This window comes from Vicugna pacos, chromosome 1 (genome assembly GCF_048564905.1).
Source record: "Vicugna pacos chromosome 1, VicPac4, whole genome shotgun sequence".
Taxonomy (NCBI): domain Eukaryota; kingdom Metazoa; phylum Chordata; class Mammalia; order Artiodactyla; family Camelidae; genus Vicugna; species Vicugna pacos.
Window position 1 is genome coordinate 47,129,875 of NC_132987.1, and position 72,089 is coordinate 47,201,963.

At 39.3% G+C, this 72,089-nt stretch overlaps 1 long non-coding RNA gene across 1 annotated transcript; it reads left to right on the forward strand.

Moving 5' to 3' along the window:
* The first annotated feature begins 20,126 nt into the window (after positions 1-20,126).
* LOC140696410 (uncharacterized) lies at positions 20,127-26,658 on the forward strand. Its single transcript, XR_012072699.1, has 3 exons — positions 20,127-20,332; positions 24,364-24,401; positions 26,390-26,658. It is a non-coding gene; the product is annotated as an uncharacterized lncRNA (long non-coding RNA).
* The last annotated feature ends 45,431 nt before the right edge of the window (positions 26,659-72,089 follow it).

The window sequence follows — 72,089 nt, forward strand, 5'->3', positions numbered from 1 at the left end:
ACTACATTCCTATCTGTCTCCAACTCTATCTACATAAAACATGAAATCAAACAATGGAAATTCAGAAAAGGACGTTTTTCACAGTAGAATGCACATGTCTCTGAGCCTAGTTATCTCACCCACATATGTGCAATGGTGGAGGAAGAATTTCTGGGGATAGGGTAGCATGCATTATCTCCATTACTTCATTTATCCATTTCTGCCTTTAAACCTGTTCAATAAACCTGTTTTGAGAGCCAGATATCAGCACATCATCAGGTGCTTGGGGATGAACTCCCTGCCAAGGGAGAGAGAGAGAACTCATAAGAGGACAGTTAGAAAGGGATGCGGACAATTAACCAACAGGGAAAAGCCAGCCAGACTACTGTTCCAGCGGCAACTGAAGCAGGCAGAGATTTAATAGAGCTGATCTGTGATGCCTTGAAAAGACCCCTCCTCCTCTTCCCTGTGTGCTCACTCGCAGCTGGCCCAGGCTGACCCAGGCGAAAGTGTAAACCTGGTAGAAAGTTCTCTTCAAGGTATCATTATCCTTCCTTCACACCAGCTCCAAAAGTTGTTTCAGACCCATTAATCAAGGCACTGAGGACTCCCAATCTGAGGCATGTGCTCAGGGCACTGGCAAAGTGGAGAACCAAAAGAGGGAAACGTTAAGATTTGGATTTTTAATATATTTTTGGAAGCATCAACGTAGTCGACACAGGGAGAAAGGCAAACATTTTTTAGAGATATTTACCTACTTACCTATATATAGAGAGAGGCATTTAGACATAGATACGTATCTGTACATATATACACACATACATATGTTTGGAGAGAGAGAGATTTAAAGAAGGTGGGAGGAGGTACCATCCTGTTTTCAGTGTCTGAGGATGTTGCAGATTTAACTGGCCCTACACAGAATGCCACTTAGCAACGCACTGCCCTGTGGTCCACCATTTCTTTCCCTCCCTTACTCTTCTCCTCCATCAAGATAAAATTTTCTCAATTCTTATATTAAGTTCTGCAACTATTCATTTCTACAGCCCTTCTAGAGGAAGGAATTCAGGAAATTATGACGACCTGTATGGAGTATGGATATAAGGAATACAGATATGCCTGTGTGTCTGTGGGTGTGCCTTATGTTTCTGGAAAAATTATATACAATGTATCTTAAGGTCAAGTATAATATTTCTATTATAAATTGAAATATTTAACAATAAGAATGAGATCCTCACAGCATAGTTCATACACGAATAAACTCAAAGCGTATAAACCTTATAACCAACTTGCATGTTCAGTGGAGAACTGCTTCAGTAAACTGTGCAATACAGAAAGCTAAACATTATCAAGTGGTATCATTTAAGGTTCAGTTTAAGAAACCAAAAATCCTTTAGGTATCTCATTTAGAAAGGATGTAACATAGAAATTCAGTGCCTACAAATTGTTGGAAGGAGCAGAGAAGGCAAGGGGTCACCAGTGGACCACTAGCCCCAAGGTGACACCATCCTGGCTAGAAACCGGGGATGAGGAAACTGTTGCTGCTCCCACTGCTTCTACATCCATGAAGATGGTAACTACCCACTGGCACAGGAGTTGGGCTACAGTAAACGTACCCATCTGACTTGCTGCAGGCCACCACAGCAGCTAGGAGACGGCCTCTGCCTCCCCTCTGTCTCCTACATTTCGTGCTAGTACATTTTATTGGCAGAAGCGAAATCGTACCCAGAACTCTAATAGGAAGGGAGCTTGGGATATGCAGTGTTTAGCTCACCAGCCCTGCAACACAGAGAAGAACACAGAAGATAGCAGGAACAGATGCAGAGAACTGAAAGACAACCTGAAAGCTGAAGTCCTTCAAAGTTCTTTGATAGAAGTCCCACTGCTGACAAGTAAATAAAAAAACACTCAGAAGGCACAACAATGGAAACAGTAAAAGATCAGTGGTGGTGGCGGGGTGGGGGGGGGATGACTAGGCAAAGCAGGAGAGGATCTTTAGAGCAGTGAAATACTCTCGTGGTGTAACAGCAATGGCTATATGTACTTGTGCTTTTGTCCAAACTCACAGAACTCACTCTTGGAGATTTGCCAACACCAAGAGTGAACCCTAAGGTAAACTATGGACTTTGAACGATTATAATGTGTCAGTGTACACTCATCCTTGGTTCAAAAAAAAAGTACCATTCTGGGGAGCACTACTGATAATGGGGGAGACTATGCATGTGTCGGGGTGGGGTTTGTGGGAAATCTCTGTACCTCTCTCAATTTTGTTGTAAACCTACAACTGCTCTAAGAAGAAATTGTCTTTTTAAAAAGACAGAGAAGGAACTGAAAACTACAAAAAACAAAACAAAACAAAACAAAACAAAACCCACAGGTTCTACTGACCTACCAAAATCACATTTGAAAACAGAATGTGATAGTGTGATCCATTTTTAATCCTACTTTGGGGAGAAACCCAAAATTCCACTGCTTTTGGAACTCTTAGTACGTACTTACCATATACTTATTTTGATTTAAATTAAAAGAGTAATGGTAGAAAGGATGAAGGAAAGAATTAATCTCCTTTGTGTTCAACTTTGCTTCTTGATACTTTTCTTATAAGAAAACCAAGGAGTTTAGCCTAATTTCTACCAATTTAAGAAAACTAAAACTTTAATTTGGGTCATTTTATTTGTTCACTCAACAAGTAGTTATTGGTAGCTTACCACGTACAAAGCTTTTCCAAATACATTTGGCAACTGTGCTTCCATTAAATTGATTTCCTTTTTTACTAAAAGAATATAATCCATCAATTATGTGAAATAGGGTAACAGATATTTAAGGTGTATTTCAACTTGTATATTTTTTAGGCAAGGACTTAGTAGAGACTCTTGCAGATTAAAGTAATTACAAAGAGATTCTAGAAATGATATACTAAATAAAAATTTGTAAGGAAGGAAAACCTGGGAAATCAGAAATATTAGAAAAAGTAAGATACAGCCAGAAACCACTTAAAAGTGCTTAAAATCTTGAAAGGTTGTGGTTATGCGCATTTTAGTTTGTGATTTCTTGAAAGATATATGGAGAGGTTGATTTTTCATAGGGGTATCTTGGGGTCTTTCATTCTTGATATTTTAAGAGACCTCAGTCATAAAGGACAGAGTGAGAGAGGGAGGAAAAAGAAAGGGAGAAGGCAATTTATCCACACACGGGGCAACCCTACAAACTAGTTCACGTGAAACTGTCTACTTTATACCTCTAATTCTGTGTAACTATTCACGGTACCCCCTTTTACTTTAAAAAATGTTCTAGTTTGAGAGATAAATGACATGGTGATTCTAATTGGTGAGAGGAGTAAAGAAGTGGGATTGTAAATAACATTAAATTAATGACATATTTAATAGGACATGCAGGGAGTAAAAAATTTAAAGAGGAGAGGAATCACTGAAATTGGGTCAGGTGCCGGCAGAAAAGCGTTCTAAAACTGCCAAACTGAAAGATAAAGTCCAAGTCAGCAGGCAGGGGTCAACCTACAGCTCTTCATTAAATAACATTGGACTTTATCTCCTCTCATCTTTAATTCTTCACCGAGTCAACTGGGATATGAATACTCATAATTCATCGTAAATCTTTAGTCTGGAAGGATATCAGTAAGTCACACTGTGACTCTCTTTCAAGTAGCCTTAGACCCATCTTTTCCAGGACAAGGAGCTACCTGCTGAAAGCCACTGTATTTACAGACCTAGCATCCTTGAAATCACTTCTCTTCTGGCCTCTCTGAGACCAGGCTTCCCTGCCTTATTTTCTAGTGAGAACTTTACTTCTCTATCCCCTCTCATAGCTTCTGCTTGTCTACCTGGTCTTTAAATGTTGTCAATCTTAAATGCAGAAAAAGCATTTGGGGAAACTTGAGTCAATCTGAATACGAATTAGGTGTTATGTTGGTAAATTACTGCCGATTTTGTAATATATGATAATGGTATTATGGTTACTCAGAACAATATCTTTAGTTTTAGGAGATGCCTACTGAAATATTAACTGGTAAAGTGTCATAAGATCTACAACCTATTTTGAAATAATTCAGAAAGATATATCTGAACAGACACAGATGTAAATATAACTGTAGATATAGCTACAGAGATAGGATGATAGATGAACAAAATATGGCAAAATGTTGACAATTACTGAATCCAGGTAATAGGAATGTGGCTGATCACTGTACCATGTGGCCTTGGTCAAACTTCTGTATATTTGAAGATTTTTATAATAATAGAAAAAAGTTTAAAAAATTATTTAAGTTGGCCATCTTTTGGCATCATGACCCCCACAATCCCCTCCGACCCCTGTAAATATGTTTTCTCATCCTTGTCCTAAATAACATCCATTTGTTAACTTTAAACACCATCTACATATAGTTCACTCCTGCAAATAATGCCTGGCGCACACCTCACCACCAAACTCCTGTATAGATAATAAAGCCAATTAAGTATTCCACCCAGACAGCTCACGTGCATCTCAGTCTTGACAGATCTAAAACTGAAGTCTTGATTCCACTTCCCAATAAATCTATTCATCTCCCAGTATTCTGTAACACTTTTTTACAGCCAAAAACTTAAATCAGAAAACTGAGTGTCATCCTTGATTCTCTTATCTCCCTTTTCTTTCATCCAATCAATTAATAAATTCTATTCATTTGATCTCCCAAATACAACTCAAGATTCTGGATTTTTCCTCAGACTGTCACCACTACTCTGCTCCAGCCTACATAAGTGTCCTTGACTGGATGAGAACAGTAGCCTCTTGGTGGTAATCTGCACCTCCTTTCTTTCACCTTTACAATCCACTCTCCACAGATCATCCAAGCTAATTTTTTAAATAAATAAATAAATAAACCTAATCTTTAAATTTGTTGATTAAAATAAAATGGCTTCCTATCGCATTTACAACAAAACACACATTCCAGGACCTTGATGTCTGAGGGGGTCTCACCCTGGCCCCCTCTTCCACCTCATCTCAAGCTTCCCTCAAACCTTACCCGTTGTTCTGCTCATAGACCGGCTTCCTTTCTGTGCTCGGAAGTTGTTGAGCCACTGTCTCCTCAGAAGTTGCGTCCATGCTCTCTCTCTGTTTGGCATGCACTTTATTTTTATTTATTTAACAAATCCTCAAAAAGCACTTACTATGTGCCTTAAAAGAGCTTTAAGAATGTTGACTCACTGAATGTAACGATTCTATGGGTAAGTTCTAATATCTTCCTTCTACAGGTGAGAAAAATGAAGCATAACAAAGTAGAATGATTGAACAATTTTATGTATTCATATACATTATATAGATTCAATTGTGCCCCTCGCCCAAATTTGTACATTGAAGCCCTAACCCCCAGTGCGATGGCATTTGGAAATGGGGTCTTTGGAAGGTAATTAAAGATGCAGTCATGAGGGTGGGTTCTCATGGTGGTATTACTGGCTTTACTGGGCAGGGGGGAGGTCACTCCACGTGAGGACACAGTGAGAAGGCAGTAACTGCAAGCCAGGATTGGGGCCCTCGACAGGAGCCAAATCACCCTGGATCCCAGTCTCGCACTTCCCAGCCTCCAGAACTATGAGAAATCAATGTCCATTGTTTAAGCCACCCAGTCTATAGTATTTTGTTACAGCGGACTGAGCAGACTAATACATATCATCATTGATAGAACCAGGTTTTGAACCCAAGCTGCACTTGAAGTAACTGTCCTCTATCACCTTAGATTCTTTTCTTCTGCAGGCCCCTTGTATCTTAACTTAAAGACTAGTCTTTTAGACAAGGTCTTCTCTGAGTACCCTTGCTACTTCATCATAGCATCTTAGTGTTTCCTTCCTTGTCTTTTTCTCAAAGTAGAATGCGTATCTTTTCATTGCTGTTGTTCATTTACCTTTTGGCCTCTCTGCTCTTTGATAGGCACTGCTAGGTAATGGGCACATCATAACGTGCAAGACAGAGCTCATCCCCACTAACGTAGAGTTTAGAGTCTAGATTAATCTCCTTTTTATCATTTTATGTCAATACCAGAATCATAAACACCAGTGGAGAATAAACACAAGATGAAGAGTTAAGACCAGATGAAATTGGGACAAACCAGGAGACAAGATGTGGTTAAGTAAAAGGCATGAAACTAGGAGTGCTGACCTTGGTGGGGCCATGGAAGGGCTGAAGGGACAGGAGTAGGGAAAGCAAGGGGAGATGCTACAAAGGATCTGATAAGAACTTTCCCCGTTCCCTCAAAAAAGGGTTCTCATTCATTTAGGATCTGTGTATTTCGGGCAGGCCCTGAGGTGGACCTCGAACAGAAACAGCATGACATGATTGCTAAAAAGGTGGTAGCCCTAGCAAGCAGAATGAACCATGGTGTAAATTAAGATCTTGCCCCCATCTTTCAAAAACATAACATCAGTATTCTGCAATACACTGGGCCACCAGTTACTCCCCTGATTTAAGTATCTCAGATGAATGGAATTAATCCAACTACCTAGATGTTCACCATGGGAGTCAGTGATCAAACATTTCCTGTTCCATATGGGGTCTGTCATTTCTAAAACAGAAAGAACTCAGTTAAATGCAGCTCCAACATACCATCTCAGCTTTGGTCCCCTGACTGCCCCAATGTGTGAGCTACTCAGCTGATGTGAAAAAGGAGGCACCACTTATGAAAAATCTTGTAGCTTTCAGCTTTAGCAAATGGTTCTCCCAGTCTCAGAGACCTCAAAACCCTTGAAAACACCTTCTATGTGCCAAACATTATTCTCTGCACCAAAGATGCAGAGGTAACACAAAAATAACACATAGTTTTGCCGTTACAGATCTTAAATTCTAGTTAGAGAGTAAACAAGAAAAATAAATTAACTCATTAATTTAAAATTATTCCTGATAATAATAGTGGTATGAGGACTGCCAGTTCTCCAAAAGAATCTACCTTTCTATAAAAGTAGAGTTGTAAAATGATTATAAATCAATTAAAAATGTTAAGAAAAAAAAAAGTACAGTTGTACTGAGCTGCCCAGCTAACTACATTCCCCAGCCTCCCTTGCAGCAAGCGTGGCCACGTGAGTCTGTCCTCAGCAATGAAACAGGGAAGGGAATGATGTGTGCCACTTTTGGTTCTGGACCTCCTCCGTGCTCTTTCCCTTTCCCATTGGCTAGAAATGGAATACAGCAACAACTCAGCTTTAATTATTCAGATGATGACAATGCTTTGGGCATAACAGACAGAACCGTATGAGAGGATCCTAGATACATACATGACCTCACGGAGTAGAGTTTTTCCCATAACCTGGGCCAATTACATCAATAGCATTATATGGAAAATAAACATACACCACCATGGGTCCTTTTTTAAGGAGCAGCTTAGTGTCCCCAAACTAGGCAATGAGGGCTTGGGATAGAAATATTAACTGGGATGATCACAGGAGATGGCATTTAGGAGATGGGGCCTGCAGGACAGGAAGGAGTCAGCCGTGTGAACATTTGGGAGTGAAGAAGAGCAAGCACTAACAGCATGTCGGAAGGACCTAGCAAACTCCTAGTCAGAGTCTTGGTAAGACTCAGCTCTTGCATTAACACCAGAACCACAGGTACTAGTCCACCTCTGCCAGAGGGCTAGGAGCTGGACCACGGAGAGCTTGAAAGGTTGAAGGTAAAGAACGTAAAGTGAGCCAAGCACAGACCAGACTAAGACAAGAACCACAATCTGACAACCTGGGGGGTCTTCTGGGAGAAGCATCTAGTTTCTGTAAGTTAAAGGTCAAAAGCCAGTGGACAGCTGATGGTAGGACAAATAAAAGTAGCAAGAGACATGGCAAGCAGCTGGCTAGACATGACTATTAAGATAAACCAGAAATTTTTAATAATTTACTTATTCACTGTAAGATTTTTTCCTTAATTAAGATACTGTATTTGTGTGTATGAGATGGTTTCTGCAAGAATGATGGACCCGGACCTTTTCTTATCCCCTAGAGTGATAATGCATCACTGTATTTTTGCCTTTACATGTGTTAAGAACTGTTTCTTCATTTTGCCATCCAAGTAACATCCACTGACCTGCACATAGTGGTCTGTATGTGCCTGAGATTTCAAGCAGATTCACCAGAACAAGTGCAGACAGACAGGAAAAGGAAAAGAGTATTTTACTACTCGGAGAGAATGTTGGCTTCTGATGATTTTTACATGCCCTTAAGATACACATGAAAATCATTTCCTGAAAAGTTCCAAGAACTTTAAAGAATGATGGATGAAGGCAGAAATGCAAAGGCCTGTGAGAATAATTAAGAACCAAGTGATCCAGAGGAGCAACGAGGCAGAATAGAGCAAACAGAAAGCTCCTTCTGGGAGGCTAGAAGTTGAAAAAGTTTGTACTTGAGCCTAATTTTCTGTTTCTCCTTGGGGTGTAATTCTAGGCTGACTAATACAAAACCTACAGGCAGAAATCAGTAGAAACACTAGGCAGGTTTGTATAACAAAGACAGAGCTTGCCACATAAACTCATTTCTTTTTTTGCTGCCTTCAATGAGAAAGCATTTGTTAATTATAGCACCATTTTTAAAGTAAAGGCCAATGGGTGTTACCGCTCCCCACTTGTCATGTAGGACTGTGAATATTCTTGCTCAGTTATCATTTTTTCTCTTCTACTGGAGTGAAAAATTTTTTTCTCTAGGTAGTCAGAGAGTTTTACAAACTGCTAGGAGGTCTAATTTGCGGTGCTGTTGTGAGTGGTGGTGTTCTGCCTATAGCCACAGAGGCTCCAGGTCTAGCAGACATGACGTCTGATCCCTCCCTTGGAATCGTCAGGAAAATGCAGCTGAAGGAGGAGGTGGAGGGACACACACTACAGCTCCGTTCCCTCCCACAGAGGAAAAGAGGAAAGGCAGTTCCAGAATTGCTGCGAAGCATCATTACCTTCTACAGGGTGAACTGTCATCTCACTTCTCTACTGAAAACCCTTCAAAGCTTCCCCATATCCCTCGGGATTTAGTAAAAATTCCAGAGCATGGTTTAGAAAACTCTTTATCCCCACCCTTCCCTCTCAGCCTCATCTGTCTGTTAGAGCAGGCAGACAGCTAGATACGGCCAGAGAAGAGGGGCACGGGCCAAGTGGCAGGAAACCATATATCCTGTGAACAGCTGGGGTCTTGGGCAGACAGAGAAAAGCAGGAGCATCGGGACTGATAAGAAATCACACATTTTGGGGTGACTAGTGTCCTGGAGGGAAACAAAGACAGGTGGAAAAGGTAGGAATCGCCAGTGTCCAAATGTAACCATTGCTCATTACGCCCTCATTACAAAACAATTAGCCTCAGAGAAAAGAAGTACCCATCATGTACTGATGCCATGACACTTCTGATCCAGACTAAATAAGGACAAAAATCCCTCCTCACCTTGGGAAGATGGATCTGGGATGAAAATCAGGGAATATGACCCCCAACCCCTCCCTCCACAATGAATACTCTGTCCATTTATTTTTACACCCCATGTAACCAGCCTGCCAAAGAAACTCAGCACACACAGCTGCTCACCTGAGTCTGCGCACTGTCCCCTTGAAAGTGTACTATCACTTACTAAGTCCTCACTTTTTTTACCTCCATGTCTCATTTCTGAATTCTTTCTGCAATGAGACAAGAACCTATTCTCCAGGAACATTTCCACATCCTCACCTCCCATTCCTGAGTTCTGGTCATACAGAACCACTCAGAAATCCTCAGAAAGCAGCATATACAAGTTACTCTTTTTCCCCTCCTCCCCTCCCTTGCACCTTGGGTTGCCCTTCTGTTGCCCCATTGAACTCTCCTACTCTTTCTTCAGTTCTCAACCTAAGTCCCACATCCTCTGAGAGGCAGCCTCCCACACGGTCTAATTTGAGAGAGTGTGTGATGATGCTCTGTGTCATCCCTGCTGTGACATGCACACACCTATACCAGAATCACCTTGTACGTGTCTGCTTCCTCTCCAGCACTGTGAGGGCAGGCTTGCCTCTCAGGTTCCACCGACCCATCAGCATCCTATCCAATTTTTGGTGTATATCAGGCAACCAATTTGTTCTGAGAACATGTTTAATTTGAAAAAAATAAAGCCAATAAAGATTAGTTTTAGGTAGCAAGAAATAAACTGAAGAATCTCAAATAAAACGTCTAAGCACTATTTCTCAGTATGCCCAAATTTTATGGCTCTTGAGTCATACCTCACTACTTCTTCTTGCTTATTTTTACACTAGTTTTTAAAAAGCAACCCTTTGGCCCCTGAAAAACTAAAATTTAATTCCTTTGTTTATGCAACTTTGGTTAAATCATTCACTTGACACAAATTTAAATAGCAAATACTGCATAAGATAATTTCTGAGAAGATTGTGAGAACATTACAAAAACACCTTTATGTAACTCTGCTAAAGAGGCAATAGATATTTTTTCCAAAAAGTCTTTTGACTCATAAAGTGTTAGCTCTGCTTTTAAGTTAATTCCGGTGATTGGCACAAAGCTGTAAGGTTAAGTAGCTGAGATACCAAAGGACATGTGTTCAGCATATTTTCTTTTAGGTAAATTTGGCCCAATTCACTTAAAAATACCCTTTCCCTCACGTCCTTGCAGAAATGGATGGAAGAGGCCACCAGCTGAATCAAGATAGGGAGGAGCCACCATGACAATTCCCATCCTATTCAGCCTCCGGAAATTTCTGTGACTTATTCAGGTCCTTTCACATATCATAGAAAGTGATTCATTTTCAAAAGGAAGAAACAAGCATAAAATGAGAAAGCTGGTTAGAGGTTTCTCCAAACTCAGGATGTGCTACTGTAAAATAATGACCTTTACAGAGGGGGCTACCGTCCTCATTCCTCCTTCCATCCATGCCATAAGCACCTTCCCTGCTCAGGACACTGAGGATTCTAAACAACAAGGCATGTCTTTGTCCCTGAGATGTTCAAAGAGCATCATATATATTCTTAAAAATAATCATCAGTAGATGTGAGTACCGGGAGAGGATTACATCTTTAATGTTATCTACAGATGCATACTTTGGCTTTGAATAATCTACTGCTGTGAATTTTTGCCAACGTAAATTTAAATATGCATATATTCCCTTCCCACTGAGAGCTAAGTATCTTGATGGCAAGGAACTTATACTGCTCTTATACCATGCACTGCCTTGTGTCTCTAAATTTACCCTGACTCACAGTAATAAATACATTTTGCATTGACTCAATGACACATATACACCTATATACCTACATAGTCCTCACTTTTTTGACCTCCATAGGTGTACACCCCTATGGTAGATGTTTCACAGAAATATATGTACCATTAGTATATCGATATATTCTAGTGTTTCCTATTTTGTAATATTCTATTCTAGTCCAATTCACTTAAATAAACACACATGCTCGTGAGCCCATGGTTTAAAAAAACTATTTTAAAAAAATTTTAAAGATCTGCAGAATGTTAGCAAACTATGGGTAATGATACTTGGTGAAATATTACATTACATGGCTGGAGGTAATAATAGAGCATAAAGATTAGAATTCAGGGTCGGTAATAAGACACATCTGCACCAATTATTGGCTATGTTGTCCTGAACAAGTTATTCAACCTCTTTAAGCCTCAATATCCTCCTACTGACACTGGTGAAATAAGAGTTTCTACCCATTGAAAAAGTAGAAGAGATCATGCATGTCAAATTATTTAATACAGGGTAAAGCATATAGTAACTACTTAGTAAATACTAAATCCTAAAAATTCTATCCAAAGAAATGAAAACAAGACTTGAGAGGAAAAGTAAAAGTAACGTGGCTGTGGCCAACTTCAACAAGATACTGGGGAGTTGAGGGGGGTCAGCTACAAACAGAGATTCACAAGCTGAGTAAACATATTTCACAAACTATCTAAGCAAACATTTCATGAGCCAGAGAGATGTTAGTATAAGGTACCAAGGCAGACCATTTTCTGTTGAGTTGCAGAAGAGAATAGCATCCCATTAATGTGGCTTAAACATGGTATAAAAAAAGAGGAAGATGGGGAGAAAGTGGAACAATAGTGCTTTTGAAGTTTCTCCACGTCTTACGATCCTACAGACCAAGTCTGACAAGTGAATCCAGAAGGGAGACACTAGACAACATGCCTCCCGACACCGCGCCCAGACAGCTGAGCCAAGTCCTGAGCCTGAAGGCTGAGCGGGGGGCCGCTCTGAACCGCACGGGCATCACAGCGGCATTCCGACCTGGATGGTGCGCGCTGTCTACTCTGCCGCCTGTGAGACCTCGGCTGCACAGACTCAAGGCATAATGCAGAGCAGACTCTCTCATGACCCCTGGTGGGCATCGGCCACACAAAGTGCTCCAGGGCTCTCAGTCAAAGCAAGTTTACAAGGTTCACTCTTTAATTTCCCCATGGAAGCCAGACCATTAATCTCATTTCATCACTTCCCTCGCCCAGAAGAGCTCCACTAACGCCAGAAGCAGCTGACGGAGACTTGACTTCTGCGGGACACTTTTTATGCCATCTCCAAGAAGCTATGGCAAATCAACTTAATAATCTTGTGTCCTCAGAGCAGAGGGGCTGCAGATGGGGCACAGTTGTAGCTTGCACCCCCCAAGTCCCAAGACAGTTAAATGATGAGGGATACAGCTCACTGTCTGAATACGCATGGCAGTTGGTACTGAATCTGATTACAAAGAAGCCCTGACGAGGCCAACTTCAGTGAAGTGCGGCCCACTTACCCACAAGACTTTGATGTGCACGCACTGGCCTTTTGGACCTGCCACCAATGTTGGAGAATAAATAAATGAACAGATAGAATATAGGTCCACTAGCATTCACTGAATTAAACGGGCAAATGGCAAGGATTCAGCATAGAGCCACATGATGCATAAATAATCGGAGACAGAGCCTACACGTCCATTCAGCTGAAAACAGATTCCGGTTGCTACTTAAAATATCAGCAGGGTGTCTACCATGTCACCAACGTTCTTTTTTTTCCTTCCAAAATGCTCAGGCAGCCAGATAAATCACTCTGTGGCTTCCCCCAGTTACTTGTGGATTGACAGTGTTTATAAACAGCTGTGTTAACACCCCAGAATCCAAGGAAATGTTCGTATTGCACTGAAGAGCTTTTATAGTTCATACATCTAGCAATGGACAGGCAGGTTTTTTTGTTCAGATGGCTGTCTTTCTAGCATCTGGATTATGGCAAAAGCCAATAATTCTTTTTGTGTAGCCAGTGGTAGCAAGTGGCAGTAAGTCTAACCTGGCCATAATACAAAGGATGTCCAGACAGATTTTAGCTTCACCCAGATGGGTATTTGCTATGGTAGAACAAAAAACACATATCTTATGTCCCTTTCCTGCAGGAGCCCTGACTGCCCTTCTACCCACCCACCTGCTCTCCCCACACTTGACTCTGAGCACACACTGAACCAGTCATCGTGTCCTGAATGGACTGTATTCTGCAGTGTCTTTGAACCTGAGCATGAGCCAGTGAGTGCTTTGCTACAATGCCATTCTTTTTATCCACCTAAAAGACACCCACTTATTTCATCCCCAAAGTATAAGATTACCCAGAAGCCTTACCCTTCTCCCCTAGGCAGAATTTAGACTTTTTTTTTTTAACTGAAGTATAGCTAATCTACAATATTGCACTAGCTTCTGGTGTACAGTATAATGATTCAGTTATGTGTGTGTGTGTACATATATATATATATATGAATATATATACATACATACACATACACATATTCTTTTTCACTATAGGTTATTAAGAGATACTGAATATAGTTCCCTGTGCTATACCATAGGGCCTTGTTGCTTGTCTATTTTATATATAGTAGTGTGTATCTGCTAATCTCAAATTCCTAATTTATCCCTCCACCCTCCTTCCCTTGTGGTAACCGTAAGTTGTTTTCTGTGTCTGAGTCTGTTTCTGTTTTATAAATAAGTTCATCTGTCTCATTTTTTAGATTCCACACATTAGTGATGTCATATGATATTTGTCTTTCTCTGTCTGACTTACTTTACTTAGTATGATAATCTCTAGGTCCATCCATGTTGCTGTAAATGGCATTATTTCATTATTTTATGACTGAGTAGTATTCCATTGTGTGTGTGTGTGTATGTATGTATATACACACACACACCACGTTTTCTTTATCCAATCATCTGTTAATGAACATTTACATTGCTTCCATGTCTTGGCTATTATAAATAGTGCTGCTATGAACACAGGGGTGCATGCGTCAAATTAGAGTCTTCTCCAGATATAAGCCCAAAAATGGCATTGCTGGATCATAGGGTGATTTTTAGTTTTTTGAAAAATCTCCATACTGTTCTCCACACTGGCTGCAACAAACTACATTCCCACCAGGAGTGTAGGAGGACTCCCTTTTCTCTACACCCTCTCCAGCATTTATTTTTTGTGGACTTTTTAATGATGGCCATTCTGACTGGTATGAGGTGATAGCTCACTGTAGTTTTGATTTGCATTTCTCTGATAATTAGCAGTTTGAGCATTTTTTCATGCACCTATCAGCCATCTAATTTACAGACTTTTTAAAACACATTCTAGACTGCAAGCCTCTTGAGGACAGGAAACCCATCTCGAGAGGTTGGCATCTCCATTGCAGCCAGCGCAGTGTCTGGCATGAGGTAGGTACATGTACAACAAAGGACTGTCAGACAGAATTTTTAAAGGAGTACTATCCTCTTGTTTTACTAAAAACACAGTAGGAGAAATTGCAGAGTTTACAAGAAAGAAAAGGAAGGTAGAGGAATATCTATCTGACTGAACACCATGGGAATCTCAGGAAAGCTGAAGTTTCTCCTTTCTTCTGCTCTAGTTACGTGATGCTTACAAGTGGCCTCTATCAGGCAACATAACAACATTACTCTTTCTTACATAGGAGTCCCTACTTATGGCCCAAAAAGGACTCCCATGGATCGCTTTCTGTCCCCATTTTGGATTTGCATACAAACACATGATTTGCAACATATTCTCAGAGATGTACTAAAAAAGCCTAAAAAAATTACAGACCACTATCCAAATTTTATTATTTTTTACATTTGGATTTGCCAGGAAATGTATTCCATCATGTTGATGATATTTAAGAGAATCAAAGTGATGGGTAAAAAGTATAAAAATCACTTTAATACATCCTTTCACCCAATGTAGAGTAACATTCCTTATGTGATTTATATACAGTATTCATTGTAGTAACAAAAATATTTAGGAAGTCGGTGTCTGTTAAATGCTTGCTATGTGTCCAACAAAGTCACATCTGCTCTTGGGAAGCTTGCATTCTGTAATTCAACACAAAAAGAACGATTTTAAAAATAGGAAACAAAGGGGGAAGTGTATAGCTCAGTGGGAGAGTGCGTGCTTAGCACACATGAGGTCCTGGGTTCAATCCCCAGTACTTCTATTAAAACAAATAAATAAAAACTTAATAAGCCCCCCTCAAAAAAATAAGAAACTAGAGAATCCACAATATTTGTCAAATTTGGTGGTTCACATAATGAATGCCAGAGCCAAGCATATAGCTTGCTGTGGTCAGAGCAGTTTTCTCAGAGGAACCTGGGAAGGGTGCCTTCTCCCTAGAGGGTCCTAGTGGGAGAGAAAGTGTTTCAACTAGGAAGCAATGTGATAAACAGACACTGGGCTTAAACCAGAAGGTCTGAGTTTTAAGCATAGTGTTGCCTCTTACGTGACTTTGGACCATTCAATTATTTCTATGCCTGTTTCCCCATCAGTCCCACGGAAATAATATCTCTGCCTGGCCTCTCTCCCTGACATGTTTGCAAGACTCAGTCAAAATAAAGTGGGTGAAAGCATTTTCTAAATTATAAATCACCGTACTGTCGGATACGAAAACAACATGGGAAGTGGTCAAGTCAGTTACACGTAATAGTTGGTGGCATAATACATGATTTTGCTCCACCTGTTTTGTTTTCTTGGCTCTGAGCACTCCAATCCAAGGTCCTTTATGTTAATTTAATAACATTTCTTGTCAAATTTCTCATACATAAAGTTGTATATGTAACCAACACAAGAACAGCAGGCTGGCTGCTAGGCTTGTTTTCAGAAAGAACAAGCAAAACAATGGTAACTTCATTCCCGCCCAGAGCAGGCAGGTTTTCCTGTTAAGGACTCTCTTGGAGGTGGAGGAGTTCAGCAATCACATCATTTTCCCTTTCAAAGTCTCTCCCCTGAGCCCTCTGTGGCTTGTCCATGGTACACAATTCAGACTCACCCGACCACTTAGGACATCGGGATCTGGAGGCATTAGCAAGTGTATTTCACATTCAAGAGAAGAAACATTAGCAAGCGCAACATTTGCTATGCTCTGTGCCTCCAGGATCCGGGGCTTAGACTTTCCATTTCGGCTTCACTGGTTAGACTGCAATCTGAACGAGAGTGCGCAGTGATGCAGTGTGCTGTGCCCTCGTCCATGCCAAGCAGCAGTTTTATCATCAGTAAGGAAGCATTAAGTGAACCCCGGGATAGCATATGTATTGTACTTAGAAGAAGGGGTGAAAATCCACCAACGCTGTGTAACTAAAAGGTTCTCATGCTGTTCGCAGGAAGCTCTAAGCTTAGATTCCTTTGTTCCAGTTAAAGAGAAAATGGTTTGAGTAAAGAAAGATGGATTTAAAATAGTGGTTACCTATGGAGTGAACTTAAGTGATAAAGGAAGACAGATAGGATAATGGACATTGCCCAGCACGTTAGAGGAGCCACATGTTATTTTGTATTTGCAGAAGAGCATGCTTTGGGAATGTGAGCTAGACACCCATTCAAGCGAATCTTTTTATTGCCTTTGATTACACAATCTTTTCGTCCCTCCTTGTCAGTTTCCAGTTGTCTTCTATTAGAGGAGAATTACAATCGGTCTTTATACCAGGAAAGCAGAAGCTTGAGGGGAGAGAAAGGACAAACAGAATGGGGAGGATAATAAGAAGGAGAAGATCTGAGTCAAGATTTCATTATGCAAGAAAGATTTGCATTCCCGTGCCAGGAATAAATAAATGTAAACAAACATCCCGGACTCTCTTCATGTGCAAACAATTCTAACTTCATTCAGCCCTGCAGTCCTGTTACCTGATTTACCCTGTGTTCCCTGAATCTGTTCAATTCCCTGCCACCAGGGTTTTATCTCATCTGCCCCTTCTATCTGTCATATTCTCCTGTCATGACAGCACCTACTAAAATCTCTCCCTCCATCATCCAAGTGAGGGTGAGCCCAAGCGCTAAGGGCTCAAAGGGCTTTCTCATATCCTGCCACTGGAATTCCTCTCTCTAGCAAATTGCTTTTCAACCATAGTTAGCACAGCATATGTATGTGGTTTAGAATTATTGTTTGTGGAACCATTAAGGTGCCCCCCATAAAATTATGGGCTGTGAGGGCAGATGCCGTGCCGTACTCATCTTAAGGGTCCAGCAGTTGGCACACAGCTGAAACACACTGTGCACCCTCTGCTGGGATCTCAGTGCAGGCCGTGCTCAACTTGGAGCCTGTGATTTTGATGGATTATGCATAAAGCTAGCTCAGGACTCTCCTCGCTTCTTCTGCCTTTTCCAAGAAGGGTTGCTATTCTCTCTGCTCCTATCCAGTCTCCACCCCAACAGCTAGCTCTTCTAACCTGGTGCATTTAAATTCAGTCTTGTGAGCTGGTCAATAACTTTTAGAGGATTCCCTAATCTAAAATCCGTTCAAATGTCACACATGTAACTGACACTCACTCTAGCCTTTAATTTGTGATTGTGGGAATGGCCATGACCTTTAAAACTGGACAAAAGCTTTTGTTTACTTAAATATTTGTAAGTAAAGTTTCTTTGGTGCATTGTTTGTTGTAAAAATTTCACATGTATTAACTTAGCCTCGTAACAACCCTATATGGTAATACTATTGTTCCCACTTTAAAGATACTGCAAACTGAGGTACAGGGAGTTTAAGTAATTTGCCTAAGTCCTTGCCATTCATAAGCAGTGGACTCGGGCTTTAAACCTTGGCTATCTGGCTTCAGAGTCTATGCTTTCAATCACAGCACAGATGGAAGAGTCAAGTTCTCTGAAACTCAGATACCAATACAGGAAAAACTAGTTTATATGAAATTGTATATGATGTCAAAGCTGAGGTCAGGACCTGCAAGTTAAAGACTCGAGAGGGTAAATGCTGCTTTTTGCAGTATTCACAGACCAAGGTTAATGGATAGACATTGATTCAGTTTCCAGTTACTTCTAATTGTTTATAAGATTGGGGGAGGCAGTTAATCATGAGAATGACGTTTGTTTACTTGAATATCAACATCTATTTCTGAATAAAAATGAAACTTTAATTATACCAAAGAAATACATCAAGACCCTTTCCTAACCTTCAGAAATCAGCCAAATTAAAGTTCAAAGTCTTCCCAGAATTTCTGCTCCTTGACAAGCATGAGTTTTCCTGGAAAGATAGTGAATTCTCAGGAATGATGTAACAGATCAATATGGGATGGGCACAGCATTCTGTTGAGAAAAGCAGCCCTGTGCCTGCAGTTTTTCGACTCTACTGGGCCGGTAAGTATGGGCGTCAGGCCTAGACGCTTCCTCATCAAGGGATGACAGGTCCCACAGCCTTGCTGGGTTTGTCGCCTCGCGTGGGAGGACCTCTCCCTGCTGCACACTCGGGGTGCTCCTTTCTTCCGCTTCAGCGCCTCCAGCACACAGCACACAGCACACAGCCAGCCTCACTGCTATACCTGTCCCCTTCAGGAGGGACAAGTCCTTCCACAGCAGCCCAAGAGGGTTCCACACAGGCCAATGACCCTGGCTTGCTGCCCGGAGGGACCTGCTGGCCAGGGGAAACCAAAGCACTGAAGCTGCCTTTGCTGTCTCTTCTCAACATGAGTAAAACAGGATCTACCCCGGGCTCGACTGCAGTGTGTTTTCTTCGGAGACTCTAATACCAAGATGCAGTGGGCAGAAGTGTACTGACTTCTACTTCTGATAATAGGCACCGATGCCGCTGACCCTACACACCCCTCCCTGTGCCCTGATCTGTAGAGTTTCCTGTGTGGCTCCTTCTCAGGGGCCTGCCCCTCATCCACCCTCACTTCCCTTCCCAGGCCATTTCCTCATTAGATTTCTCCTTGTTCTTCAAAACTCATCTGAACCAACTCCTCCTTAACCATCATTGCACCAGAGACGCACCTCTTCAGAGCTCTTACAGAACCAGGTTTGTGCCTCAGTCACAGCCACCAGCATGTTCAAGCAGAATGACCCGATGACTTAGAGACTGTCTCTAGACTGTGAACTCATGGGTGAAGGTACCGTGTCTCATTCAGGTTTCATTACCAGGATAGGACACTGTGCCTGGCACATAGTAGGCATGTGTTCCTTCCTCCAACACATGTGTATTGAGTGTCTACTGTGTTGTGGGCAGTAGGTTAGACCGGGCGGACCACGGTGAACGAAAACATGCAAAATCCGTGCCTTCATGACGCTTATCAATTCGCAGGAAAAACAAACATCAAATAATCACAGCAAAATGAGCCAACATCAAAACACAACCAGGATGACTGTTAAAATGAGTATAGGCTATATACAATTCTCAGGATATATATAATAGAGAAAAATGAAATTAAATATAGAGAAAATTTTTAGAGAAAAAGATGAAGGGGTTTCCCTGAAGAAGTACACCACTGAGCTAAGTTCTCATGGAAGAATGAGGAAGTATGTTCCAGGCAGAACATCTCAGGCATACGGGGTGGGAGAGAGGATGATGGCTGGGCAGACACAGCCAGGGGGAGCACACTGTGAGCAGAGGACAGAGAGGCAGCAGAGAGCAGATCCTACAAGAGGCCCTGTAGCACCAAGAGTTTTACCCTTTACCCTTACATCGCTGGGAAACATATCAACAAAAATTCAATCAAATGTGTTGCAAGATGATTTCTCTGCTGCAGTACAGACAGAAGGAATGTATGGGCGGGGAGGTGGTACATGAAATGCGCGGAGATCGATGAGAAGATGCGGCCGGACCCAGGAGAAGGTGACGCGGCCTGGAATGGCAACTGTGCAATGGTGAGTAACGGACGGATCCGAGAGACACTTAAAAGGTCAATGTCTGGGTATTGGTGACAGATTTGAATTCATTTAATAAATACTTGTTGAGTGAGTAAAGGATTGGAAGAAGAAGAATCTGGAGTGACTACTAAAATCCCTGCATGTCTGAGAACCGTGCAGCGCTACCCGGAAGTTAAGCTTTAACAGAAGCCGACTCGCCTCCAGAGAGAGAGCATGCGCACCTGAGAGCAGTGAATTCAGCAAGGCGGCGTCCTTAATCTAACACAATTTTCTCTCTTCCAGCGGTGATTTCCATTCATGGTGTCCAGTGAGTACCCTGAAGCTGCTGGTCTTGTCAGCCATGGTAATGGACTAGGCAGCTCAGGCTGGGGGTGGGGGTGGGGTTGGGGGTTCAGTTCACAGGGGACGCTTCAAGTGCAGCTCCAGTGAAATGATGGTATCTTGCACCCCCCACCCCCTGATAGCTGGTTCATTGCCACCCTCCTGGGCCCTCTATGGCACAGCTGTGGTGCTCAGAGTTATCTTTCTTTAAGAAATAAAAACGACTTATTAGAAACCATCACCACCACTGCCTGTCTCCCATTATAAACACAATGTATGTTAACTGACTTGAGAAATACAGAATAACATAAAGAAGAAAATTAAAACCATCTGTAAATTCCCCAATAGGGGGAAAAAAAGAAAACAACACTATTCTCTGGAGAAAAGTTAACAGCTGTAGTTAAGAGCTTAGGCTGCACAGTTAGACAAGAACATTGGTCTTTACCCCAAGAGCACTGAGAAATCAAATTATCAGATTTGTTCTCCAAAGTGATTTGTCTGCTGGTGTATGGACAGAGAATGAAAGGATAGGTGAGGAGGTAGTACGCTTGGATATAGAAAAGATAAACGAGGAGTCCAAATCACAGCTCCAATTCTAGTAATTAAGAATCTATGGGAAAATCGCTAATGAGGCTAACCCCTAAGTTCCTCACATGTACAGGTGAATGATAATAGTACCTGTTTGGGGGCTGGTGTGTATAAATCCCTTAGCACGATACACAGCGTATACTGTCTCTGATAAATGCCTAGACATTCTCAGTATTTAGTATGCTACCTTGCATTTTTGTACTAGCACTGAGATTATCATATATAAAATTTTATAATCCACTCTTTTTAGCTTTATTATTTTCTCATGTTATTAACAGTTCCTCGAAAGCATTATTTGTAATGGTTGTATACTATTCCACCCTGTAGATATACCACACATAAAATCATTTCCATATTGTCAGGCATTGAAATTGTTTCCAAATTATAACTGTAATAATGTGGAAATGAACACCTCCAAGTACAAAATTTTTTCTGCATTTTAAATTAAAATTAAGATGGGTCCTCAAAGGAATAACCACAGGGACCAGTGGTATGAAAATTGTGAGCTTCTTAGTATATGTTACCAAATTGCTACCCACAAAGGTGATGGGTGTGACATTTCTACCAGCAAAGTTTACATTTATACCGACATGGAAGTATTTTACTTTCTTACTCTTTCAAGAAACAGGTCTTTGAAGGAATCTGCCAGGTCAACCATCTGAAGGAAATTAGGATTTGGTTGAGCATTTATTAAGTGCCGTACTTAAAACATCTTATCCAATCCCTTGTTAGCTTTGTGAGATGGTTAGCCCCGGCTTTCTTTTGCACCCAGCAGGCTGAGTTGAATTAGGAAAGCAGGTTAAGATAGCACCGGGCACCACACTCCTGTCAACCCACTGCCCTCCTTCCACTGTGTCCCAAGTGTCTTGAGACGTGTTCCCTTGCTTCCTGAGAGTCACCTCCCAGTGTCCAAACTCTCCAAGGACATACGACCACATGCACAAATTATTCTTGGTAACTCATCCTGAAATAAGAACAAGTATACAAATATGTATGTTTTGATAAGTGCTGTATGGAAAATTATGATGCTTGAGACAGTGCAAAAGGGAGACTAATTCTGACGGGCAGACCAGTGAATACTTTCTGAAAAAGGACACTTGTCCCGAATGTACCTTTGTCCAGCAGCTCAGTGGCTCTGAGACCACTCAATGAGTAGAAAAAAGGCCAACACAGAAAGGATCAAGTGAGCAGGTGGAAATATTTACATGAGTAGGTTACAAAGTAAGAAAACCCCAGATCATATTGGGTTTTGTAGGCCATACTGCAGAATTTGGATTTTATCTTAATTGCAAAAGAATGATTACACCAGCTCCAGTATATATACAGTCTCTTCGTTTACATCTAAAGACCAGCAGAAGGAAAAAAAAAAAGAGAAATTCTACAAGAAAACAATGTTTCCTCTCATCCTCATTCAATATACCAGTTCTTGACCTTGGGAAAAGATAAGGAGAACTCACTGGTTTATTGGTTCGTCCTATGCCCTATATCAACATCCTGTCAGCACCTATTTAAAATGAGTTCATCTATGGACTTTCTAAACGAAAGCATTTCTCCACCCACTATTTCACAGGATGTCCTAAAGTGGCTTAGCTTCCTGGAATTTTTAGTAATATCTGCAATAATTTTTAGATTGCATATGCCTCTTAACAAAACTCCTTTCCAGACTTGGCCCCAAAAACAAACTAAATCATTAGCCAACCAACATTTCCAGAATGCCCACTGCGTACAGAGCACTGAATTTATCTCTTCAAGCAGATAAATAAGCTATCCTGCTCACAGATTGCTAAAACTCTAGGCCATACATGCGGTAACAGTAATAGTAGAATTTTCCTGCCTTTACCGACACCTGTCTTGAGAAAAATAAGACTGAATTGCCATTGAGGACCTACTGTTCATTCAGAGAAGCATCCTCAGGATCACAGAAAATATCTCACTGCAGAATCAAGTCCCCAGGATCATTCAGTGGTCCTGATGGCAACAGTCCTCCCTGGCACGTGGCAGGAGTTCCATGAGCTTTCCCTTGGGAAGCCCCTTTGCAGCCACTGGCTCTCACACAGACTCGAAGGAAATCTTACTGTTGTTTTTAAGAGCCGCGATAACTTGATGTAAACTTCCACTTCAACTCTGCTCCAACACATTGACAGATTCATTAGCTGGACACACCAAATTATCAGAATTTAGGAAGCATGAAATGTATGCCTACATGACGGTAAAGCAGACCCAAAATAATTTTCTCATCAGCTTTTTAGAGGGGTGTGGGTGAGAAGAGCAGCACACCTGCTCATGACTCACATTTCCACATTTTGCCAACAAGGTACTTTACTTGACCAATTTCCAGCTGCTCTGCCCAGCGGACACCACAGAAACTAAAGAACAGAGCTGAATCTCAGCCACAGCCCTGTGTACACAGGACTAGGAGACAGCTCTGTATGCTCCCATACTTGGCGCACGTGCACACACACACACACACACACGCACAAAGTAGACACTCCCCCCCACCCCGAATCCTCTGGGGAAGGAAGAATTGGAAATAAAAATGTATTCACAGCCTGACAAGTGGGTAGCAAAATATTGATTCGAGCTTCTTAAAAGAAGTAAAATATGTGGACTTGGGGAAGAACCATGTGTGGGAGGGAATCATATCTCACAAGATGAAAGAAGATAAAAGAAAGCAAGTTGAGAGGGAAAAAGCCAGCAGCTTTCTCACCACCAGCTCTGAGGCTGGCGGGTGTAGCCGGGCCGGGTGGGGAGCCCCTGGGAGCATCCTCTATGAATCCCACTGCAGGGGGCAGTCCCGCTCCCCAGATGCATATTGGATAGACACAGAGAGGTCACGTGGCCCAGCAGAGCTACCCAGGCCCACGGGATTTCCGGAGCCTGTGTCCTAATGTTGGTCTTCACATTCTCTGTGTCTCAGGTCTTGTGAAATAGGCACAAAACCTGCTTAGCTCACAAGAAAATGGGTTTTATAAGCCTCTGAGAGGAGAACCCATCTCTAAGTGTTGTCTGCGCTGTCTGTAAAAGACGTGGCAGCCTAGAGGAGGGAGGAGGCCGGAACTTGGAGGCACAGAGCTTAGGGCTTCCAGTCAGTTATTCTGCTGCTGCGACCTTCAGAGACCTCATTCTTAGCACCCAGCACGGGGCAACAGTGCCTACCCTGCCTGGCGCTCTGGGCAACTGTGAAAAACACAAGGTATAAAGGCGTGTCATTCACGTGACGCACCATAAGGGGTGATGATGAACGTGGGCCTGGCACTGGGTACTTGGTGCCCCTTGGAGGAAGACAAAGAACCAAGTCACCGGAAGCTAGTCACTGAGGTGGCAGATGGATATTAAACCTCAAAGCCTTCCCATAGAGCATCTAGCAGCTCAGAGGACAAACTACTGGGACATACTGACATTGATGGGCATTCAATATTTTTCCCACAGCCCAGAGATCCTATAATCCAGAAGACACCTCGGGATAGGTAAGTCTCTAAGGTCTTTTGTTTGACTCATTGATCAGCTGGTTTTGTTTCACTGCTAAAACAAGGCAGTGGCAGACTTCCCATAGAGTAGCTTCTGAAACTGAAACTGCAGTGGACAGATGCATCGATCAGCCTGCAGACTTGGTAAAACGTGGATTCGGATTCTGTACATCTGGGGCGGGGCCTGACAGTTGACCTTTCTGACAAGCTCCAGGGTGATGCCCACTCTGTGGTTCTACATACCACCTCTGAGGGAGCTAGGCTGTCCATAGCATGTGAGAGAGGCCTGGGAAAGATATAGATGTCTACTTTCATAGGAGAAAGGACCCAATGTAAACCCCTAAATCTGCATTTGAGGACAGTGAGGTCAAGGGTTAGCAGACCTGTCCAGCATCAACAGAAGACAGAGGTCCCAGCCCCACCTGCCCACCCCAAGTTCTACCCTCCACCAGTCAGTCTGGCTCTAACACTCTTGCCCCTTTTGCCCTTGGCTTCCTTTTCCTGTCTCTCTTTCTGCTCCTTCTGGGAGGGAGCGGGGGAGGGGAGAAAATAACTGTGGTGCATGAAGTATATCCTAGCTCTGAATCATAGAATCTCTTACCTAAAGGAGATAAGGCAAGCAATGAGGATGAGTTTCCAGAGAGAAAAAAAGCTAATCACATCCCAGTTCTTAATATCCCACATTGGCTTCAACTTCAAGGGCTCAGTTCTTTGTTTCCAAGGCTGGTCCCTGGTGCCTGGGCCTTCCACATTTCTGTGAACATTGCATCTAGGGGGGCCATATCTTCTGAAGAATTAGATTCCTAACTCACCCATCTTATTAGGACCTCGAAAGAAAAATCTCTTGATCTAAGGAGGGGAAAAGATTTTTAAGTAAAAATTTTGAAACTGAAGGTAGCTCCCAACACACCTTCCACTCATGGGCTATGTTCCGAAAATAAAAAGGGGGAGAAACACAATTTGCATTGAATGAACTTCAGCTCTGCTCCCAATCACACAAATTTATGAAAATCATGCTTTAAAAGCCTCCTTGAAGTTTTCAGTTCTTTTTGATGCCAATTATCCAACCAAAAGCATAAAATTGGAAAGCATTTCTTTGATCCATCATCTTTTCTGTCCACCTAAGGATATGAACTAAACAAGGGGGAAAGTGGCTAAAGAAGTGAAAAGAATTGTTCTTGGGGGAAAAAAAATGGAAACTCAGCAAATACTTTAAAATACACATAGAATTTGCCTTTTAGAGAAGTGCTGCATTTTCACCTACCATTTGATCACGAATGGAGTATTTGAAGAAAGATTTGGCTCTAAATGAGGCTTTACACATACAAAGGAATATTTGTTCCCAAGCGTTTCTATTATGCTAGTAAATACTGAACAGCAAAGGGTACACTTCACACAGTGAGAACTGTCCACTTCAGTCAGCACTGTACTAAGTGCCTTTCCCAGTATAAGCATTAAAGTTTCACAAGAAAATTTGCCCACAATGACTATGCTGCTAGAACTCTGTAGGACTCTCCCTAGGTTATTTAGATTTCATTATTAACATGTATTTTTAAATGCCCTTGTTAAGACTGGAGTCCTTGCAAAATTAAGATTAAAATACCCCCTCCCTGTGTGTATAAAGACCCCTGGCATTGGGGACAAAAATATATTATAATGAGACAGATTTAAGGGTTCAGAAAGTTTCTTCTGAGTTCTAAACAGCTTCTTTCAATTCAATGAGATGCCATTAACTAAAAAAATCCCTATAGGAACCTACAGGACACCTAAGAGCTTATAGCTTTAATGTCACCTTAAGGATTTAGCCCTTTTCCTCCAAAGCTGGGTTCTTATTTATTAAATCTTAGAATAAATAAGAAATTGCACTGATCATATTTAGTCAGTGAATTAAGGAACCATCTTAGGTCATTGATGTAAAGTGAAGCCAAAATAAATGTGCTTTCATTTTGCAGAACAGGCACGTGTTCACTAAGTCTGTTTCTCCATAGGTCACCAGGCATTCAAGGACATCAAAGAGGTCTGAGATGAGGAGTGGGAAGAATGAGAAGTATGAGCTCCAGGGAGAAAAGACACTCAGGCTCTGCACCCAGATGAAAATTCCTGGAAGCAGTCACTGGCTTAGAGCTCATCAACCAAATAGCTTTTGTTACCTCTTCACCCATGTGTCCAACCCTTCTCAACATACCTCTCCCCTCCCCTGACCTCTACCCAACTCTTCCTCTAGACCGATCTGATAAAAACATATTTAAAACTCCCAGTGATATGGAGAGGTGAGAAGGGGACTTGGGGTTGATAGACACAATAAGCAAAAAGTTGAAGTGATCTCAGGTTATTTTCACAATGTAAAGAGGTGTGAAAATAAAAAAGTACAAATGATAGGAATTTTCCAAGAACGTCAGGTTACCACAAGACAAAATATAAATGGGGATGACACTTCTTTCTAAATTGGGAGACTAGGACAAACAAAAGACCAAAGTTGCAAACAATTTCTTCCAAGATTAAGTCACTGCCATAAAAAGAAGCCTAAACTCGCCAAGGGCTGTCCTGAGTCATCAGATCTGTGAAAATATAGGATAGGTCACTGGAAATGTATACCATAGTTAAGAATCCAGAGTTTGAGGATAGGAAGACAAAATATCTTCAAGACATCAGTTCTTCCAAAATCGATCTATAGGCTCAGTGCAACTCCAAAAAAAGCATCAACAGGGTTTCTAATGGAATATCACAGACTGTTCTAAAATGGGTATAGAAATACAGTGATCCAGGAATAGCTGAGGATCTCATAAAGAAGAATGAAGTCAGGGAATCATCCCAGATATAAAAAGTTACCAAGCTATAGTAATAAAAACAATGTGGTATTGCTGCTATAGGAATGAAAAACAGACCAATAGAATAAAGAGCTCATAGATACCCAACATACATGGAAACAATATCCAATAATGATAGTTAATATTAAAGTATAATTCATCTGATAGCATGATGGTTAAGAGTATGAACTTTGGAGCCAGAATGCCTGCATTCAAAGCCCAGTTCTACCACCTATTAGTTGTACCAGTTTACTTATTTACAAAGTGGGAGGACATCTCTTAGACATACAAACCTCGTAGTATTGATACTTCTGCACAGTGTCCTCCCCCATGGAATCATGTCTCACCCTGTATGACCAATAGAATATTGAGGAAGTAACATGTGTTTTTCAATGTTAGGCATAAAAAACATTGCAGCTTCTGTTTTGACCTCTTGGAACACTCTCTGTGAGGGTAGCCATCTGCTATATTATAAAGCCTCTCAAGTAGCCCCATGGAGAGGCCTAGCAGAGAGGAACAGAGGCCCTTATCCAACAGCCAGACAAACTTGCCAGACATGTGAGTGAACCACCTTGAAAGTAGAACCTCCATCTTGAATCTTGGCTTCAGATAACTATACAGGTAATGCCAACATGGTCTAATATGATTGCTGGTCCACTGCAGGCATAGAATAAATTAGAAATTTTGTTTGTATTATCATTGTACAATATTAGAAATTTAGCAGAAAGTCATGGCACAGGGAGCTCTATTCTGTGCCCACAAGGACAGTGTGTGAATCATTTTTGCATTCTCATGGCCTAGTATGGACTTCATAAAATATGTCTTCATGAAACTCAACTGTGTGCCATGCACTGTTCTAGGCAGTGGATGAATGAATTAATGCCTAAAAAAGTACTCCAGCTGTTTCATCACAGCAGTGCAACGCATGGTGAGTAAAATCCTTGAGTAGGGAAAAAACAAACAAACAAAAAAACCTGAAAACTCAAGGGCTTAGACAAACAATCTCTTAAACCAGTCCAAATTCCCTCTCCTTCAAGGAACCTAGTTCACCTAGTCTGGCTGAGCACTTTGTTCACTTTATTCATACCACTGAAATACTCATGGGGGAAAAAAAAAATCACAGGAATAAAGTTAAAGTAGCACAGAATTTAAATATTCAAATGTTAACATAGTCCTCATATAGTCCACCCAACTTTTAAATGATCTGTACAGGTTGATTTAAGTTATAATGAATTTCAAAAGTAAACAGGAGTTTATAGATATCTCTCTCTAATACATTATAAATTTAAGCTGTATTAGAATATGTATGTCGGTGTTTTCATAATTTAATCAGTTGCTCTGGAGGCCAAAGAAAGTTGTTTCTTTAAACAGCTTAGAAAATATTGGGAGCACTGTTCTACAGTGGATAGCTTTGAGATTATGCAAATATTTTTCATCCAGTACACAGGTAAACTTTTTCTATTTTAGGCAATTCTCACATTGCACAGTTCCAATGAACATGAAATTTATTTACCATAATTTAGTTAAGCAATATTAATAGCATGGCTCAAATTTCAAACACATTATATTAACTGTAAGTATAGCCATTGCATAAAGTCCAAATTTCACTGACAGCTTTCAAGTCCAAACCACTAGACAGAAATCAATGCATATCACAATCAAAGACTGACTACATCAATTCGTCCTCATTCTGTCAGTGATCTGTCAATCCACATCTGTTATTCAGGTCATGCACAGACAGTAAAGTGTGTGGTTGTGTTGCCTCCTTGTTGACAAGCAGTAAACCCACATGACATTTTACAAAAATGGATACTCAAAAAAAGGAATTGGCTGACAAAGATGAAAGTGCAAAGATGAAAGAAACAAAAAGTAAAGTAAAACTGAGTATGATTTAAAATGTTGATGAAAATGAAGTATCACCTCACACCAGTCAGAACGGCCATCCTACAAAAGTCCACAAACGATAAATGCTGGAGAGGCTGTGGAGAAAAGGGAACCCTCCTTCACTGCTGGTGGGAATGCAGTTTGATGCAGCCATTGTGGAAAACAGTATGGAGATTCCTCAAAAGATCAGGAATAGACTTACCATGTGACCCAGTAATCCCACTCCTGGGCATATATCCAGAAGGAGCCCTAATTCAAAAAGACACCTGCACCCCAATGTTCATAGCAGCACTATTTACAATAGCCAAGACATGGAAACAGCCTAAATGTCCATCAACAGGTGACTGGATAAAGAAGAGGTGGTATATTTATACAATGGAATACTATTCAGCCATAAATATGACAACATAATGCCATTTGCAGCAACATGGATGTCCCTGGAGAATGTCATTGTAAGTGAATTAAGCCAGAAAGAGAAAGAAAAATACCATGATATCATTCATATGTGGAATCTTAAAAAAAAAAAGAAGAAGAAGAAGAAGAAGTAGAAGATAACAAATGAACTTAAATATAAAACAGAAATAGACTCACAGACATAGAACACAAACCTGTGGTTGCCAGGGGAGAGGGGTGGGAAGGGACAGACTGGGAGTTCAAAATTTGTAGATACTGACAGGTATATATAGAATAGATAAACAAGTTTATACTGTATAGCACAGGGAAATATATACAAGATCTTGTGGTAGCTCACAGTGAAAAAGAATGTGAAAATGAATATACGTATATTCATGTATGACTGAAAAATTGTGCTCTACACTGGACTATATTGTGCTCTAACTGACTATAACTCAATAAAAAAAATAAATAAAATAAAATAAATAATAAAATAAAATATTGATGAAGATAGAATGAGACCTAAAAGATAAAATATCACCCACAATGAAAAAGTCCAACAGATATAAAATCAAGGTAAACTTATTTCAACATCTTTTAGTTAAATTGCAGTAGGAACAGAAAGCTGCTAATGTCATTGAATGGGGCTTTTACTTCTACTTTGAATTGAAGACTGTCATCAAAAACAAATCCCAATCAGTCTGGCTACCACTCAGCCCAAAGCAATGGAGTTAGTTGCCGCACTGAAAGAAAACTGTATTTACTAGGAGCCCGAAGAGGGACCTTTAGCTACCAGTAAAGGCTGGTTTCATTGTTCCATAAGTTGACATGAATTGATTAATCTTAAACTATCTGCTGAAGTTCTAGCTCAGATTAAAATAAATGCTTTTGTGAAAGTTACAACCAGATTCCAAAGAGATACAGAATAGCTGACCAGGGGAGTGTTGACACTGCCACCATTTAAAAGACTCCAGCTATGCAGCCTGAGAAACTTAATGAAGGAGAATTTATCAATATAAATGAGGAAATGGTTGAGATGAAAAGGATGAAGATGTCCCAGAGGAAGTAACATCAGCAAAAAACTTCACATTAAAAGAACTCAGAATTATTTTACAGTGTTGAAAGTGCAAAGGATAAAATGCTGGAAACTGATCCAAACTTAGAAGGAAGAATGACAGTTTTCCAAGGCAGAGAAAAGATACTCACTCTATATCATAAGTTATATGATGAGAAAGTAAATTCTGTTCAAACTATGCCTGATAAGTTATTCACAAAGAAAGGAAACAATTCTCAATTGAATAATTCTGAGTATTTTTGATGTTCCAAGTTGCAATGTATTATATGAAGATCAGTCATTTTTAAAAACGTCTTATATTTAGACTGATAGTAAGAGAATCTTTGTTTTAACAAAAAAAATCATGTAACTTTCCCCACTGATTATGATTATCATTTTTTTATTGTTTCAACTTGCACAATCATTTCTACTGTCCTGAACTACTGTGTAAAGCATTTGGTAAAGCAGTCACAATGAAAGAGAAAAGAATAAATATGTAAGACATGACTGATCTGTTGTATTTCAGTGATTAACAGTATTGTTCAAAACAAATTTTAATCACCTTGGCTAGCTAGTGTTGCAAACCCAGGACTTCAAGATAAAACAGAAAAACTACTACCTTTGCTCAAGAACGAAAGTAAATTTGCTGTTTGATTTGTACACCCAAGAGTAGAAAAGCGCTAGACTGAGATTTAAGGCGTCCAGGTTCAAAACTGGGCTCTGCTACAAACTCCCTGTGTGACTCCAGAGCCAATCTTTCTGTTCATTCTACAAACATTCATTCCCAGACCCCTGCTATGTGTTGAGGATATAAAATTGAATATCAGATGGAATCTGGCCTCAAAGAACTCACCGTCTGTTAGAAATGAAAAACCAGAAATAGTTATAGTACAATTCTCATCTATGAATCAGACCTAGTAATGCCTACCTCACAGGGTTACCAGAGGATAAAATAAGGCTGTACAAGAAAGCATTCTGCTGTCAAGTAGTATACAAGTACTAGCTAGTGCTACTGTAACTGTAGCACCTGGAAAAATCAGACTATTACTCTTATCCGATAGTTCTCACGGTTCAGTCTGCAAACCAGCAGCATCAGCATCCCCTGGAAACCTGTTCAAAATGCATATACTTGCCCTGGCCCTCAGATCTAGTGAATTAGAAACTCTGGAGAAGGGGGCCCAGAAATCTGTGTTTAACAAGCCTTCCAGATTAGAAAACATTGGAAATAGAGCAGACCACATGGAAGAGAGAATTAGAGAGCTTAAAGACAAATCGGGAAATGATACAGATAAAAGAAAAAAGAGAATTAAGAGCTAAAAAAAGTGGAAATTCTACAAGAACTATCTGACTCTTTTTAAGTGCAACCTTAGGATAATGCACATCCCAGAAGGAGAAGAGAGGGAGAAGAAATAGAAAGTTTATTTAAAGAAACAACTGATAATTTCCCAAACCTGGGGAAGAATGGATATGTAATTCCATGAAGCTAAGAGAATACCTAATTCTCCGTGCATAAAACTGTCAAATGTCAATGATAAAGGAAGAATTTTAAAGGCAGCCAGAGAAAAAGGATGGTAACTTACAAAGGAACCCCCATTAGGTTATTAGCAAATTTCTCAGCAGAGACTCTATATAGGCCAGGAAGAAATGGAATGCCATTCTCAAAGTACTAAAAGATTAAAACAGTCAGCTAAGAACACTCTATCCAGCAAAGTTATCATACAGATATGGAGAAATAAGGACTTTGTCAGACAAACAAAAGCTGAGGGATTTCATCCACATTGGATCTGCCTTATTAAAAAAAAAAAAAAAAAAAAAAAAAAAAAAGGTTGAAAGGAGCTTTCCACCAGAAACAAAAAGGCAAAAGTGCACAAAACATTGAGAAGGTGACAGACAGAATCAGAAAATTGCAACTCTATATCAGAATAGGTTTTTAAACACTTTATTATAGCACGAAGGTTAAAGGGGAAAAAAATCAGAGAAAATAACCATAGCTATTTCATTTTGGTAATAAACTCACAACATACAGAGAGATAATTTGAGACAACAAAAACACAAAAAGTGGAAGAGGAAAAGGACAGAACCACATAGGCAAATGAAGGTAAAATACTATCAGCAGAAAATGGGGGCTATTTTATCTATGAGACATTTTATACACTTCATGGTAAGCACAAAACATAAATCTAGAACAGAGACACAAAACATAAAAAAAGAGGAAACTGAGAAAAACATCACAGAAAACCACCAAGCCAAAATGGCAGAGAAACACAAGGAAAAAAAAAAAAAAAAGGAGATGTAGAGCAACCAGAAAACAAAAGATAAAATGGTAGTACCAAGCCTTGACCTATGAATAATCCTTATCAATAATCACCCTAAATGTAAATGGATTGAATTCACCAATCACAGGTCACAGAAGGGGGGAATCGGTCAAATCATGGAGTAGAAAGGCACTGAGCTCACTTCCTGTCATAGGGACACCAAAATCACAACTATTTGCAGACTTACCATCAATGAAAAAGACTGGAACCTACTACAAAAGATCTTCTCCAACTAAAGATACCAAAGAAGGAACCACAATGAAATGGGCAGGAGGGACAGAGTTGCAATATAGTCGAGACTCATACTCCCTGGTGGGAAACCCACAAACAGGAGAATAAGTACAATTGCAAATATTCTTCCAAAGGAGCAAGAGTCCCATGTTGAGCTCCTCAGCCTGGAGGTCCTGCACAGAGAAGATGAGCCCCCAGTGCATTTGGCTTTGAAGGCCAGCAGGGCTTATTTTCTGGAGTCTCAGAGGGCTGGAAGAAATATAGACTTCAGTCTTAAAGGGCAAACAGAATATCTTACATACTCTGGGACCCAGGGCAGTAGCAGTAATTTGATAGGCGCCTCAGTCAGACCTACCTGCTGATCTTGGAGAGTCCCCCAGAGAGACCACAGCTCACTATATGAACACAGACACTGGCAGCAGCCAATTTTGGGGAGCTCTACTACGAGGACACAGGTGAAGGCAAGAGCTGTTTTAGAATCCTCCCTCTAGCTTATTAGCCCCAGGACCTAGCCCTGCCCTGGCCCGAATGTCTATAGGCACCAGTGCTAGGTGCTTCAGGCCAAGCAACAAACTGGACACAGACAGCCCCACCCACCAGCACGCAGGCTGTGCTAAGACCCCGTGAGTCCACAGCCATCTCTGGAAACAGCCCTGTCCACCAGAGAAACCAGCCCCACACACCAGTGCCCAGGCATCAGACCCAAGAACCCCAGGGCTCTCCAGCCAGAGACCCCAGAACCAAGCTCCACCCACCAATAGGCAGGCACCAGCCCCCAAATCCCCTGGGCCTGGCCTGGTCCTCCGAGGAGTTTGCTGTAGTCTTGGGACCAGCCTCATCCACCAGGAGACAGATACCAGCAGCAAGGAAACTGTAGTCCCACAGTCTGTAGACCTGGCCTGCCAACCAGCAGGTCAGAATCTGCCCTGAGACCAGCTAGACCCCTCCACCCACCCACCAACAAGTCTGTTCCATCCTTAGGCCAAGCTCTACCCTCCAGTGGGCAAAAAACAGTCACAAGAAAATAGAATCCCCACAGTCTGTATGCCACACCCACCAGCAGGACAGATCCTGCCTTGGGACGGGCTAGAAACTGACACTGCCAACTAGCAGACCAGCACAAGCTTCAAGACACCCCAGTCCCACAGCCAACTGTGTCAGGAATCAACTCTACCCACCAGCAACCCAATACCAGCTCTGGGACCCTGGACCCTGAAACCAGACCCCAGGACTTGGCTTGGCCTGCCAGTATGCCAGCACTACCCCAGGACCAGGCTTCACCCACCAGTGAGCAAGCAACTGCCCCAGGGTCTCTTAGACCCTGACTTCACCCACCAGTGAGCAAGCACTGTCCCAGGGCCTCCTAGGGTTCCAGAGTCAGCCACCTCATGCCAGAAGGGATTGGCAGTAAACAAAACAGCATGGTACTGGCACAAAAACAGACACATAGATCAATGGAAAAGAATAGAGACTCCAGAAATAAACCTATGCACTTATGGTCAATTAATTTATGACAAAGGAGGCAAAAATATACAGTGGAGAAAAGACAGTCTCTTCAACAAATGATGGTGAGAAAACTGGACAGTGACATGTCAAAGAATGAAATTAGAAAATTCTCTAATACCATATACAAAATGAATTAAAGACCTAAATGTAACACCAGAAACCATAAAACTCCTAAAAGAAAACATGGGCAGAACACTCTTTGACATAAACTATAGTAACATTTTTTTGGATCTGTTTCCTAAGGCAAATGAAATGAAAGAAAAAATCAACAAATGAGATCTAATTTAACTTAAAAGCCTTTGCACAGAAAAGGAAACCTTCAACAAAGCAAAAAGACAACCTACTGAATAGGAGGAAACATTTGCAAATGATATGATCAATAAGGAGTTACTAACCAAACAGCTCATACAATTCAACAGCAAAAAAAAATTTTTTTAATGGGCAGAAGACTTGAATAGGCATTTTTCCAAAGAAGACATACAGATGGCTAATAGGCACATAAAAAGATGCTCAACATCATTAATTATCAGAAAAATGCAAATCAAAACCACAATGAGGTATCACCTCACACTTGTCAGAATGGCTCTCATCAAAAAGACAAGAAATAACAAGTGTTGCAGAGGATGTGTAGAAAAGGGAACCCTTATAGAAGGTTGGAGGGAATGTAAATTATTGCAGCCACTGTAGAAAACAATATGGAGGTCTCTCAAAAAAACAAAAATAGAACTACCATTATGACCAGCAATTCCACTCGTGGGTATAGATCTGCAAAAAAAACCCCAAAAACACTAATTGGAAAATACATGCACCCCAATCTTCACAGCAGCACTATTTACAATAGCCAAGACACGGGAGCAACTCAATGTCCATCAACAGATGACTGGATAAAGATGTGCTGTATATGTACACAATGGAATGCTACTCAGCCATAAAAAAGAACAAAATGTTGCCATTTACAGCAACATGGATGGACTTTGAGGGTATTATGCTAAGTGAAATAAGTCAGATGGAGAAAGACAAATACTGTATGATATCACTTATACGTGGAATACAAAAAATACAACAGACTAGTGAATATAACAACAACAACAAAAAGAAACAGACTCACAGATAAAGAGAACAAACTAGTGGTTACCAGGTTACCAGTGGGGATTGGGAAGGAAGGAATGGCGATATAAGCAGAAGAGTTAAGAGGTACAAACTATTAAGTATAAAATGAGCTACAAGGATATATTGTACAACATGGAGAATAGAGCCAATATATTATGACTATAAATGGAGTATAACTTTTAAAATAGTGAATCACTATATTGTACATTCGTAATTTATATAATGTTGTACATCAACTATATTCCAATTTTAAAAAAAGAAAGATTGCCTGGATACTTTGTATCAGACAGAATATGCTGGCATATAAATAATAATTATATTAAGTCATAATAAAGAAAATCAGTATAATACAAAGTAACTCTAGAATCAAGTATTAAATGTTGCTAAATAAAGAAAAAAAGCTGGAAAAAAATTAAAATTTACTCAAAACAAAAATAAATAAATGAAAAATAAAAAATTTAAATGAGTCAGTATCATGCAGTGAGTGGCAAATTAAAAATCTGAACAGAGGTCCCTGTGACTCACAAGTCCTTGCAACAAAACTACTCTGAAATGAGGCCACTGTCACCTTCTTTAACCAAGAAAGACAGTACAGTGTAAACTCTTTCACAAGCCAAAATATAGAAATCCAGATTGACCTTAGCAAATACCTGCTAGTCTTCTACGTTACTACTGAAAAATCTGGCAGCTTCTTTCACTTGCTGAGCGATTTTTCTTTGCAATTTCAGTTGAGATTGGTCATTCCTCTGCTAATAGAACTTGCCCTTGTTTTGATTAGTTTACTTAAAATTCCAGGATTCCTGGAGCACATGAAGGCTTTTTGCCACTGAAAATTACCTGGCCCAAGACTATATATTGGTTCCTTTATTTTCTTTTTAACAGAACCTCAGGTGCTAATTAGGTGCTCTTTCAAGCTGCCAGAGGAAGATCTGAGGTCCCAAACTCCTGTCAGTCTCATCATCGTTAGCCCGGAAGTACTCCTCTATGAGGGGCTTTTCACACTTGGCATGTCCCTGCTCTTCGCAAATTATTTTAAATGCCTTCTTAATTAGAAGTACTACCTTGCCCATTGCTAATGGAGCAGGGAGAGCTGCAGAACCATCAGGAAACAAAGATGGTTCTGATTCCCTTTTTTCTCTCTCAGGACCCCTGTTTCTAACTGAAGTAATTGTGTTTACTCTTTAGCCAGTGTTGTGTTTCTTTATAGTAAAATGTGAATTTTTTATCTCTGGGTTTTATCATAAAACTCAGATTTAGTTAACCTTATTTTAATGTTTTTCTCCCCTCCTCCAGTGACTTCTGAAAGACACAGAGAAAAGATTATTTTGTTCAGGAAGAATTATTTATATAATGTATGTCTCTAACCCAGGCAGTTATTTCCATATGTTCTGCAAGGGTATTGGAGCCATCTGTCAAAGGAAGTGTTCTCTCATTAGGAAGACTTGCCCGAGAGATCTCAGTAAGAAAGCATCACCAAACTCAGAGAAATCCTTTTTCCCCACAACAGTTAGGAAAATATACAGTGATCCCTCAGCATCTGGGGAGGCGGGGTTTGGTTCCAAGACCTGCCAAGGATACCAAAATCCACAGATGCTTAAGTTTCATAAGTCAGCCATCCACATCCTTGATTCCACATCAGCAGACTAGGAATTGTATAGTACAGTCAACCCTTGAACAACTCAGGCATTAGGGACAATGACCCCTGCACAGTCAAATTCCACATATAACTTTACAGTCAACCTTCCATGTCCATGATTCTACATCTGCAGATTCAACCAACTACAGATCATATAGCACTGTAATAATTATTTATTGAAAAAAATATATATGTATAAGTAAACCCGAGCAGTTCAAACTTAAGTCATTCAACAGTCAACTATAACACTGCTCACCTTTATTAAGAATTTATTTTCCTTTTTCATTCCCACTGACCATTTTATTCCCACTAACCAAATTTTTGGTTAATAAGTTTTTAATAAATAAAAGGAGAAGGATCATCCCTCAGTTTTATTTTATTGTAAAAACATTTAGTTGGTTACCCAATCATCTGATAGTGAAAATCATAACAGATTTTAAAACCTAGTATGACTTAGAATTTATGAGAGAACTACTGAATGCGCCCCAGTATCCCCTTTCTACAACCCTGGGCAAGGGTTTATTCAGACCTGAGAGGATTTATCAGCCCATGTTCGGAATTGCGCCCAGACGCTCAGAATCCAGCCATGCTGAATTCGTCCCTCCCTTTCCCATGGTTCCCACGCCCTCATCTTAGCTGATGTCCTGCCGCAGCTATCTGGTACATCCCTTTGAGGTCATCTTGGTATTGACCCCCTCTTTTCACGTAACCCAACCCCACCACATCAGAGTGCTTTCTTCATAGCACACAAATAATAGATGCTTGAAGAATACATTGAAAACTTTAGGGCAAATTTTATTAAAAATCGATTACGAAGCTTCACTTGTTGCCTTTAACAACAATAGTAATATTTATTTAGCATTACTATTTCTAGCCACTCTGCTCATTGTTTCGTATGCATTATCTTACATATTTATTGTAACTACACTATGAGAAAGGTTTTATACCACCCCTCTTAGAGATAAGAAAAAGATGCTTCTATGGGAAGATAGCTTGCCTCGCATTGCGCTAAGAAGGAACTGAGCCAGGCACCTAGAAGGAATCACCAGACTCCTCACCCTTAACCAGAACTAAATGACACAACATAGCCCCTCAGGCTGTACCCTCCGCCTGGAGCTAAATTTCATCCAAAAGCTCATCCAGCAGAAATTCAACCAATTATTAGCTAAGCTCAAAATCTGCTGACCTTCTGGAAATGTGTGGGAAAACATGAATCTTATCAATCGGTAGCTTCAGGATGCTTATCTGTTCTGTCCATAGTCATAGAGCCTTTAAGGCAGGGGCTCCCTAATGGTGGCCTGCCAATCATCTGAATCAGACCCATCTGATACTTGCTGAATATGCAGATTACTAAACCTCTTCCCAGACCTCCTGAATCGAAATCTCTAAAATGGGCCCCAGGAATATATCATTTTTAATAGGTTCCTAAGAAAAATAGATTTGAGGACACAGTAAAGTCTCAGAAGTATTGTTCCAGTGCCCCAAAGCCAAGGTTTTTAGTCACTCTGTCCCTTTCTTCTCGGTGCAGGGGTAAAGCATGCATCACATCTCCAATGTGGCTTCTTTCCCAGCCATACTTTGAGAAAAAGCGTTTGACTTACTGCATTTATACCCAATCCCTTTATTTTATACGTGAGGAAACAAAAATGGAAATAAGTTAAGTGATTTCCCCAAAATCAGGTCTGAAGGCAAGCTTCCTGATTCTCAGTTTTGGCTTTTTCTCAAGCTCAGTTAGAGAAATACTGTAAATAGTGAAGTATTAGATCACACTTTGCAAAGTATCCGGAAAGATGTATAATGACCAGCTGATCAGATAGGACAGGTCCTGATAAATATAGAGAAAATAATCATTGAACTAAATTTAAAGAGAAGGGCAATACTGTAATATTCCCACTCTGTACCCATAAATTTACTAAAACAATAAAAGGTAGAATTATGTCACCTTTTATCACGAAGTCTTCTATTTTTGATTTTATGACACAATATGGAGACAGCCCAAGTTATTTCATTGGCTTCTTTTGTTTTAATAACAGCAAATAAAAAGTCTTGCTGCTATTTTGCTTTCTTTTTTGTTGGTAAAGAAGAGCCCACTTTACAGCCATACAATGGAGTACCATTTGGCTATAAAAAGGAAGGAAATGCTGACATATGCTACAACATGGATAAACCTTGAAAGCTTAAGTGAAAGCAGTCAGTCACAAAAGGCCGCATTATCACATATGACATGTCCATTGCAGGGAACCCTGCAGAGACAAGTAAACCAGCGGCTACACAGGGCTGGGGAGAGTGGTGGGGGAGGGGGAGAGCAGTGAAGGGTGACAGTAAAGGCTGTTTCTGAGGGGACAAAATGTTCTCAAATTGACTGTAGTGATGGTTGCCCCTACCTGTTAACGTTCTAAAAAGCCACTAAATTGAACACTTTAATTAGTGAGTTATATGCTATGTGAATTTTATCGCAGTAAAACTGTCAAAAATTCAAAAACAAGAAGAACTCACTACAAATAACCCCTAATGTGTGCTACCGCTCAGGACACACACTTCACTCAGATTCACCTTTGGTGATGGAATGTTAGATTTTACCTTTCTAAATGCCTTAAACTCTTTTTATTCACAACATAGAAAAAAATCTTATAATAGCTGACTAAAGAAAGACACTTCCAAAAAAAACTCTTTCTCTTATTTGACAAATTATCAACAAATTACATTCATTGAAGTAACAAAGTTGCCCCTTCTCTGGCAAAATCAGAATAAAGTCAGCAAATTGAATCCTTAGGAAAAAAACCCTTAAAAATCCAGGCATAGTTACTTAGACAAACAAAAATATATATACAAAATAAATCTAAAATACTATTCTCATTCCTAGCCTATGACTTGGGTCTGTGGTCAGCCATGGCAGTTTGAAGAAGATGGTAAAAAGTTTCCAATTACTCTGCTATCTTCCTTCTATGCTTATACAATGGCTTTTAGTGTTTCCAACATGGAAGTCTTACCAAAAGTACCAATTCCCAAAACTCAACTGTGACCTGGGAAGCCCATTTATGAGTCATGCTCAGGTCTCCAAGCACCTCCTATCAAAAAACAGAAAGCAGAACACAGACAGCTACCCCAGAGTCACTTGCAAATCCATGGGTAGCTTCAGGGCATGGGTACCCTGACTGGGGAAACAAGCAAGTAACTAGTTAGATCCTTAGAGTTTGAGGAGACTAAAGACCCTACATGAAGGCTGAATTCCAGCCACCTTACAACCCCAAAGCTGGAGTAAGACCTATTGCGTTCTGTACCATGGAAGTTCTTCTCTGACAGAGATGACAAATGATTTTATCCTCTACTCCCTGTTTGGAAAGACATGAGCATGGAGAAGATGGTGGACAAGGAGCATAGATGGCTAGTGATTTTCTCCAAGGCTAGTAACCTATGATGAAAAAGAATATGAAGAGGAATATACGTATGTATCAGTCCGACTAAAACATTATGCTGCACACCAGAAATTGACACAACATTGCAAACTGACTATACCTAAATAAAATAAAATAAAATAAACCAAACCTTAATGGACAGTTCTTACTTCTTGAGCCTTATAGTCTGGTAGCAAACCAAACTTAGCATGTCCTGAAATAGCACGCCAACGAGGACTAAGAAGATCTAAAGCAAAGCCGAAGTCCATGTAAGCATGCAGCTTGCAAAAAGAGACAAAATTTTAGTGTCAGTACCATTCACTGAGAAGCCAAAGTATTAGAAAATTAATCCTCAGAGTGTTTGAAATAGAATTTGGTCAGTTCCATGGATCTGACCAAGTTTGACTTCAGTCAAAAATACATGGATCCAAGGGAAAAAAGCAAATTTCCTCTTTTTTACCATATCACAAGGGGAAAATCATATACTGGCCACATGACCACACAGACTGTGGTCTTCAAGTAAAGAGCAGTAATCAACGAAGCACCCAAATATCTGTGTCTATGCCTGTGTCTAAACCTGTATCTGTCTCTGTCTATATTTCCATCAGTATCTCCTGATCAAGGCTGGTTTTCAAAGAAGAGACACACAACAAACTAGTGTTCTTAATACAAACAGAAAATGGAGCAATGATCAAAAGTGAAGAGACAAAATACTGCAAGCAGAAACAGCAGATGGCAGGGGCTCTGGAAACACCAAAAGATGCTAACACAAAGAAAGGGGAGAAAAGTAAAACTTAGCATGGATAATCTAGCCTCCCAGAGTTAACTCTCAAAAATTCTCACATTAAAAAAAAATTCACATACAGAACCAAAAGTCTAGCTATGTAAAGCATTCAAATACTAGACTGGATATTGTTTGATATTGTTTCCATTTCCACTAGTCAAGCCATGACTCCAACTTTCTTACCTGCCCCTCCATCCCAGGAACACACAATTGTGTACACAAAACACCTTGTCTCCAAAAGGCAAACATTAACCTCATAGTCAAACACGAGTCTCCCTTTTGCTACTTTTGTGACAATCATCGTATCTCATAATAGCTTGTCTTATGACTGATATCCTTATCTATAAAAATGGAAATTATTGTTCCTCTCCCACTGGATTGTTTTTCAGCTGAAATTAGAGCTCATAAAGGAAAACCCCTCATAAGGCATAAAGCACAGTATACACAGAAAACATTGTTACTGATATTGATGAACATTTAGACAAGTCATTCAGGCAACAGCAAACAAGTGATGCTTCAGTGAACAGAAACTTACAACAGTGCAGAGCTGAAAGTAGTAGCTGGAACAGTTAGTCCTCTGTCCCACTTTGGTTTTGGTTTTGCTCACTCTGCCTGTACAATCTATTGTCTACTCAACTACTCTTTTGAGGGGGGCAGCTTTGCACTAAGCTGATAATGTGTCACAATAAATTCAGTATTTTTCTTAACTGTTGTGCTCACAAAGAATGAGTCTTTCAAGAATCAGAATTAAATTGTGAACTGGCCCATGGTCTGAACATATAAACAATTTCAATACCCAAGAATGATTTCAATTTTCTATTCCTTTCCAAAAATTGCATGGAAGTATGAGGCTACAGATTATTAGGCTATGATGCACTGTATTTTTTTAATTAAAATTAAATTCCAGTGATCTGTCAGGCAATACAAGTGAAATGCACAGTGTAATAAATTCCACAACTTACTCTCACTCTCTATGTCCATTAGAAAACTGCACTAAATGCTTTCATACTACATTTCTACAGCTATGCAGAAATGCTTTGTAAAACCCCTTTTCAAAAGACCATTATTCAGGGAAGCACAAATATATACAAATATTTATGTATTTTCAAATCAACTCATGGAAGAAGAGGACAAAACATCCTTGGGATTCTTTGGAAATGTTTTACGTGTTAATAAACATAATTTGCACGCCAGTGGTCCAATTTGGTCCATGGTTTTTCCACCAGTAGCAGTAATGCTGTGGAGCCAATTTGATATGGTAGAAAAACCACAGGCCTGGAGGTCAGGAAAACTGGTTTCTAGACTTGCTGTGCCACCAATTGTGTGTAACCTTGGTTAATGCACATAATCTCTCTGGAATTTAGAATCCTCACTAAAAAGAGACAGGTGAATTCCATTATATGAAAAGCCCCTCTGACACTACCTAATCTACTTCCAAAAACCATTCTTCCCTTCTTTTTCATCATAATAGAACCTCCTAGATTTATCAACTTTCGTGGCTATTCAGACTAAAACCTCATTTCCATCTTCCTTTGCAACTGGGCATGATCATATGGGTAATGGCATACGAGTAAAAGGGATTGTGTTCATAAAGGGAAGCAGCAAGCCCTCCCTCTCCACCTCCCTGCCTTCTTTCCACCATCAGCTGAAGGCAGACATGGCCATGAATCCTCTTAATCATTTGGGCAAAGACAACACACCCCTGTGATGGCAGAGCAACTCGATAGAAACAGTCTAAGTCCCCAATACCGTGGAGCTGCCACACGCTCCTGACATGTAAATCTGAACTACGAGAAAAAAAGGACTAAACAGGAATCGCTATAGCTTGGGGTGTTTTGGAATAGTTCAACTTAACTGTTATCTTTTCTCTCCTTGGAAGGCAATGTAGCATAATGAGACATCATGAGAGCCTGAAAAACTATAGACCTAGTTTCAATTCTGAATCTGCTGTATGACTCTGGGAAAATTTCTAAAAATCTCTGAGCCTCTGTTTTCTCATCGGTAGATAATGTAAGGAAACTGAGCCTATTAGAATATCCAGTAGTTAGTAACTAATCAATAAATGGTCGTATTGCCATGATTTTCTATTAAGTGGTATAACATGGTAATCGTTCTGGAAAGAACTTGGGATCATTCAGTTGTATGGCGGTGGGATGACTTACAGCTCTCAAGATACTGAACTATTGCCATATAATGGGCTGCACATTTAATCAGCTTAACACTCTCAGAACCCTTAGTGTGTTTTATTTACAAAGCCCATATTCCAGGCTCTAACCTTCAATCAGGAAAAATGTTGTGGTTCAGTACAGATCAGAAAATCGTAGTCTCTAAGTCCTAATGCCCTGATCAGCCCATAACTTTTTCTTTCATATCTTTTTCATTATAGGCTATTACAAGGTACTGAATATAGTTCCCTGTGCTATATAGTAGAATCTTTATAGAAAATAAGTAGTATTTAAAAATCCTGAACTTCCAATTTATCTCTCCCCATTCCTTTTCCCCTCTGATAATCATAAGTTTTGTCTCTGTCTGTGAGTCTGTCTCTGTTTTGTAAATAAGTTTGTGTTCTTTTTTTTTAGATTCCAAATATAAGTGATATCGTATGGTATTTTTCTTTGTCTTTTTGACTTATTTCACTTCTAAATTCATTCTATGAGGCCATCACCCTGATATCAAAACAAAAGATATCACAAAAAAGAAAATTACAGGCCTATATCATTTATGAATATAGATTAAAAAAATCCTCAACAAAATACTAGCAAATCAACTCCAACAATGCATTAAAAGGATCATACACCATAATCAACTGGGATTTATCCCAAGGATGCAAGGATTTTTCAATACCCACAAATCAATGTAATACACCACATCAACAAATTGAAGAATAAACCACATGATCATCTCAACAGATGCCGAAAAAGGTTTTGATAAAATTCAACATCCATTTATGATTAAAAACTCTCCAGAAAGTGGGCATAGAGGGAACATACCTCAACACAACAAAGGCCATATATGACAAACCTGCAAGTAACATCATACTTAATGGTGAAAAGCTGAAAGCAGTTCCTCTGAGATGAAGAACAAGACAAGGATGTCCACTCTCACCACTTTTATTCAAAATAGTTTTGGAAGTCCTAGCCAAAGCAATCAGAGAAGAAAAAGAAATAAAAGGAATCCAAATGGGAAAAGCAGAAGTAAAACTGTCACTGTCTGCCAGTGACATGATACTATATATAGAAAACCCTAAAGACACTACCAGAAAACGACTAGATTTCATCAATGAGGGTTCTAATGAAAATAAGAACCTAAAAACAGTATGTTTTTTAAAAGTTCTGTTTAATAAAACAACCTCACTGTTTACGATACCTAATAAAAGGACTTGAAATTTTTTAAAAATTTGTAGATTGCTTTGGGTAGTATGGCCATTTTAACAATATTAATTCTTCCAACCCAAGGGCAAGCCCTTAACATTTTGAATAGCCACTGAGTTCATACATCTCCTGCAATTATGGAAGGTAACTAGGTATTATACATAATATAATAATATAATTTGATGAACAGCATGACAGATGAATATTTCCTCTGTGAAGAATTTTTCTTTTAATATGCAGTCCTGACATCCTAACTGTCAGGTAACAATTGAAACCATCTCACTTCACCATGCCACTCTCTGGTGTCACAAAGTCAGCCAAGTCAGGTGGTAAGAAAGGCAATCTAAACCTTTCCTCAGGGGAAAACACCTTTTGTTCCCAACAGGCAAATTTTAAAACCAATTTATTGAACACCATGGAAAAATTTTTTCACCTTCCTCCTGAAATTCCAGACATCGGCTTAGAATAGAATTAAACTATAAAACCGATTGCTTTTACCTAGGAAGAAAATTTTCACATTTGTCTGAAATGCCTTCCTTCCCTGGTGAGAATAGAGGTTTCTCATCATTACAAGACTTCATCAAGAGGAGTCATGGCACAAAAACGTTTCCCCAGAAAGTCTCCAACTATACATCTTTTCTCTATTATGACTTGTGTGGTTGAAAATCTGTAATCCTTTTTCATTTTTACATAAATACCTGCCTTAACCTTCAGAAGATTGATACAGAGTTTTGATTTACCCTTCAAGCAGAAAAAAACTAATGGATAAATGTTAAAAATCATTAAATGGATTTTACCTAGGAAATAAAAAGAAAATGTATCATTTAGGGGGAGTAGTTTTTTTTCTTTAACTAGCATGCGTAAGTCATTCTGTCTACCTGCTTGTCATCTTTCTGTCAAAAGATTTCTCACACCATATTCTTTTTAGCTCTCAAAACACTTCACTTTAAAATTTTATCACAGGATTTTCTAAGTTTTTTTTAGGTTATGTCACATAGCACAAAATACAAAAAGCTCCTATCTTTTAAAAGTCAGCTTTAATAAGAAGAAAAAGAAGACTTAACTGACTATTCAGAGTATCTATTTTGAATTGAATCTATAATCATTCTCCTTAAAATTTCACATATAAGTTCTAAAGCTTGATAGACATTTTGCCTCATTAAAGGTAACGTGACATGACTACAAAAACAGAATAAAATGGCAGATGAGGGCTTCTTTCTCAGTCCTAAATCCTTTCCCTGAGGCTCTTTTGCTTTTTACCAAGAGAGTTTCAGCTGGAAGAATTGGTTTATACTGGAGGTAAAAGTTCATTCATTTTGACATGCCTTTGCCATTGTAGAAAAGAGTCCTCTTCTTTGAGTGTTCTTTACTGACCCCTTCTTGTTTCCTTACAATTTAAGTCAAGAATTAAACACATTTCTATGAAAATGAATATACATATGTATATGCATGACTGGGACATTGTGCTGTACACCAGAAACTGACACATTGTAATTGACTGTACTTCAATATAAATTAATTAATTAAATTTTTTTTAAAGAATTAAACACTTTCACATGTGACCAAAAATCCTCTACAAAGTTTTTCCTGTCTTCATTCATTTCCTACAGCCATAATCCCTCTCTTAGGTGTAATAGCACTCCATAATCAGACAGGAAAGAGCAAGATGGTCGGGTTACCTGCTCGGACCTCTGTAGATAGCAGGTGATGGCACTCAACATAGGGATGGCTTCCCAAAAGCCATGCCAACAGTTCAGCCGAGGGAAGGAAGGAGAAGAAAGTAAAGCATCCCATATAGTTTTTGGTCTCATGATTTGCAATCTTACCCTACAAAAACTGATAGGAAAAGAACCCTTTGTCTCCCATCTGTGAGGACTCCTTCCAATATCTTTCACTGCGGGCATTTTTTTTTTTCCAAATCACACAAATTTTGCCATATCCCTGAATGCTTTCTCTGGAGCTCATTGTGCAGTAGAAATAGAATGGGTAATAAAATTTACATATAAAAGCACTTATCTCAGATTGAAAATAAAACTGTTTTTCTGAATGTAAATAACAAAAGTGTGTGTATGTATTTTAAGTGAATTTCTCTAAGAGAGCTGGGGTTAAATCACTGTTACATTTCTGCATTTTATATCCTTGTCAGGTAAAGCGTGAAGCAGATCATATAATCAGCTCAGTTGAAATCATCAAACACTTGAAAACTCATTTTTTAAAGAAAACGTCATTAACCTCCTGAGCCTAAAAAGAGGGAAACAGTGATGTGGAAGGCACACCTGAAATTACTAATGAGTTAGTACCTCTGAGTTTCATTCTCATCGACTGACTTTAATCCAACCCCAGCACCCCAGGAGTCAGAGCCTAGAACTGTAATTGAGGTGGATGGGTGGTCTAGCTCAGTGCAGAATTATACAGACAAATCTGTACTAATTCTGGGCAATGGGCTTGCATTCTTTCACTCACAGCCAGTGATTGATTTGTTTTGTTCCATTTATATGACCTAGACATGAGGAAACCAAAAGAACTAGAGACTAAGGGAAGAACCCTAACCTGTTTGAATGCCTGCTACATAAGCCTCACTTGTACTAACCCATAACACATTAACCCAACTTTACAAAGAAGGAAACTGAGGCTCAGCTAGGCTATGAAACCAACTAAGATTGCATAGTTAGTAAGTGGCAGAGTGAAGATTAGAGAGAAGATCTTTCTTATCTTAAAAACCAGTGTTCCTCCTATGATACCAGGTCTTCTCCCAGAAGCTACTTTTGCATTTGACTGCTGTCTAGCTTAAAACACAAAACCAACAGTCCTAACTGGCTATGAGCACAAATAAATGATGACCATATCAATGTCCTCCACCAAAACCTTGGAGTAAACTTAGCTTTTCCATAAGAATCACAGAGTTCACTTTCTGGTCTGACAAATGGGTTAGGGTTGAGGGTATAATGTCATGATAAATGACCCAAGAGCAAGAAATAGAATGAAAAAATACCAACTCACACTCTGATGTACTGGCTATCAGACAGGAATCAAGAATACAGTCACAAAGACCTGGATGGGACTTTAATGGACCAGCGCTTCTGTCCAGTAACATTTGAAACAATATCTATATTGAAAACAGTATCTATATATTCATATTCGTCAGATCAGAACATGTCAAGCCAGCATAACAATAAGAAATTGATTAGGTAAATTTCCTAATTCACATTTCTTCATGCCTTACCAGAAATGGCCTTTTTTCTTTTTCTTTTTTTTTTTAACCCATATCTCCAAGAGACTCTAGGAGTACTTTAATTTTACAATGTTTATTCACTGTTTGTCAAATGGAAAAAAGTATCGAAGGGACAGATCTTTCTGGATTACTTCCCTTAAACTTGTAGTACCTGTATTTTTATAGCATGTTGAGAACAGACATATTTTTCATTGAGTGCAGTGTGTGAGAGCTCAGGGAAGGCTGTGACCAAGAGGCATCTCCCCAGGGCAAGGAATTATAGACTCCTGATTTATTGTTTACACCCTTTCTTCAAAATAGATTCCTTAATTATCAGAGAAATGCAAATCAAAACTACAATATCACCTCACACCGGTCAGAATGGCCATCATTCAAAAGTCCACAAACGATAAATGCTGGAGAGGCTATGGAGAAAAGGGAACCCTCCTACACTGTCGGTGGGAATGTAGTTTGGTGCAGCTGGTCATGGAAAACAATATGGAGATTCCTCAAAAGACTAAAACAGACTTACCATATGATTCAGCAATCCCACTCCTGGGCATATATCCAGAAGGAACCTTAATTCAAAAAGATACATGCACCCCAATGTTCATAGCAGTACTATTTACAATAGCCAAGACATGGAAACAACCTAAATGTCCATCAACAGATAACTAGATAAAGAAGTTGTGGTATATTAATACAATGGAATACTACTCAGCCATAAAAAAGAATAAAACAATGCCATTTGCAGCAACATGGATGGACCTGGAGATTGTCATTCGAAGTGAAGTAAGCCAGAAAGAGAAAGAAAAACACCATATGATATCATTTATATGTGGAATCTAAAAAAAAGACAAATGAACTTATTTACAAAACAAAAAACAGACTCACAGGCATATGAAACAAACTTACGGTTGCCAGAGGGGAAAGGGGGTAGAAAGGGATAAATTGGGAGTTTGAGATTTTCAGATACTAACTAATATATATAAAAATAGATAAACAACAAGTTCACACTGTACAGCACAGGAAACTATATTCAATATCTTGTAGTGAAAAAGAATATGAAAACAAATGTATGTATTTTCATGTATGACTGAAGCATTATGCTCTATACCAGAAACTGACGCATTATGAATTGACTATACTTCAAAAAATACATATATATAAATAAGTAAATAAAAAGAGAACTGAAATAAAAAAAAAAAGGATTCCTATCTGTAGTGCTTACTCAGCTTTCTAATTAACACCCTAATTAGGTTTCAGCTTCTATCAAAAACTGATAGCAATTTGAGCTATTTATCACTAGGAAGCCAGTAGAAAAAAAAATAAACCACTGGATTCTGCTTCTTTAACTGGCAATTCTGTGCTCATTAAAATGTATACAAACAAGCAGAAATTAAATATTTGGGTTTACCCTAATAATAACCTGAATTATTTCAGGGTCAGACAATAGCCATCTTGGTAGGATAAAAATGGTGGCTGGGAATATTTGTTCAGCTCAGGGTTGACGGCCACATGAAGTAGGGGCAACGAGATCAGTGGATTATTTGTTTCACATTGTCAACTAGCTTATTAACAGTGATATTTTCACTTTATCCTTAACTTGTTTTCCTTTACTTCTTTATTTCTTACATGTCTGTTCCTCTTCAAATTCTGACAGAAGGTATATCACATCAAAGAAGTTAGCCTAAGGAAAATAAGTGGAAAATAAATGGACTACAACCACAAAAAAATTTATTGTATATTTCAAAGCCAAATTTAATCAACTTTGAAGTAATCTCTAATCTGGGCATATAATACTCATTTATCTAGGCTTTCTTTCATTCAGCAAATAAATACAAATGTATCTTCTTTATACTAGGTATTGAGGAAGAAAAAGGATGAATCATACATAATCCCTACTCTCGGGAAACTTACAATCTAAGGGAGGAAGCAGAAGGGACGTAAGTTATTTACCTGACCAAATAGCTACCTGACATCTAAACTCAAAACCCAGTGGCATAACCTGCAGGTCAGTCTGGACTGTTTATGAGGCAGGTATTCAGTGCTTGGCTGGGCTTGCTCACAGGCCTGGGGATCAGCTGCTGGCTGATCAAGGCTGGCTTTGGCTGGTTTAAGTGGGACAAACTGGAGACTCCATATGTTACCCATCCTCCAAAGAGCTACCTGGGCATGTCCTCAAAGCAATGGGAGAAGCATAAGGGCAGAACAAGAAATACTCAAGTTTTTTTCTAGACTCGGTGCCATAACAGCAAAGCCAAGTCACAGAGCCAAACTCAGAATCAAAGAGCAAGAAAATAAACTCTACTTCTTGGGTGAAGGACCCTTAAAGTCACATGGTAAAGGGCACAAACATAGGGAGAGGTAGAGAATGAATGGCATCATTACAGTGCACCGCAGGAGAATGAAAAGAAGATACGCTCTTATTCCAAAGCACTTACTCTAAAGGGGTGAGTGGAGGAGAAAAGAACACAGTGGAAGCTCTGTGGAAGGTCTAAATACCTCTTTGCAGAAAACCAACAAAGTTTTAACCAAAGCAATGATATTTGGACTGGTTTTTAGTGGCTGCCTATCTGAAAAGGCAGAAAAGGGAGAAAAGGGGTCATTGCTGGAAGAAAACATACATATAATGACACAGGGATGTTATTAAACTTCGTGTGTTGGGAACATATGAAGATGCAGTGTGGCTGGGACTAAGAGGAATAAAATGAGAAATGGTGTTTGTGATTTAGGTTGAACCAAATAGAGAGGCCTTACGTGTCAATGATTTTTACCCAGGTTACATGGTTGTAAACTTCTAAGGGACAAGGGCTACATCTTCAGTCATGTTCGTTTTACCAATAATTCCTTGCACCCAGAAAGTGCTCAGTGAACGTTAGCTACATTGACTTCCACTGTACTGGTGGAAAAAAAAATCACAAATGGACCACATCATGGAGACGACATGATGATGTACAAAGACATCTCTACAAGCAAGTACCAATCTAGAAGTCACCGCTTTATCAAGTTCAAAACTGTCAAATCTTACCTACTGAAGTCCCTAAGCAAATTTTTGGTCTTCAATTAATCAGAATTTCATTAAAAAAATAAACAAGAGAATTTAATTTTTGTACTTTCATTTCTCCTTGGGAACTCAGTAGTGAAGATGGGATTATATGCAAACTGAGAGTGTCCCTGTAATGTCAGCTTCAGTTATTTCGCTTTATTCCACAACCTCCAATGCTGGACAATCTGCTAGAATGCAATTTAAGAAGAGATATAAAATAAGAAGCACATTTCAGCCTAAGTTACTCTTCTAACCCTTTTAAAGGCCATCACTAAACTTTCCATCAGTGGCGCTAGGAAGATACCCAAATGAAGCAGTAGCCAGTATTGAGGGAGTTACATTACAAAGACTACAGTATGGCTTCCCTGATGTACTGATGACCTCTTCTGCTGAGAGAGGCAAACACACCACCATTCTACCATAAATTTACAGTTTTAAGCCCACAAGTTAGGAGGAAAATGCTGGACAACATCAGGTGGAGATCTTTACTCCCCTGGCCCTAAAAATTCCATGACATTCCTTCTTCTGGGTCTCACTCCACATTGTTCTTACTCATTTTTCCTAATGAAAGGAGAAATAAGTTATCAGACTAGCAGGTGCTATGAATCTTACAAAGTAGAACTAATTAACTAAAAAGCTGCCAGTTTTGACCCAAAAGGCAAGAAAGGTTGGACAATAATAATCCTCAGTCAATGTGTCCACTCTGCCAACCCAAACCCTTCCTGGGGTGGGCTGGCCAAAGGTCCACAATCAGCAAGCCCGTTAGTTCATGTCCTCCAATCAGCTTCATCAATAATAAAGCTGCTCTTTGTATTGCCAGATGACAGGTGTCTTATTTTCAATTGGTTTCAAAGACAAGAAGGAAGAAAGGATTGTTGTTTTTTGTTCTTCTAAATGCAAAAGCAGATACTCTGTCTCATCTCTCCTAGTGCTCCCCACAGTGCTAGAATGATGCCAAGCACACAGTGGATGTTCAAAAAAATCGTTCAGTGAGCAAGAACAGGAATTATTTAATATCACAATCTAGTCTGTTCTTTCATCTTAGATCTCTTGAGGAAAACAGAGTTCCTCTGAGTGTCATAAGTCAGTATTTTTCTTCTTTACACATTTGTTCATTTTCTCAAGTGCTCATGTTCCACGCAATTCTTTTCTCTCCCACTTGGACACTCTGTAGTATGGTGACCACAAAGACTTTGTCAAGTGCCTTCTCGTGCTTTGTAATAACAAGGTCTGTATGGATTTAAAATACTACCATCTGTGCTCAGTTGGGGGATTTCACAGAAATAACCAGAGCCCATTTCAGTGAAACACTACACCTTTATCACTCTGTTTTCTCTGGTAGCTCATTGGAAGCTTCCTGAATGCTGCTCTTTTTCTCCCAAAAAAAAAAAACAAAACCAAAACCAAAACTGATATTGCAGGCCTATGATTTCTCCAACTTTCCCTAGAATTTCAGGTAGTTCTCAATGACTGAAATAATAACCTCAAAATAACCAGGGTTCCCAAGCCTTTGTGGAGTTTTCTTACTGTATGTACAGTACAAAATATAGTATGTTAGAAAGAGCTCTTTGCAATAAAGATCCGGGCCAACTTGACACAAAATAGAGAGTTAACAAAACCAGATGATGGTTAAATTTGATATGCTAATAAGAAAGGAGCTCTTGAAGGAATCTGAGCAAGGAAAGATAAGGACAAGAGGAAGGACAGGTATTCAGACAAACATGATACCCATGTCTTTCCTGCCAAAGTACAGATTCAGGCTTGGTCTCTGCTGAGAAATACTGAGTGAGAATGAATGGTGTGTGTTCTGTATGGCTCATGCATTGCTGTTAGTCCACTGCAGTGCTATCAACACTTAGGGTAAGGCCAAAACCCACTTTTCTTTATTAGTCTGTGCAAGTCTATAGCTCTGGTAACTATACATGTGGAAAACAACTGAGTCAATCAATTAATACATATTGAATAATTGCTGAGGGAGTTAAGGATTTTGTTGTGTGTCATAAAAGTGAGTGAAATACAGATACTTTCCTTCAGGTTACACAGTGTCTAGTGGTGAGACAGATACAGGCTGTCCAGTAAGTGCATGGCTATACACAAACTTACCTGAAATATCCAGATATTAAATTAAAGGTATCCTTTTCATGTTTTATCTGCATAGAATCCTTATTTCCTGTTCTCAGGAAAATGTCAAAGTCATTGAAGAGAATTCCTTTTGAAGTATTTCAAGTAGTAACCACCAGAATTCTTGTGGTAGTACACCCAGAAGTAATCAATTATAGACACATAGAATATTTGGGCTGGAGTGAACTTCCGAGAAATTTTCGTCTAAGTTTTTCCTTCTTTCCAATTAAGCAGCAAAGAGCTTGAGAAATGAGGTGACTTGCCGAAAATCACACACCAATTTGTGGAACTAAAACTATAGTCCCCTGACCACAGGTCCAGGGCAATTGACAGCCTGCTGTGAATCGATTGATAGTCCACCATGAATCAACTGAGTTTGTTTTCTTTGAATTCCTAATACACCCTTCGATGGTCACTGTAATAGACACTGTAATCTCTATGTTACGTGAGAGAAAATAGGTCCAGGGAGGTTCGTTCACTTTTCCAAAGTCACACAGCTTGTGAGTGGCATAGACAGAATGGGAACCAAGTTTTTCCAACTTTCACATCACTAGGCAGCCCCACTCTCCACAGCACAGTAAGTTAACTCAGTGGTATGCAGTTTCACCTCCGGGCCGGATTCCAACACAAATCTCTTTCTTTTCCCTGGATTCCAAAGAGGCAAACAATTCTCAAAATTTAAATCGAAATGTTAAGGCTACCTTTCCTACTCATGGGATTCAGGAGCCAGATTTCCTTTCACAGGTCTCTTTTGATCTCCTGAAAAGGTTCCTTCCTAGGGGCCAATACAACAAGGGCTATCTGCGGGGCTGAAGCACCCCAAGGTGGCAGCAGTAGACTCAGCAAGTGGAGGGAGCTTGGTTTATTTCAAAGGGCCTCTAAAAGGGAGGCTTTACCGCCATGCTGCTGTGATCAAATGCGGGAAAAATATACATGCAATCTGCAACAGGGAGTCAAAACGTCCAGAGCGAGGACCTGACTGGGTCACCTGTCAGCCACTCACTCATGTGCTGCCCTTCCTGGAGGAGAATAACGCCATGGGCCTGCCAACAGCAAATGAGACCCTGAGTTCTTCTGAGAGATAGGACAGTCACCTGCCCAAGAGCAGGGATCTAAGACTCAGCATAAATTGAATTCAAACCTCAACCCTTTTTCTTACCAGGTGGCCACATGGCCAACTGAGTAACCTGATCCTCAAAGTCCGTCTGTAAAATTGAAGAAGTGACACCCACTTCACAGGGGTGCTGTAAGAGCTCTACACAAAGTATGTAAAGCATCTTAACACAGAGCCTTGAACATGGAAGAGAAGCTTTGTAGTAGATCCTTGCCAGTCAGCACATGTCCTTTCTATTCACCCTAATAAATAATATTACAGAATTTCTGAATAACCACCTATTAAAACTAGAGTTCACAAAATCCTTCCCTATGCATAATAAGATATAATATTGTAATTACTCTTTACAATGACCTTGTAAGGTGGGCAGGGCAGGGCAGCTGTGGCATCATCCTCACTAGTTAGGTAAGAAGGGGTTCCAGATGGCAAACAACTTGCCTAAAAGTCACAGAGGAGTATGTGACACAATTAGTTTGGACCCCAGATCTTCTGTCTCCTAGTTCAGTGCTCATTTCTCTGAAGTGTCCCAATGTGATATGCAGTAGCCACAGCTTGTACTTATTACCTGTGTGGCCCTGGAAAAGGTCACACTCACTTCACTTCTGAGTTTCTCTTCCCTAATGCCCTCCTGCTCTTTGTGAATCATGGTTGTAACATGTGAATGTTCTTAGTAAATTACTGTGTGCTCCATATATTTGTAGTGTGCATAAATTCCACAAATCGAGGTGTAAAAACACCCCATTCCATTATGTTCCTAAATCTAATTTAATCTCTCATCACGAACCCACGAAGCAGAGAGGAAACTTGATGACCCCAGTGACGACTGGAGCTCCATCACCTCGTCCCTCCTCCCGAAGCCCCATAGCAACACCAAGGGTCACAAGCATTCACAGAGGGGTTCTCTGCCCTACACCAGTTCCTGCTGAAGTGACCATCAATCATGCTGGCCCGCGTGGCCCCCGGAAGGCAGGTGTTCCTTGAGGCCTCAGCACTTCAGGTGTCAGGTGCTCCCGGGGCAGCTCCCAACCAGCCCTACTTCGCCTCCTGCACTCAGAGAGAAGCAAGCCCCCGTCACAGGTGTTTTCCTGTGCAGGGTGGCTTCTGTCCACAGAAACGCATCTAAGGACACTCCTGGGGATACACCTGCCCGCAACATGATCTCCCTACTCCAGTCTGTCTTTCCTCAGTTCTTCACTCCTGAAGATTTCCCAGCAATAATGCCTCCCTGACAAGCCTAGGTTTCACCAGCAACCACCATGAGGGAACGGGAAATGCTGCCTCTCCACACCAGGGCTCCTGGCGCTGAGAAGACAATTGGCAAGGGCGGTCTTCTTGAGATAGGGAGGGAGAAATATCCATAACACTAGAACAAATCACAACATACATACACACACACACACACATATGAATAAGATATAATGTATATGTATGAAGAAGTTATTCCTACACCTATTTTCTTGTTTGTTTTTGTTGTGCATGAACAGCATTTGGGAAGTTTAAATTATAAAAAGGCACTCTCGACATCGATGGTTTTGCAAATGTAAGAAAACTTCTGGAAATGTGTGAGCTGTATCATGAGAGATTCACATAACCCCAAATGTCTAGTATTTTGCTTTTAAATGGATACATTTCCATTATAGGCACTGTAAAATGAGTCTTTGTCCTCAGGGTAATTCAACAGAAGTGCCTCTCTGTGCCCCGCTCAGAGCCAAGCCCCGCCATCTTCACAGAGGCCGGCTGGTTGGCCGGCCCCTCTCACGGCTACATCAGGGACCATAATGAAGGACAAAATGTTTGCAGTTAGAGTCAAAGCTCAATTATCCAGGTGGGTTATCCTGACAAATGTTACCACCACCCTGCCCGCCACCTCCTGGCAAGCCCTGGGCAGCAACTCCAGCTTCTCTTTGGGGTGTGCTTAGGGGATGCGCACACTCTTCATGTCTTTTAGAGCCAACCTGCGTTGGAAGGGAAGGGTTTCTGTAATGGGCGCTCACAGAGATTCTTGCTGCATTAGACCCACAAAGGTACCCCCTTCACTTTGGTAAACCCACCCTGTGTGGCCAGGTTGGCATATGTATGCAGTCAGCTCACCAAAGAAAAGCCTGGGAACCGGCCATCAGCTGTGCTGCAGCAAAGTCAGTGGACACGTATCATTTCTCCCACCTCCTTTTTCTTCTTTAGAGGAGAGGAATGGGACAGAGAATCAAGGTTTTAAAAATTTATTTTAAAGTGGCCCCCAGCATATTCTGAAGACTTGAACATCTTGAGGTGGGCTGAGAGCATCCTGTGTTGCTTGAGGAAGCCTCCAGCAGAGACTTAAGAGTTTGCAGGGTCCCTGTCACTCTTTCAGCTGTGCAAAGATTAAGCCTCGTGTGGCTGAAATGTGGGAAGACGCACAGTTGACCTAACTGTATAAGGTTTAGGGTGGACATTCCAGTGTTCGGGCCACTGAGCTACTGCCCTGACCCCCAAGGCAAGAGCTCACATTGTGCAGGCAGATTTCAAGCATGAAAGAGACAACAGAATACTACTCAGCCATAAAAAGAATAAAATAATGCCATTTGCAGCAACATGGATGAAACTGGAGATCATCATTCTAAGTGAAGTAAGCCAGAAAGAGAAAGAAAAAACCAATACAACATCACTCATATGTGAAATGTAAAAAAAAAAAAAAGACACAGGTGAACTTATTTACAAAACAGACACAGACTCACAGACATAGAAAACAAACTTATGGTTACCAAAGGGGAAAGGGGGTGGGAAAGGGATAAACTGGGAGTTCAAGAGATGTGGATACTAACTGCTATGTATAAAATAGACAAACAAGTTTCTATTGTATAGCACAGGGAACTATATTCAATATGTATGTATATGTATGACTGAAACATTATGCTGTACAGCAGAAATCGACACAATGTCATAAATTGACTATAATTCAATTTTAAAAGTTTTTTTTAATTAAAAAGCATGAAAGAGGTTTGCCAAAGGTAACAGACTTCTCCAAATAAGAATGTGGGGGCCAGGGTAGGAGCGCAGTGGTGATGACTCCAGACATTCAGATAAGAGGAGCCATTAGGTCACATTTTCAAGGACCTTCGAGAGGGAGATGACACACAGGTCACAGAGGAAGGTGAACTTTTTCCTCCCTACCTCAAAGCTATAACCAGCAGAAGTGTTCACATTCGAGACTGCCAGCACAACAGACACCTGCTCGCGTACAGCAAACAGTGGAGGGCCACAGGCTCACAGAACCATGCGGCGATGCCAATGCGGTCCCTCTACAATTTACATGCCAATTTACCCTGTCTGCCATCTCTACCTGACAGCCCAAGCAGCCAAAAATGACTTCATTAAATTTACAAATTAAAACAACTCACGCATATTCAGGCTATGCTGTAAACAGTCAAAAATGCAGTCATTAAATACGCATTACAAAGAGGATCTATACTACATCTACTGGCAACATCCAAGATAACAACTGACAGATACAAGATACTGAATTTGGACTATCTTTTTAAAGCTTCCTAAAAACTTCTACGCATATTTGTAGGAGAAAAAAGCCATCAGTTTAACTACTGTTATTAATTCTCCCATTTGAAAGGCATAGTGGTAACTTTGGAGACATCTTGGGTTTTCATGTGTGTGATATCCTATACACGTCACTCACCTACTTCAGAATTTCAAAGGCTCCCTGTTATCTGAGTAACAAAGCGGATGCATTACTCAAGTTTCTCCTGGATTTGGCGCCAACCAGTCCCCTAGTCTTATCTCTCGCAGCTCCTGCTATGCTGCAAATAAACAGTGCGCTGTCTGTTGCCAAAAATGCCTTTCCCCTCCCTAGCATTATTCCTTCCTGTCCCATACACACCTTAAGCATGAGCTATACCAAACTGCTCTTTTTCCCCAAGGAGTCATATCAGTCCATCCTTGGATCAGCTATTTTCAACCTTTATCAAGCTCCAAAATATGTGTAGAAGGGGAATCCCAGGTTCCATTGAAAGAGACTAATTCCGTAGATCTGGAGAGGGGCTCAGAATCTCTATGTATTATAAGCATACAGTTGATTCTGATAGAGGAGTTTCAAGAATCACATAAGAAACCCTGGCTTGGACGATCTGCATATGATCTTTCCACTCTCTGAAATGCCATTCTCTCTTCCCTCCACCATAAAATCCCATTTATTCCCCAAAGCCCCGGTCAAATGTAATCTCCTTCCTCTTCTAGCCAGAATAAATTGCTTCTCTCTCTTTGCATTCCCAGTATACTCAGTACACACCACTTTATCAAATTCATCACATCCCATTGTATATATTAGGTGCCTTTCTTCTCAGCTAGCTTACAAGTTACTTGTAGACTGAAACTATGCACTGTAAGTGCTCAATAAATATCTGATTAATAAAGGAATAAATGACCATGGACGATACGGTTTACCCTGCCTTGAATTGCCTCCACTTTTATTTCTAACCAAGGAATCTCAGTTTCAAGGCCAGTATTTCTTCCTTCATAAATCCTTCTCTGGTAAGCCCCCAAATATATCTCCTTTCTTCTGTGTGACAACAGGTATTATTTTTTCTTCTCTCAAAGCATTTATCACATTGTCTTGTATTATGGGTATCTGTACACATTCTTATTCCCCCTACTTGACCGTGTTTCCTGTCTTGTCCATTTTTTGTATTCCCCAGAGAACACAGCAGAGTGCCTTGCTCATAAGAGATTGTCAAAAAATATTTGAGAATTTAATTGCACATAGTCAACTTGACTGTTAAAAGTATAAATCCCTTGGACAAATGAAAAATACCATTTCCTCCTCCTCATTTCAGTAGTAGAGCAAAATCAAAGTATAAAAATCATAAAGACACCAAGAACAATGCTTTGCCTCTTGGATCGATCTTCAGTAAGAATCTGAAGTTTGCAGCAAATAGGCGAGTAATGGCTTCAACTTTCTAAATGTGACAGTTTGCAGCTCTGAAAAAAATTATTTGCACAGGTTTGTATCTTGTAAGATTGTTTCTATCATTTATTATTGCTGCTGTTATTATTATAATTATTTCTGGATAAACTCAGATGGAGACATAATATAGAAGTTGCTACCATCCCATACAGAAGCTCTGATCTGCCTTTGCTAAAAGAATATCCAACATTTCTCCTCTCCCAATATTCAAACTACCAATTACCAGAAAAAGAGAAAAGAGTTATTCATTCATCCATTCAGTCCATGAACAATTGAGGTATACTTAAATGCAAAGACCATGTCTTCATCCTCTCCATAGGCTAAGGCAGTCAGAGTTCTTGTCCAGTGCATTTCCATTTAGAGCTTAAGGATAGATGGATGGATGGATGGATGGACAGATGGATGGACGAACGAATGAGCAAAAAGGAAGAAAGTTTTATCCTTCCCCTAACCAAAAGGATATACTGGCAGAGTCCTTCCGTGCTGTTACAATAAATTAAAATTGAGTTACTATTGATTTCTGAACAAGGTGAACCATTCTGAAACTCCTAAATAGTCTTTATTCCTGCTATGTACTTAACTTGTTGAGGGTAGGGGTAGAGTTCTGTCAGCCAAGAAAACCTCTTCTGTACAAAGGATATATTTAATGTTGTAGTTTTTTTTTAATTTTATTTGAAAAGAATCATTTATTTTACCTCTATGTATGATCTTAAATTGGGAAGATCACTTATATGTTTCATCTGCCTTCAACAACTGAGATTTTCAAATAAAGCAGCAGAGGTACACAGATGCAAATGTATTTGAAATTAACAATTATCTTTGGCAATCAGCATTCAGCCAGTTGGTCATGAAGTGCAGTCAGACTTTTAGGAGAAAGAAAGCAGGAAACTAAAAGAATAATCAAGAAGTCACTTTCCATCAGAATAGTGCTGGGGGTATGCTACTGACTATATGACAGACAAATGCCCATCAGTCCGGCAGTTACTGGAAACAGCAGCAAAGGTAGCCACACCATCGTGCGGTGTTCACTGGTGACTGCGGACCGCTTAGAGTAAAGGTTTCACACAGCTCTCTAAACGTCTGAGCTCCAGAAAGTGGAACTGTGTTAACTACAGGCACCATGGCCACTGCAGCTAAGCAGAGGGCTGTGTCACTTCAGGGACCCTGGCTACACTGCTTGAAAAGACTTCCTGCTCCACCATAGCCTCTTAGCTATTCTCACCTGCAGGAAGGCAGACTCCCCCAGTCACAGGTCTATAGTCATTCCTGCAACAAAACACACTCTAGGAACTAGTTAAAGCAGGATTAGTGAGCTGTTTCCTCTTGGGCTTTTATTCTAATGTTACTACGGCAAAAAAAAAAAAAAAAAATTAGGTTTGCAGGTGAACATTTACAAGAACCGTCCAGAGTCCTTTACATTTTATAAAAGGAGTCTGCATTATCATCACATTCTTGAAAGGACAGGAAGACAGATAACAGCTAAACCAGGAATTGTCAAATTCAAATAACTGTCAGGAATTAAATAGTAGTTCTGAATATGAGTCCATGATTGAAATGCACAAAACCCTCTAAAGCAATGTGGAAAACTTCCTAACGTTGCAAAGTCTTCCTGAGGCCTCTAAATGGCAGGACGATTGAAGAGAACATACCAGTAAAAATGTCAATTATAGACTTTGTCTTGTACCTCATCACGTAGAAATACTATTGGGATTTTTACAGGCTTCTGAATAACTATTTACAGCTCACACCCTGACCTTGAGCATTACTGTTTAAGTAGGTACAAACCATTCCAGGAAACAGGAATAACAAAAAATGAGGTTAGAATAAGCATGAAATACATTGGAGTATCAAGGAAGAAAGATGTGGGAAATGGCTGGTATGTTTAACATTGCCGATGACTAGTCACACTAGACTAGGAAACCATTCCCAAGACAGCAGTAATGGTTTTGCTTATCAGAGCATCATTCCAGTATTACCTAGTCTTTCCTAAGATCTCTACGATCTAAAGAAGACACCATACCTTGTCAAGTTCTAGAAAGCAAGGTATATTTTTAAAAATACTTTCAGAGATGCACCAAAATACTAGAAACGCAAAGTCACTACTGAATAAATGTTGGAAATAAACAGAGAGCAAAACTCTGCAGAGCTAACTAATGAAGAAATAGGAGGTGGTCAGACCAAGGAAGGAATGTGAACAGAGCAGGGTCAAAGGACTGCGTTAATTATGCTCTTGAAACATCTGGTGATAGCTAAGTGTGACAAGCAAGTCTTCTCTGGAACTAAGCTACTGATTGAAAAGATGTGGGCTTTGGACTCAGTTCAGTTTACATCCCACTCTCAGCACTCGTGACTTTTACAAGTTTTAACCTGTCTGAGCTTCACTATCCTCGTCTGTATATGAGGCTATAGAAAAAATGTTTTTGTTTTTCTGAAAAGTTACGGATGTCTGAGCAAGTTTTATTGAACTTGGAACCTGGGCTAAATCAAGCACTGAAAACTAATTAATGATTGATTAGCTGGAGAAAATTCCAGGGAGATTTACCTCTCAAGAGGTATGTGTTTACATTTCAAGAGAGGCTGAGACCTGGGACCAGGGAGACATACTTGGTGGTAAAGATGGAGACAATCATTATCTTTTGCTTAGAGAGATTTATTTACATTCTGAAGGGAAGTCCTTCTGGAGGAACAAAGGTTTATGCAGCTTCCTTTCAGGAAGAGAGGAGGACAGCATGTATGTAAGCACTCAGATTCCTTTCAGGGAGATTCGTCACTTGCAATATAGACTCTATGTCTATAGGTTTGTCTGTCCAGCTCTCATCGTGATGCTCCAGGGGTAAGAACTGGAGCACAAGGGGATAACCACATGGTTATTATTTGCTTTACAGCAAATAACAATTTGCTCTGCTCCAGAAACTGCATGTGTGTATTCAGGATTCATATTAATAAAGATAAACATTAAAAATAGCAGTTGTTCTCCCTGTTGGAGCAGGCAGTTACAAAGAAACAAGAGGAAGAAGCTAGAGCTATCTACGTGCTATGAAATTAATCATGTGGTTAACTTAATATAGATACAGGTGGTACCTACAGAAGTATTTATAGACATGTATAGATAAACTGGTTAGTATACACACAATTTTTTTTTGCTCTGTCATCTGAGAGGGCTTAAAATAAATGAAACTGCTATAGCAACAAGCACACCTAACAACCTAGTCTTGGTTTCTAATATCATTCTCCATTACATAGGACCAAGGTTCCATGAAGAAATGGTTGATTTTAGAACTGGGGCAGGAGTTCTACAAGTGTATCTTGAAGTGACAAAAACAACAAAGTGTTCAAACACACAAACACACACACAATGAAATTATATCAAAGGGGTCCAGAAGAGTTCCCAATGGCCAAAACTTGAACATTTGAACATCAAAATACTTAGTTTTGGTGAAGATATGGAGCAACAGGAATGCTCAAATATCACTGCGGGGAATGTAAAACAGTATTTCACTTTACTGAAACATAAGCAAAGAACAATGAATTTCAAAAACATGCGGCACAAAAGAAGCAGACACAAAAACCAAAATCATGATTCCATTCAGAGAAACTCCAGAAAAGATAAATCTTTGTACAATAAAATAAATAAGAGATGGATGAAGATAACATAAAATAATTTCTGTTCAAGGGTCTGATCAGGGAGTAATTTCAACTTGGAACAGCAAGCACCAGGATGCCACAGAGACATTAGGAACATAGGGTGAAGGAGAAACCAAGAGGAGTTGATTGCAGACACCATGGAAGCATTCCAGAGCAAAACACCTCTACTTCAAATAGTGCCTAGGTTGTACTCTTCTAAGTGTCAAGTGGGTAATTATTGCTTTAAAACTCAAAAATGTACAGGCATTTTTTATCCAACTCCCCCGAAGGCTTCAGTTGAGTGTTTCTGCAAATATCTGAATATCAAAATGTTGTTAGTGATCATGAGTTCTACACAAAATCATTTTAATCTGATGTTTTCAATTTGCTTAGCAACTGGCATATATAAACACAGACATATGCATGTATTCTGGATCATCTGGAGGTCATCTTTCAACTGTGGGCTTTCTGCCTTGTGATTTCACTATCCACACCTGCATTTGTGTTGACAATCACATCAGTGTGAAATAATACTACTTTAACTGCCTTAGGCAAAAATGAAACAAATCAATGATGCAATTTGCCAAGCAAAAGTTAAATGACTTCAAAAGTTCACCCTATAAACAAAGACTTTATTCTATTTAGAACAGAAATGTAAAATAACTGAATGACTAAATAGTATAAACATGCTGAACTCAAAAGAATCTGTGCTTGAATGGTCAGATGAGAATCACACCAGGAGAGAAGAATAAGTTTCAACCAAATATTATCTGTCATATTAAATTAATAGTGCTTCGAACTTTAACAGTTTTGCAATTTGTATTTATTTTGCAAATACATTTTGGTTTTTTGATTGCATAGGAGTTACAACTATAATACACAATTAGTTTTAGGCTGTTATATATTTAAATAATAAAATTTAAATCCGCACTAGTAGGGTGACACAAACATTATTTTTTACATTATTTTAAATTTTATTTTAATTCACATTAAAACTGACTTGTTCTGTGCACAGTTCTATAAATTTAACACATGTACAGATTTGTTCAACTACCACCACAGTAAAGATACAACTATTCTATCACCTCTGAAAACTTCCTTCTGATATCATTTGTAGTCCCATTCTCCCCAGACTTTAACCCCCAGCAACCATGGATCTTTTTTCCATTGCTACAGCTTTGTCTTTTTCAGAGTGTCATACTAATGGAATAATACAGTACACAACTTTCTGAGACTGGTTTCTCTCCCTCAGAAAAATGCCAAGTTATTGCATGTTAGTAGTACATTCCCTTCTATTGCAAAATAGTTTTCCATTGTATACTTGGACCTCAGTTTGTCTATTCACTCATTGCATTAGTTTGCTCCCTCTTTTTTGGAGATCATGAGTAGAGAAGATATGAACATTGATCTACAGGTTTCTGTGTAAAGGAGAATTAACTTAAGTAAAATAAGGTGGCATAGTTGAGGCATATGGTAAGCATATGCTCACATTAAAAAAAAAACATGCCAAATTGTTTTTCAGATTGTCTGTACTATTTTGCATTCCCATCAATAAGGTATGAGATTTCCAGTTGCTCTGCATCCTCAAAAGCATTTGATTTTTTTTAACATTTTTATTGATTTATAATCATTTTACAATGTTGTATCAAATTCCAGTGTACAGCACAGTTTTTCAGTTATACATGAATATATATATATTCATTGTCACATTTTTTTCTCCATGGGCTACCATAAGATCTTGTATATATTTCTCTGTGCTATACAGTATAATCTTGTTTATCTATTCTACAATTTTGAAATCCCAGTCTATCCCTTCCCACCTTCCACCCCCTTGGCAACCACAAGTTTGTATTCTATGTCTATGAGTCTATTTCTGTTTTGCATTTGATATTTTTATTTAAGCCATCATACTGAGTTGTATAATGGTATCTTATTGTGATTTTAATTTACATTTCCCTACTCTAATTCAAAAAGATACAGGCACCCCAATGTTTATAGCAGTAGTATTCACAGTAGCCAAGACATGGAAACAGCCTAAATGTATTCATAGACAGATAACTGGATAAAGAAGTTGTGGCATATATATAATGGAATACTACTCAGCCATAAAAAAGAATAAAATAATGCCATTTGCAGCAACATAGATGGACTTGCAGATTGTCATTCTAAGTGAAGTAAGCTAGAAAGAGCAAGAAAAATACCATATGATATCACTCATATGTGGAATCTTAAAAAAATAAATAAAAAGGAAAAAAAGGACACTATGAGCTCATTTACAAAACAGAAACAGACTTGCAGACATAGTAAACAATCTTATGGTTACCGGGGAAAGGGGGTAGGAAGGGATAAATTTGAAGTTTGAGATTTGCATATGTTAGCCACTGAATATAAAAATAGATTAAAAAAAAACAAGTTTCTTCTGTGTAGCACAGGGAACTATATTCAATATTTTTAATAACCCTTAATGAAAAAGAATACGAAAACAAATATGTGTATGTATATGCATGACTGGGACATGGTGCTGCACACCAAAGACTGACACATTGTAACTGACTGTACTTCAATTTAAAAAATAAATTAATCAAAATAAAATAAAATCTATTCTCTTAGAAAATGTCAAATATACAGTACAGTGCTATTAACTATAGTCTCTACAAGGCACATTAGATCCCCAGAACTTACTCATCTTATAACTGAAAGTTTATACCCTTTCACATCTCCTCATTTTTCCTACCCTCTCATCCCCTGGCAACCATCATTCTACTCTCTGCTTCTGTGAACTTGACATATTTTACATTCCACATGTGAGATCATATAGTATTTGTTTTTCTCTGTCTGACTTATTTCACTTAGCATAACACCCTCAAGGTCCATCTACATCGTTGCAAAAGCAGGATTTCCATCTTTCTATGGCTGGATAATATTCCATTTTACATTTATACCACATTTTCTTTACCCATCCATCCATTTACAGACACTTAGATTGTTTCCATATGTTGGTTATAGTGTGAATAACACTGCAATGAACACGGTTGTGCAGCTATCTCTTTGAGATGCTCATTTCATTTCCTTTGGGTATGTAGCCATAAGTGGGGTTGCTGGATAATTCGGTAGTTTTATTTGTAATTTTTTGAGGAAAGTTCATCCTGTTTACCATGGTAGCTGCACCAGTTTACATTCCCATGAACAGTACACAAGAACTCCCTTTTCTCCATATCTTTGCCAACACTTGTTATCTCTTGTCCTTTTGATGATAGCCATTCTCATATATGTGGGATGGTAGCTCATTATGATTTTCATTTGCATTTCTCTGATGATTAGTGATATTGAGCACCTTTCCATGTGCCTGTTGGTTATTTACAGTCTTCTTTGAAGAAATATCTGTTCATATTATTTGTCCATTTTTAAATCAGGTTAACAGTTAGGTTTGTCTTTGCTATTGAGTTGTAATGTGTTTTATACATACATAGATTTTGGATAGTAACCCCTTAGCAGATACATGGTTTGCAATTATTTTCTCCCATTCCACAACTGCCTTCTTATTTTGTTGATTATTTCTTTTGTTGTGAGAAGTTTTTTAGTTTAATGAAGTCACATTTGTTTATTTTTGTTTTCAGTGTCTAATCCAAAAACCATTGCCAAGACCAGTATCAAACAGCTTATCCCTGATGTTTTCTTCTAGTAGTTGTACAGATACAGGTCTTTAATTCACTTTGAGTTGATTTTTGTGTACAGTATAAGATAAGGTTTCCATTTCATTCTTTTGCATGTGGCTGTCCAGTTTTCCCAATACCATTTATTAAAGAGACTGTCATTTCCCTATTGCATTCTTGGCTCCTCTGTTATAAAATAATTGACCATCTATGTGTGGGTTTATTTCTGAGATTTCTATTTTGTTCTATTGATCTATGTGTCTGTTTTATGACAATACCATACTATTTTGATTACTATAGCTTCATAATATAGTTTGAAATCAGGAAGTGTGATACCTCCTGATTTGGTCTTTGCTCTCAGGATTGCTTTAGCTATTCAGGATCTTTTGTGGTTCTATACAAATTTTAGGATTTCATTTTCTACTTCTGTGAAAAATACCATTGGGATTTTCATAGGGGTTGAAATGAATCTATAGATGATTTTGGCTAGTATGGACATTTTAACTTTATTAACTCTTAGAATTCACGAATACAAAATATCTTTTCATTTATTTGTGTCTTCTATGATTTTTTTATCAATGTCTTAATAATTTTCAGTGTATAGATCTCTTAACTCCTTGTTTAAATTTATTCCTAAGTATTTTTTGATGCTACTAGAAATGGGATTTTTTTCTTTAGTCTTTTTCAGATAGATTATTTTCCATGTATATGAATGCAACTAATTGTTACATGTTGATTTTGTGTTATGCATGAATTTACTGAATTTATTACTTCTAATAATTTTTTAATGGAGTCTTTAGGGTTTTCCATACAAAAGACATGTAATCTTCAAACAGAGGCAATATTACTTTTTCCTTTCCTTATTCAGATGACTTTTATTTCTTTTTCTTGCCTGATTGCTTTAGCTAGGAATTCCAGTATTATGCTGAATAGAAGTGGTGAGAGCACCTATTTCCTATTTCTGATCTTAAAGAAAACTTTTATCTTTCGCACTTGAGAATTATGTTAATTGTGGACTTCTCATATATGGTCCTTATTATGTTAAGATGCATTCCTTCTATACCTAATTTGTTGAGAGTTTTTATTGTAAAAGGATGTTGAGTTTTGTCAAAAGCTTTTCTTTTTTTTTGCATCTATTGCAATGATCGCATGCTATTTACCTTTTATTCTGTTATTGTAGCATATCACATTTATTGATTTGCATATGTTGAGCCATCCTTGTATCCCAAGGATAAATTCCACTTGCTCCACAGTGTATGATTTATTTAATGTGCTGCTGAATTTGGTTTGCTAGCATTTTGTTGAATATTTTTGCACATATGTTCATCAAGAATAATGTCCTGTAATTCTTTTTTCTTGTATTGTCCTTATCTGGCTTTGACATGAGAATAATGTTGGCCTCATAAAATGAATTTGGAAGTGCATCATCTTCAATTTTTAGAAGAGTTTGAGAAAAACTGGTGTTAATTCTTTTTTAAATGTTTGGTAGAATTCACCCATGAAGCCATCTGGTTCTGGGCTTTTGTTGGGAGATTTTTTATTACTGCTTCATTCTCCTTGGTGGTTATTGGTCTGCTCATCTATTCTCTTTCTTCATGATTCAGTCTTGGTAAGTTGTATGTTTCCAGGAATTTATTCATTTCCTGTAGGTTATCCAACTTATTGGCTTAAAATTGTTCATAGTAGTCTCTTATGATTCTTTGCACTTCTGTGTTATCAGTTCAACATTGCTTTTGAAAAGGCTATACTTTTCAAAAAATAGTTTGAAATGTCTTAGCATTGAAATACTTTTGCATCATTGTCAAAAAGCAATGGGTCACATGTGTGCGGGTCTAATTCTAGATTCTCTATTATTTTCTGTTCTTTTTTGTGCCTGTCCGCTTGCCAATGCCACAATGACTTGGTTACTGTAGATTTATAATGTGTCCTTAAATATGTCTTTGCAATTCAAATTTCTTCTTTCAGGTTATTTTTAACAGTCCTTTAGTATTCTCTTTTAACTTATTTTGTTTCTAACTATACCTTAGTATAATTTGTAGGGGTTTATCTAGTGATTAAATAATACACATATAACTTTTCACAGTCTACTTAGACTATTGTTCCATGTTCAGTGTCTTATAGAAATCTTACCACCATATATGTCCCTTTACCCTCTCGCATTTATGTTGTAGTTGCTTTACATATTATATCTACATACAGTGAAAACCCTACCAGAAATGTAATTTTTGCTTAAACCCAAACATATTTTAAAGTACTCAATAATATTTTGTTACACATATCCAGATATTTACCGTTTCCGGTACTCTTCTTTCATTCCAGATGTTCCAAATTTTCTTCTTGTATCATTTCCCTTTTGTCTGAACAGCTACTTTTAGCAATTCTTTCAGAATTTTGCAGTGCTATTCACATACATCTGAATTTCAGCCACTCAGTAATCAGTGTGTATCTTAGGCATTGTTATTCTTCATAGTTCAGTTATCAAAGTTCATGCATGATTTTTAGGGTTAAATCAACAACTGTGTGTCTCATGGTTGAGCCCAAGAGTTCATTTATAACTTTAAGGGGTCAGTTTCTCAAGTGCTTCCTTACCAGGATTTCCTCAGTACTTTCTGGTTCCCTATTGTTCCCCCTTTTGGTCCTCTGGCCAGAACACTGAGGTCTTAGTTACCCCACTCTGCCTTATACTTCCCCCAGCTGTGTCTACATCTAGAGTCAAGCTAGAGAACAGCAGAAAGGGAGAAAAATCCATGGGAGTTCATCCCTTTCTATGATGATTACAGCTCTTCTGATTGAAGAGGAAGGTTTCCTACCTGTTATGGACTAAATGCTTGTATCCTCCACCAACCAAAACTCATAAAAATTCTGATGCTTAATGTGATGCTATTAGGAGGTAGGGCCTTTGGGAAGTAATGAGATTTAGGTAAGGTCATGAGGGTGGAGCCCCCATGATGAAATGAGTGCCCTTAGAAGAGAAAGCACCTAGAGCTCTCTTTCTCTCTCAGCCATTGGAGGATCAGCAAGAAGGCAGCCATCAGCAAACCAGGTGTCCTCACCAGACACCAAATCTGGCAACATTTTGATCTTAGTCTCCCCAGCCTCCAAAACTATGAGAAATAAATACTGTTTAAGAAACCCAGTCTATGGTAACTTGTTATAGTAGCTCAAACTAAGACACCACCTTTAGTATTTTAGCTCCTATAGGTTTCTATTGGCTTTACCATTGTCACTCACACAGGACTGCTTACGGGCTGAGGAGCAAGAAATGGTGAAAATGTAGATAAATAAATATATAAATAAATAAGAGGGAGAGGTTCCCACACTCTTTATTAGCTTTGGAAAACCCCTTTACTGCTTCTTTAGCCTGAACTAGAGGGCTTCTGGAGTTCTCTGTGCACATGCTGATGCCCAGTCCTAGGTTTTGAGCTGCATTAAGTTCAGCTAGGGAGATACTTAAACTAAATGATAAATGTACTGCTGGCTTGGTGGTACGTTGAATTCTGGTATTCTTCCCAATTCTCATCTTTCTTAATGCTACTTACTTATTACAGACTCCAAATAGCTACTCCATGAATCCTGCCTATACTGTATAGCTGTATTCATTAGGAGAGACAGAGCAGCATGTGTTTTCTCCATCTTGCCCAGAACCAGACTATCCCATACAATTAGTCTGAATTTAGGGGCCCATACATTCCTCAAACTTAATCTGCCTAAATGAAGTTGGACATCCAAAAATCTGGCATTCATTCTCACAAAACTGAGCCTCTTGAGAATTGCTTTTATGCCACATTACAGTTATTAATATTCCCTGGCTTTTCTCAAAGGTCATTGTCAGAAGCATACATATGATATTTGTAAGTTTTATCAATATAAAAATGTTAATGCCATCACACACTACATTACTCAATGACCATTTATAAAGCTCCACTTGAGTTTTTTAAATTAATACAGTGGTAGGAAAATATTTTTTTTCTTAAGAAACTAAAATGCTTACAGCTTTCCAATAGCAAGAGTTCTATCAGTGATTATATACCTCATTTGTTCCTGGATCCCAGGAAGCTTAGAGACAAATCAGAAGCCTTATTGTAGTGGTTATAATTACATTATCCTATTTTTCCTGCTCCTAATTTTCTATTTCTCCCTTCTAGATTTTATTATTTCATTGCATGTGCATTTGTTATATGCTTCCTCAAATTCTTTTCAGACTGTGGCAGAAAACGAATGAATGAATTATAATGAGTAACTAAACTATAATTGGTACTTTTCTAGGACTTTATACCCATTCAATGGAAATTAATTTTTTCTTTTTAAAAAATTTTATAAGCAGCAAGATATGGAGGGTCTTGCCAGATCATTTCATGTCCTAAAGCATCTTCCTTCTACATTTACATTAACATCTGCAAATGCTAATGGACTTTCTGTCTGGAATGGGGATCAGCAAGTCAAAGAACTGAAGTAAAATGGGCAATGAAAGACACAATTTGTTCGTGCCCATAACAATAGGCAGTGATGCTAATGTACATGGCAATTTTTATTGAATTTATGCAGCACATTTCAGCATCTGGAAACTCTCTGCTTGATTTTAGGATACAATCAGTTCAAAACCTTAACTATACTCCTCAAGGATTATTCTCCTATTGATTCGGATTTTTAAAAGTTGCCCACATGAAAGCCTGGGGCACTGATAGGAAGTTAGGGACACCACGTATTTTCCTCAGTGATGAAAATAAAAAGCAACTACAGTGAAACTGACTTCCCAAGAGACGGTAAAAGGAAAACCTCCATTTGTCCACTTGCAGCACAATTTCACAAAATTGGAAGATACGACTTTTCTAGAAAATTAGGTTAATGTCAGCACCAGATTGGAATTGATGGAGTTCTATTTATTGCCTCTACTGTGACCCTCACTTCAGATAGTGCCCCACTCTCCAGGGCTGAAGCCCTGACGCACTATCTCTGCAACCCTGCCAGTACTCTTTGCCTCTTTCTAGTCTCTCTCAGTAAACAAACCATCCTTTCTACATGGCAGACGCTGCTGTCCAGCCTCCAAATCAATCCTGCTCCTGCTCTCCAGTCAATTTACTCTGCCCTCCCTTGTCACTTCCCAGACAGCCACCAGAAAGAAACTGCCCTAAAACTCATTTATGTTCTCCCTTGTCCTCCCATCTGTTTCCTTTTCAAAGCACATTCTTATTTTCACCAGCTGCTGTGGAACTCCTTATTTTGAGGTCTGGATACACTGACTATACCTAGCAATGTCCTGATAGGCTCCCAGCACCCATCTCTTCTTCAGAGACTCTGTGCTCCCTCAATATTGCCATGTTGGACAGGTAACCCCATTATCTTACATCACAGTGGGGATCAATGTCTGAATCAAGCAAAACAACCACATCGTTTTTTTGTGTGGTTTTTAAGTGGACTGATGTGGAAAGAGTCTCAAGGCACAGAGTGATCAGTTAGTATGAGATTGACTCTTACAGTA